This window comes from Talpa europaea (assembly GCF_964194135.1).
Source record: "Talpa europaea genome assembly, chromosome: X".
NCBI classification, from domain to species: Eukaryota; Metazoa; Chordata; class Mammalia; order Eulipotyphla; family Talpidae; genus Talpa; species Talpa europaea.
In genome coordinates, this window is record NC_140081.1 from 62,054,680 (window position 1) to 62,115,627 (window position 60,948).

Consider the following 60,948-nt stretch of genomic DNA (forward strand, 5'->3'; position numbering starts at 1 on the left):
TCAAGAAGACATGGAACAATACATAATGGAATACCATTAAAAAGATAACTAAATCTTATGTTACTCCCAGGAGTATTTACATTTACACTCATCAATTTTCCCCAACAAAGATTATCAGGATTTTTATCAGTATTTGTGTTTTACACAAGGCACTGTAGGTACTATGGGGCATAAGTAGATATTGTTCCCTACCATTTATTTTATTTTTGCATTTAACCAAAATAGTTTACTTGAAGATATATATAGAGAGATATAGATATAGATATATAGATATAAATATAGATAGTTTCTTCTGCTTAAGCTATGTTTTTTAATTGAGGTAATATTGGTTTATAACACTGTATATGATTCAGATGGATAGAATCACACCTCTCCAGACGTATGTTAACACCCCACATCCAACACCTACCTTTTACATGCTTATAACCAAAGCCAATTGTGGAGGGGATTGGAAGGCAGAAGAAGCAAGAAGAGAATTACATCATTTGAGGTATTATTATATATAGACACTACATTAGACAATTACTTACATGGAATTTTTTTTTTAATTCTTTTTTTTTTTTTTAATAGAGGCATGCTTTATTTTTTATTTGTTTGCTGGTTTGTTTTGTTTATACATGCACTGGGTACAGTCAGAAGCGCGGGAGGGTGAGAGAATTCACCAGAGCCAGAGCGGGGAGCAGAGCAGGCAGAAGGACCGAAGGACACTGCTGAGGGGAGCAGCGGGCGGCAGGAGAGGTCTGCGCGCCATGTGGGACCCTCCTCCGGTGGCCGGGGAGCAGCCGGGGATTGAACCGGCGCCCCAGAGGCGGCGCGCAGTTTCGCAACCCAGCGCTCAACCGCTGCGCCACCGGGGAGGCCCCACTTACATGGAATTTTTAAAACAAATCTTTGTGGCAGAATCTTCATCCACATTTTATAAATGAAATAATAGAGGCTCCAATTAAGTGTCTAATCTAAGTTCACAGATTTAGTGTCAGGGCTGGGGTTTGAACCCTGGGCCTTTTGGGTCTGACTGTAGGACTGTTTTTATCTCCTTAATGAATACTACCTCTCAATAAGTATGTGCCCCCATGTACGTGTGTTTAATTACTGAACTAAACCATATCATGGTAAGTGCCATACTAAGGATGTAAAAATGTTAAAAAGAAAATCTGTAAAGAATGGTTAAGAACCTGGGCTTTGGAAATTACTCCTTCAGTTTGAATTCTGGCTCTCCATTTACTAGCTATCTCCTCTTGGACAGCTTACTTAATTTCCCTGTGCCTCATTATCCCATCCATAAAATGGGAGCTCAGGCTTAGCTCACAATGTTGTTATAAAGATTAAATGAGCTAAGAAAACTAGAGGGCAGAGTCCATCACTCCATGATAGATGGCTGATAAATGTTGGCTATTGTTCTAGGAAATCAGAGGAGAGAGAAATTATCTCCACCTGGTAATGGATCAGGGCCGGCTTTATGCAGGTGACATTGAAGAGAAGATTGGGTGTAAATGAAGAGCAGCGGGAGTCCGGAGTCCGGAAGGGAAAGACCAAGGGCAGGGGAGGTGGGGAAGCTCAGGGGTGTGGACTGAGCAATAGGCCTTGAGGCTGTTAGGGGGAAAAGGATGTCCTAAAGCTAATTCCATAGGGGCTTTGTGGACTCCACCCCCACCCCAGGCCAAAGCCAAAGACACTGGGAACTCCAGATCCCATCACCACCAAAGGGAAGGTGGCTGGGACCTGAGGGTGGGGTTAAGCAACCAGGTTGGTATAAAGCCAGACAAGTAGGCTTTGGAGGGGGGGGGGTTCCCCCATTTTGGCTCTCTGCCAGCTCTGAGAGTACCTTTGGGTTTCCAGGTCAGCGGATCGGGTAGGACGCATTAAAGACTTTATTTCCCTATTTTCTCCCTGAGTTGTACATTTTCCTTAATTCCCTTTCCCTTGTAAATAAACCTTTTATTAACCTTTTGTGTGTGCCTGTAGTGGAGTATTCATAAGTCCCTTGTAAGCACGCGGGTGAGGAGCCACAGCCAGGAACTGTTCAATATCGGGGCTGCCCTACAACAAGGCCACAGTTATTGGAAGATAAACTTTCCAAGAGAGACAGAGGTCAATGCATGGAAGGTTTGAAAGCCAAATTTCAAACTCTGGCATTAGTAAAAGTGTTTGAGGAAGACCAAATTAAAACCTTCTTTGACAGCAATCGTCCTTTCCCCCTAACAAAGTGAGACAAATTTGCAGTTTTATCTTTGAACTTTACCAACTGCAGAAACCAGCAACTCTGAGGACAAATGTTTTGATGGAGGGAAGGAAGAGAAGAGAGAGGTGGGGGAGAGAGAGAATGAATAAGTGGAAGGCGATGGAGACGACAAGTGGGAGGAAAGTCTCCCCTAATTCCACATTCCGGAGCATCTCCTTGAACTTAACCTACCCATGCCCCCAACGAAGAGGCAGTTTCCACCTCAGTTCAGGGCTCCGCTTAACTTCGATACTATGCTCTGGGCCAGTGAGGAGCAAGGGTAGGGCATTAGGACCCAGCGATTGTTGTAGTGAGAGAGGTTGAATCTCGATCTCTCAATTTTTCTCTCGAGCTCCCTCCTCTCCTTTGTCATTCTAGCTGCCTGCTGCCTCCGCGGCGTCCCTCTTGCTCCCTCTGTGTTAACTGCTTGCGCCGTAGACAGACAGAGTGCGCAAGACAGAAGGATTAGTTGGGACCTGCCTTGGTGACCCATGGCATCCCCCAGAACCATAACTGTCGTGGCCCTTTCGGTGGCCCTGGGACTCTTCTTTGTTTTCATGGGGACTATCAAGTTGACCCCCAGGCTCAGCAAGGATGCCTACACTGAGATGGTAAGTGAAGCTGTCGGGTGATGAGGAGCGCACCCCCAAGGGATTGCGAGGACCTCTCCCCTTCTTTCCTTCTCCGTCCTGGGTCCCAGCCCCTTAAACCCGACCCCCACCCTGGACCGTCCCTTCTCCCCAACAACTTTGCAGTTCGGTAGGAGCAGCTGGGCAAGAAAGATTTCGTTTGTGGGCTATGCCCGGAGCAACTGTTCAGGGGCCGCTGAATGCCAGTTGGGGGAGGGGTTGCTCAGTGAGTGCCCCCCCATACCCCCAAGTAAACCAGAAGGCTGAGACCTGCGTAACACCTGTCAGTGTCAGGAGCCCTCCCCTCCTTCCAGCACACCCAAAGTGCGGGCTCCAGTCTGCAAGTCGGGTGGCTTCCTTGGAGCTGAGAGTTTAGCAAACTGGAGAGTTTATTTATCTTTGAGAAGAACAAAGGGGAACGAGCTAAGGGAGAAGGGGTTACTAAAAAGAGCAATTTTTAGGGGCGGGAAAGGTATCCCACAACCCAGGCGGAGAGCCGATGGTATTCCCCAGCAGCCTGGTTGTGCTTCGGTATCCTTGAGACAAAGCAGTCTTAGCCCAAATAAAGGTCACTGAGCGCTTGCTCCCTGGCACCCCCCCCCAAAGGAGAGCTGGATGTTTTGTTTTATTTTATTCTGTTTGTAGGCTAATCTGCAAAATCTGCAAAGTCTGTCTTTTCTCTCCTGCCAAACAGTCCATAATCCCCCACCCTGACTCCTGTGGATGCCCAGGGCCTGGCCCTCTGCAGGTTTTCCCCTCTGCAGAGTTGGAATCACCGAAGGTGACTGGCCAAAACATCTCTGCAACCTGGGGGCTGGGCTGCTCTCCCCAGTTGGGCGTGAAGAGGACTTGCTCTTATGCTGTGAAGTACTAGGAGATAGCAGTGGATGTTTCCAGCACTTTCTGTCGCTTGTCTCTTCCCCTGTCACTTTGCTCTTCATTTCCCCGCCCCAGATGAAGGGAACCTGCTTCTCACTGCCTTTGCCAGACTGCCAGGAATGGGAGGGAGCCTATTACTGGGCTGTCAAGGTCAAGAAGGAATAGAGTTAAGGGGAGGACCTGGAAGAGAAAGAGAAAAGAGGCAAGAGAGACTCCGTAGAGCTGAGGCTAGGAAGAATAACCCCACACGTTGACAGGAATAAATGGCTCTCCTGGAGGCACTGCGGAGCTTTCCAGGGCACCTCAACATGAGCTGCAAATGGATGGAGACTGCAAATTGTAGATGCTCAGAAATGTTTGTAGGCAGCTCTGGCTTCGGGAGCTCTCAGGGTTTGAGCTAGTGCTTTCCATGTCTCTCACCACAGGATCACCCTGGGGTGGGGGAGGGTAGCTGGGACTCAAGGGCCTAGGTCTAGCCTCAGTGGCAAATCATAATGTGCTTTTCCTGCTTCTTTCCCCTCCTCCCAGCATGTTTGACCAGATGGAATTAAAATCAGGTCAAAATGTGTATAGGAGACAGCCTGCAATGGGGAGGGGAGAAGAGGTGGGGGAGCAAAAGCCACCAAAGGGCTTGAAGAGGTAGGACATAGGGGCAGGGTGGAGGGGGAATACTACTACAATTATGTCTTGGTGGTAGCAGTTTTGTGTTAGATATAGATAAATGAATATGCTCCTGCTTTTATTCGCTTTTCTTCACTTTTCATATATGCATATGTTTATAGATTTGTGTGTGAGCACATGAGATATTTTTAAGCTTTGCCTTTCCTTAGGGACATAACACCCTTCTTCAGTATATTCTCTGCTCCCCACACCCTGCTAAGCTGCTTTAGAGGCCCCCCCAAGATGCACCCTAAGTACAGTGTTAGGCTCTGCAGGCAATCCAACTAAGATGGAGTCACTGGGAAGCTTCCTACCAGCTTGGCAGGAGCTCACGAGGAGGACCAGCCAAATGGGTTTACAGTAGGCTTCTCCTAGGGAGTGAGCTGTCTGTTGCAGTCTAATGAAAGGTAGAAGAAACAAATATGAAGATTTCATATCCTACAAATGAGCAATCTTAAATAGAGATAACCTAATACAGCAGTACAGAACCAGTGTGTGTGTGTGTGTGTGTGTGTGTGTGTGTGTGTGTACGCACAATTCTGTGCTTCTGTGCTCAGAGGCAGCTGGAGGGAACTGAAGAACTATATCTGCATGGGAGGCAGACTTCACAGTAGTATGAAGCTTGAGAAGGATTTTCAGACCACTCTTTTCCAGGATCCTCTCCTATATGGAGCATTTTACCGAGGCTGGAGATGACAGTCCAACATAGGGCCCACTGCACAGGACCTGGGCTGGCCCAGTTTTATTATTCAACCTGTAGGAATCAAGGTCTAGTCCAAATCAGGTGCTCAATTTATGTTTGTTGAATGTACAGGTTAGTCATTGTAGCCTTATCTTGGCTGGTCACCACCCTTCAGATTTCTCTGGTGGACTCTTGCATTTTACAGTTCAAGAACCATTTCTTGCTTCTCAGATGCAAGGACCCTAACCCTAGACCTGCTTGGATGATTATCTGGGATTTTCTGTATTCCATTTAGGAGTATAGGCATGTATTCACTGCAGTGGTTTTTCTTAGATGATCTCAAAGTGTTGCTGTTGCTGCTGTAAGATAACTTGTTATTGAAAACATCTCTGTGGGCTCAATTCATTTTATTAGTTATTCTTATTTTATTAATGAATAAATTGAAGCAGAGTAAGTTTAATGACTTTTCCAAGAATGTAGAGTAAGCTGCTGTTGGAGCAGAGATTAGAAACCAAGCCTGTGACTCAGTACTCTTGGTAGAGCAGTCATTAATGGTTACAACTGCTTTTTGGGGAATATCAGAACTTGATTCTTGAAAATATCTGGCACATTCTTGCTCCCTTTTTATACCATTTCAATAGCCCTTGTCCATATTTTGGGGTGTTATTTTACTTTGAAACCAAAGTAAATTTTTCAAATTTGAATTTTTTTTGTTATTAATTTTTGCTTTTACTGTCAATTATGTTTTCTTATTCTAAAACCATTAGTGGTATGCTTAGGTGTTATCCCCTCCATGGGATCCACTGCTAAAATCCAAACACATGACTGTGAACTTCTTTCCTGGCTCTACTGAGGAAGCCAGGAAAGCTAAGTGGAAAGACTATAATTGTATAGGCTTGGGTTCGAGTCCTGCCATTTTTGGTGCCTCAGTTTCCTCACCTGCAAAATGAGTATAATAATACCTACTTCAGAGGTTGTTGTAAATATTGATTGAGATGACATATGGAAGAGTATGGTACAGTGTTTGCAGGTAGTGATATTAAAATACACTCAATGAGGTGACGGTGAAATATGTATTATGCAGTGGTCTCCCAGCTAATTTAAGTGGCCAGTTTAAGGAGTTGAAATCAGGCATTTAAAAGAGGAAGATGCTATTTTCATATTCCTTTTATACAATCAGCTAATATGAAAGTGCCACACTTGCTGCTGGGTAATGCCCAGTGGATCTCATACAGAACTTCCAGAATAAGCCCATTTGGTGTGCGTCACCCCATACCTCCTCCAGACTGAACAAGTGTCACTATAGAAGACTCGAAAGCCCACATGAATTCACACGGCCAAACCACTGCCTTGACTAAATGCCTTCATTAATTCACTTGAAATTGGGAGACAGTGCTTACAAATGCTGCTAAGCAATTTCCTGTGAGGTGACAGGCAACATGTGAATGGTTGACTTGCTCTAAATTTGGTATTCAGCTCTTCTGTAACAGTGACTGCGTCCAGTAAGCACAAGAGGTCAGATATGAAATGGTTAGAAAACACCAGAATCCTGTCACAATGAAGTCAGAGATTTTGGCCCTGGGGAAAAGAAGGCAGGAGTTCCCCTCTTTGCATTCCCTCATAGGGAATGTCAATTTGATTGATTTGCTCACTGATAGTTAAATGCCGGCCTGTCTGTGTAACCCTAGGAAAACACTCCAGATGTTTGGGCAGTTTATTTAATGTCCATCTTTTATGCTTCTAATCATTGCCATTAATTGCTTTCCAATAGGTAATAGGATAGTAATTCACTGATGCTTCATACCCTCTGAGGTGGTAAAACACATCTATTCCCTCAGAAGAAACTGACCCAGAGATGTGAGGTGCCTTTGCTCAGCTCACACAACCTAACCTACATTGCAGTTTATGGCAGGGAGCTTGTAGCTTCTCGGTGGCCATCAGCTTTGCTAGTTTCGGATGATTGACAGAAGTCAGACTCTTGTGCTCTAAGATGTGATAGGGGAGGGGCAGACTTTGGTTAGTAGGACCAGGTTTGTCAGTGTCCTCTTTAGGAGGGCATTAGGACAGTGCAAATTAGAACTGCTTAAAAGGTTTTTATCATTCACATGGATATCTGTCAGTTAACACGTGATGGCTTTGTATTGCATTTAAGAAGTGATCTATGATTCACATGTGGCTTTTTTCCCTACAGAGATTCAGTAAAATCATATTTGAGTCAGTAAATTTTGGAGCACTTACGTAGGCTTTATGGTCTAAGATAGTAACCAGGATGAGATTTTTAGCCAAAATATATTTTTGTCAGTGCCCTCTTCTGCTTTCATATTGCTTTTTCCCTACACATTTTATTGAAGTATAACATATATTCTGAGACAACAGGCACCTAGTGTACAGCTCAAGGAATTTTCGAAATACTGCCATGGAATCAGCAGGCATATCAAGAAATGGAATGGGACTAGCACCCTGAAAACTCCCCTCATGGCCCCTCCCAGCTACTACCTCCTCACGGGTAATTACTATCCCGACTTCTCACAACATCAGTTAATTGTACCTGTTTTTGAATTTTAAATAAGTGGAATTATACAGTACCTTAGCCAAATTATTTTTTTCTTTTACCTAATTGGCATAAGTGAACTAAAGTGAACCAAACCATTTACCTCTGTTCCCATTTTGTCCTATTAGCTGACTTGGATTCGTTATTAATTGTAATCGAAGATGAATATTATTAGACAGTTTTGAGCTGTTCTAATTTAATGTCATTAATATGAAATCATGGAGCCTGGAGTTTTGTGAAGAATAAATGACGAAAAATAAAGAGGGGCCTCCCCGGTGGCGCAGTGGTTGAGCACTGGGTTGCAAAGCTGCCCGCAGCCTCTGCAGCGCCGGTTTGATCCCCAGCTGCTCCCCAGCCACCGGAGGAGGGTCCCACATGGCACACAGACCTCTCCTGCCGCCCGCTGCTCCCCTTAGCAGTGTACTTCGGTCCATCTGCCTGCTGCTCCCTGCTCTGGCTCTGGTGAATTCTCTCACCCTCCAGCCCTTCTGACTGTACCCAGTGCTTGTATAAATAAATAAACAAATAAATAAGTCTTTAAAAAAATAAAAAAAATAAAGAGGTGTGACTAAAGAAAGATAAAAGACTAAAGAAAGAGGGGTGCTTTTGACTCGTCTCAATCGCCTCAATCGCATCTCTTACCTCAAGAATGAACCTACTTGGGGCCTCCCCGGTGGCGCAGCGGTTGAGCGCTGGGTTGCGAAGCTGCCTGCGGCCTCTGCGGCGCCGGTTCGATCCCCGGCTGCTCCCCGGCCACCGGAGGAGGGTCCCACATGGCGCGCAGACCTCTCCTGCCGCCCGCTGCTCCCCTCAGCAGTGTCCTTCGGTCCTTCTGCCTGCTCTGCTCCCCGCTCTGGCTCTGGTGAATTCTCTCACCCTCCTGCGCTTCTGACTGTACCCAGTGCATGTATAAACCAAAAACAAAGAAACAAATAATAAATAAATAAATAAGACATGCCTCTAGAAAATTAAAAAAAAAAAAAAAAAGAATGAACCTACTTGATTCATCGCTGTTGTCATTAAAATAATTACTGTGGCTTGCAAATGCATGGATTTCTAATTGTGTGATTCATTAATGATAAAATGCAGAAGTGTGTGGCCCTTGGCTGATGTTACCTGTTTTATCTGATGCCATGATTCTTTGATTAAATCTCCAAAATATTCATTTGATTACAAAAGGGGAGACTGAGGTACTAAACTACTTAGCCATTTTCTCCAAGTCATTTAGGGGGCAAAGTTAAAATTGGAGGGCCTCCCCGGTGGCGCAAGGGGTTAAGCACAGCACTATGAAATTATCTGCAGTCACTGCAGCACAAGTTCGATCCCCGGCCAGGGAGCTACCTACCCACTCAGTGCAGCAGATCTCTCCTGACTCTCCCGCTGCTCCCCTCAGCAGTGTATTTCAGTCAGTCTGCCTGTTCTGTTCCCCACTCTGTCTCTGGTGAATCCTCTCACCCCCCCCCCACCTCTGGCCTACACCCCAGTTCTTGTATACATAAATAAATAAATCTTAAAGATAAATAAATAAATCTTAAAGATTTATTTATTAAAAAAAGTTAAAATTGGAATTTAGGTTATCTTAGGAGTTCCAGCCCAGAGTTATTGCTGGATGAGGGTCTTTGATTAAATGGTTTTGCAATATTTGACTAAACCCTCCTCTTTCTTGCTTCTTTTCCCTGCATGCGAACTATGGTTGCAATGGTAAGGAAACAGATCTAATAAAGTGCCAGAGACTTTTTTGGAGAGTGAGTCAGTCAACTCTCTTTATTCTTACTATCAGCACCATTAAAGTCTTTAGAGACCTGTTTACTATAGACTCAAGACACAGTGACCTTCTATTGTTAGAATCGAGGTGGCCCAAACCAAGCTTTGATGGGTTTGGCAGTAGGCTCCTTTGACATCTCCATCCTCCTCCAGCAGAGAAACAATAAGGGACTTCCTATGATGTGAAGACTCCATCCAAGTTTAGTCCCATCTGTAACAACCTAAGCAGTGCTTTTCTGGAGTCCTGCAGCATAGATGTTTTCTGTACCTACTCAGTTTTGAACTAAAGATTTATGAAATGGTTTATCCTCCTGCAGTTTCCTTTTGAGAAAAGGAGGAAAGAGGTAACTAACTGCTGCATAAAAATATCCACAGTGGCAGTTTAAGAGGTTAGATAAATTGAAAAAGTAATAGGGAGTTAGGTCAAATGGGGAAGAAAAAAGATCAAGTAGAACCTGATTTAAGACCTGGAATTTGGCCCCAGGCTACAGATTCTACTATAGTATAGATAACAATCTATTCTTGAATGATGAGTGATTAGCCCTAGCCAAAAAAGGAGCATTTCCTGAAGTCATTCAGCCAGCATTTGGAAGTCTTCCCCCACCTCCAATTATGTTTATTGAGGTCAAGTAGGTTTAAATCTTTGTATCTGCTCCGAGGTTTATATGCTCAAACCTATATAAACATATTGACTCCAACTGACTCTAAGAAACTCATTTTGCCTCCTGTGTGCATCATATCACAAGCTTACACTTAGGATTTATGAATTCCCTCTTGGGAAGCTTTATATTGCTAATTAGAAATGGTCCTTACTTAAAACTGTCAAGGAAGTCTCTAGGGTCCAGATTTCTTTCCCTAGTTCCCATTGTGCAGACGGGGAGAGAGTGCAGGTGGGGAGAGAGTGCAGGTGGCATCTAGGTTAATGGTGAGAGAAAACCCAGAGGCTTCTCCCCTACCACCAGGTGCTCTGTTGTAGGTCTGGCTCAGTCCAGCTCATGGTTCTACTCTGCCTACTAGTCAACCTCTCCTAATTTTCTTCCGAAGATACCTGAATTAACCTACAATGGGACAAGAAAGAATGACTAGCTTTGTGTTTCCTTACATGCTCATGAACATGGTAGAGACAGTTTCAAGGGGAAATTTTAAATAAAGACAGGATCTGACATGGTCTGTATTAGAAAGAGGTGACTTAGGGTGGGTCAGGAATATTATTTACCTTGATCAATGAGTGGTTTTGGTGCCTTAGTTCCAGTCCTGCTCAGGAGAATGAACCAACCTCAGAGAGGTCAAATTGTTACAGAGCAAGATGAGGGGCACTCTGGGACCCCTAAACCTGCATGCTCTAAATGGATTCTGCCATCCACTGCATAAAGACAAACATACTCTTAATGTGTAAGGCCTTCAATAGAAAATAAGTTTAATATAATTAATACAATTACTGTGCAATAAAGAGAAGAGAAAGAAGATAGTTTAAAATAGTTGCCAATGAAACACCCAAAGTTACCCGTCCCCTCATGGGTATATGCTCAGCCAAACAGGGTTGACCCAAAGCAGGGCCACTGAGGCCTGAAAGCTTGCCACAAGTCTAAGGGACCTTCTGGTGGAGACCCATAAGAAAGGGGCATACGGGGCCAGGGTAGTCTGGAAGGAAAAGAGCAAAAGCAAGATCCAAGTCAAGATCAAGGCTGCCATTGGCAGCCTCCCCTTGGGTCTCTCACCCATGTCTCTGTCTCTTTCAAGTGTCTCCTTCCATGTTCCACAAATTCCTGGTACAAGTCCAGGCTCAAGCAGCACAACTATCGAGCAGGGTCGAGCAGCATTTCACTAAACTATCACTCTTATAACAATCCTCTTAAAGGATTGTTTCATGCCACTCACGGTAATTATTCTATGAAATAAAGGTACATTCACTAGTCCAGAAGTCAGAAAAGTGACTTAATATTTGTTCCAAACCTACAGTGTGTGAGCACTATTCTAAGTGCCAGAAGCTTCTGATTGGTCAAGTATTCTTTGATTATCTCACTGAACATCAGACTGATTTTTGTCTCACTATATTTTAAAGATATATAAGGGTTAACATTTGCCTACATTTTTATTTCTCTATTTGCCCAGCATGCTCTTTTCTTTTTTATTTGTACAAATTCCACAAACATAAACTCCAGTTCAGCTCTTTTTCTGAAGTCTCACAGATTCCAAAAATTGAGGAAATTCAATTTAGTCTTAGCCATCCTGGGTCTGTGACTTGTTTCCATTTTGTTGATATTCATATGCATTAGGGTTTGGACAACGCAGGCCTTGGGGGATGTGGATGTGGCTAGTCCCTACCAGTTTTTATGGATACAATAAATTTTCTTTTAAATTATTAACGTTGCTTATGATTAAAAATCAGAAAAAATTTCAACTATGCAGCCAAATTGTCTTACCTTTTGTGCTGTTCCTAAGGTTTCAATCACTGGGATGGCAGCAGATTGCTTTCCTCTTTTCTTATCCTATTAACACAGCTTTACCTTCCGGAATGCAGTAAAAAAATGAGACATCCTTGCAGGTGTGGAAAAGAATGGCAGGGAAGGAAGGAGGCCTTCCTTGTGTTATCTTCAATCCAATGTTAAAATCATGATTAACACAGCCATTTCCTATGGTATTCCACTCTAGAAACGTGCCTACAAGAGCTATGTTCGCGCGCTCCCGCTGCTGAAGAAGTTGGGGATCAATTCCATTCTCCTCCGCAAAAGCATTGGTGCTCTGGAGGTGGCCTGCGGCATCGTCATGACCCTTGTGCCTGGACGCCCCAAAGATGTGGCCAACTTCTTCCTCCTCTTGCTGGTGTTGGCCGTGCTCTTCTTCCACCAGCTGGTGGGTGATCCTCTCAAACGCTATGCCCATGCCCTGGTGTTCGGAATCCTGCTCACCTGCCGCCTGCTGATTGCCCGAAAACCGGAAGACCGGTCTTCTGAGAAGAAGCCCTCGCCCAGGAATCTGGGGAAAGCAGGAAGTGCTGAGGAGCAGCCCTCCTTATACGAGAAGGCCCCTCAGGGCAAAATGAAGTTGTCCTAGGAAAGCAGACGTGCAAAAAGTGGACCTTCCAGCCAGTTGCCTCCATGATACCCAGGAAGATGTCAGTGTGTGTTTTTCATTTGATTTATTTATCTTGAGGGAAAGAGAAAAATGTAAGCTGCAAGTTCATGGCCCTTTGGCTTGTGTCCGCCTATACCCTAAAATGACCTCCTCACGTAGACATGTGTGCACCACCTTTAATCACTCTGGACCAACTCTCACATCTTGCTGCATGTACATGTATACGGCTAACTATTGAAGTGTTTTTTGTGAGATGGACTCCAGCAAGCATGTGACTGTGAGATTACGTACGTGTGAGAAAATGTATTTATTGTGTGTATGCTCGCGCACATGCACACAGATACGCACGTGCAGAGGAGAAAGCTCTGATCTTGAACTAATCCTACATAGGTACCCTTCCCTTTGTAGATGGTTGCTAGCGAAGGCAGAATACAATAAACCTCCTATAAAGAGAATCCTACTCCTGGTATAAATACGGGATACAGTCCCATGAGGTAGGGGGGAATCCTTCAAGAAATTAAGCTGAAAACCACTTTAGGAAAAAGTTCTTTCAATTTGAGACACTGACTTATCTGGGAAATGAATTAGCCTCTACTTTGACAGTTGTTTCAATTTTAAATACTCCACATTGAGTTTAACTGAAGCAAGGGATATATGAAACCAATAATTAAGTATTCAAGTGATTAAATTAAAAGGTATCACCTTGCCACTGTCCAGGCCCAATTTACTAAGCTCTTTTACTCACAGTTTGAAACTGAAGTATAAATTTGTTACCAGGCATCTCTTTTGGATTTTCTTCAGCCAAAAGCTGCCTCACTTCCACCGCTCTCAGCAGCTAACCAGGATTTGGCAGCTGCTCCACTGTTACCATTGGAAGGAGCAGGGATTAGTCCTGTTGAAAGTCTGTGAATCTCAAAAGCTAGCTGTTCTCTTAAGTCATCTGAAATTTGACAGAGGAGCTGTATCCAGTGTTTCTCAGCCAAACAGATTCACTACTCCTATTGAATCTTCACTGAACTTTGCTAGTGTAAGCTGATCCAGGTTACACCCCCCCCCAAGGGGTTTCTCCTCTATACCTCTTTATCATCCCGTTGGGTGGAGTTTAGTTTAGGAGGGGGAAGGACTCTTGAAATGGGTTAGTTGGATTGGGCAGTATGAGAATTTGCTTTCTTCATTGCATACTGCTGTTTCTCCTTGTTAGATGTGCTTTGATGGTTTTAATATTATTGTGCCAGGGATGGGGAAAGGGGTGGGGGTATTATGTGTGTGGGGAGTATAATTTATTGTGTTTTCTTCAGTGTCATTGTTCTTGTTAATTGGTACTTCTCTGTCTTATTTAGCTCATTCTTTCAAAATAAAAATTTTTGAAATTTGGAGGAAACTGGACAAATAATGAAAATCTGGAAAGAAAGGCTCATAACGAGGAATTCATGTTGTTTTTTTTTTGAGTCTGGATGAGAGAGAAGAAAGCTAAGGGGGAGTGCAATCACTGAATATACCATTGTGGTTACTAACTTTCCCGTCTCATTTAAGTTCACTCATACTTCCGTGATGTCAGCACATAGGCCAGAAAACCATAGAATTAGGATCTCAATACAAAAATTTCCAGGTTAATTATTCACTAGGTAATGCTGAGGGAAAATGGAAGAATGATTTCTGAAAAAAAAAAAAAACAAAAAAAAACCCTGCAGTTATATTAAACAAAGGTGAACCACAGTCTTTCACTATATATGTGCCCACAAAGTGGCACAAGTCCACTGCCACAGACTTGTCACATTTAGGCAAGTTATTTCACCACTCTGGGCGTCAGATTCATCATCTGCAAAGAAGAAAGGAAATGAAAACTTAAAATCCCCTGCAAATTTACATTTTAGTCTATGAAATGATTAAAAGTATGAAAAATGACTCGAGAAAATGTCGGTTTTACTAGATAGGAAGAGCAGGTATTATATGCAATTCTCATGTGTGGTTAAGAGTTGCCTCAAGTACTTTGAAAACATAAATATAAGATGTGGTAAATGTCACTTCTGCTGTAGTCTTTTCCAAACCCATCAACTTAATCTTTGATTCTTCATCTTTCTGTAAGATTGCAAAATTTCCTCTATAGTATACTGTTAAAATATCTTTTGACCTCCCCCCAAATCAGTGGAAGTTGTTAAATTTATCAGAAATTTGTTCTGATTTCTACTCTAGTAAGTGGTTAAACTAGGACTGTTTTAATGAATTTCTTTAAGATCCATTGATTGCTCAAGATTAGGAATCTTAACATGCTCCTCGTCAGCTACATGCAAAGTGCCACATCAAACTGAAGACACCTGTTTCTAGCAAATCCTGGTAGGTAGGCGCGCCCCTCCTCGGTAAAAGGAGGCAGATCAGCTACACTTTCCTCCCATCCCTAGCTTAACAAGGGGAAAGTGACAGCTTCAGAAGTCATAAACCTTTTTATCTTCGTCTCTCCCCCAGCATGGGAGAAGTAGCCTTTACTGGGAAGTTCGCAGTGTTATATTTTCCTACGAAGTCCCGACATCTGAGGTCAATCTGAACAAAATGATCACTATAATTGACCTTGTTAAATTCTAGACTCGAGCCATTCATTGTCCCGTTTTACGCAAAATGACGAACGCGAACATTATTAGAACGGAGCACCAGCTAGCCAATCAGTCAGCTCCAGCAGCAACGGCCCACTGGCCGCGCGTCCCGGCTCGGGCGGGAGGGGCTGGCAGTTCTCCGGAATTCGATCTGCGTCAGCGACGGCGCGCGCACCCGCCTCCTCGCGCCATTGAGCTGCAATGCAACCAATCAGGCTTTGGCACAGAGAGAAGCTCCGCCCAATCACCGCCTGGGTCTCCGCGGAGGCGCATGCGCGGGGTGGGGCCAGCTTTTTTGAATTCGGGAAGCGGTGTTCCAACCGTGCAGATTCAGGGACCAAGGAGTGTTCTAGGTGAGGTACTTTTCAACTCCGCGCGAAATGGGGGCCTTGGAGTGCGGAGGGCATCTTCTGACATCTGAGCAGGGCTGTTCTGCCAGGTGTGGCTGAGGCCGGGTTTTCCTCAACCGGGGAATCTGCCCCGGGTGGGGGGGGGAGGGGTCAGTTGTCGGGGTCAAATTTACTCCTTGCTCTGGCAGGCTAGGAAAGGGGTTCCTTGGGAAGCGTCGTGGATGGGGTCAGAAGCTGCTGGCCCGCCAACCCTCCTTTCGTTTGTAGAACCTTAGGACCTCAGCTCTAAACCTGGAACTTCCTAATGGGCAGGACGTCAGTGTCGCTTTCCTGCTCTGACCGTTTATGAGCGGTGGGACTGGGAAAGTGTCATTGCGATCGTTACCTTAATTTTTCCCATTTGAAGCCCAAAACTTGAAAGTTGTTGTGGGTTCTTCTCTTCCTTTCCCCCTGTAACCAATTTTATCATGGCTTGCCCAGTCTGCCCCCAAAGCTATCAGAATACAGCTTCCTCCTCTAACACCAGTGTACCTTAGGTCTAGTCATCTCTCCTTTGTGGACTTCTGCAAGTTACCACGTCTTCACCCCTAACATTCTGTTCTCCTCCGCACTGCAACTAAAACGGTCTTAAAACATAGATGGTATCACCCCCATCGCTAACATTCCACCCATCACCGGTGACTAGTCATGAATCCAAACCCCTTCCTCTGACCTACAAGTTCCAAAATGATCTAGTCCCTGGCTACCTTTCTGATTTCATCTCCCACTACCCACTACCTCCTCCATGTCACTCCCTTACACTCCCTCCCCCCCATACTGATGTTGCTGCTGTTGCTCCAACACACAAGCTTTTGCTTTTTTTTTTATTTTTTAATGTTTTTTTTTAATAGAGGTACGCTTTTTTATTTTATTTTATTTATTTGTTTGTTTGTTTTGTTTATACATGCACTGGGTAGAGTCAGAAGCACATGGGAGGGTGAGAGAATTCACCAGAGCCAGAGCGGGGAGCAGAGCAGGCAGAAGGACAGAAGTACACTGCTGAGGGGAGCAGCGGGCGGCAGGAGAGGTTTGCACACCATGTGGGACCCTCCTCCAGTGGCAGGGGAGCAGCTGGGGATTGAACCGGCACTGCAGAGGCTGCGGGCAGCTTCGCAACCCAGCGCTCAACCGCTGCGCCACCGGGGAGGCCCCACAAGCTTTTGCTTTAAGGTCTAGCATGTCTTGCTCTTCAATAGCCAGGCAATACTCTTCCACCTTATCTTTACATGACTGATTCCTTCTTTGCATTCAAATCTCAGTTTAAAGATAGCATCAGAAAGACTTTCTTTGAACACTTCTGCCAAAGTAGCTTCTCACCCTCATTTCTATCACGTCACTGTGTGTTACATTCACAAATAGTTATTAACTTATTTGCTGATTTCCACACTTCCCTATTCCCCCCACCCATAAGTTTCATGAGAGTAGAGACCTTGATTGTTTATTTTATCCCTGGTAACTAGAAATGTGCTTGGCATATAAATGATGGTCAACATCTATAAACCAGAGACACACTACAGAGGGAGAGTAGGATCAAAACAAGGGGGTAGGGTGGGAATTGTATGGAGACTATAACCAAGATGAAAATGCATACATTGTGCAAAAATGAAAAATGATGTAAAAATATATAAAATTAAAAAATAATAATAAATAAATTTAAAAAATATTTATTGAACAAGCGAAACAGGAATGTTTCTGTCCTGAGAATCCTTGCCTTGGTACCATAGTTCAATTTTGAACTATGCAGCTTTACCTTAACACAAGGTAGGGAACATAGAAGATCAAAAGCAAAATCAAGGTGGGGTGAAGAAAAATAGGAGTGAATGGAGAAAGTAAGCTTGAGTTCATGGATTAGTTTTGGTCTTGCTTTTATGATCGAGTCATTTTAAGAGAACTTGTTGTTACCTGTACGCTTTCTGTTTTTTTCTTTTCTTTTCTTTTTTACCCTGAAAGGCCAGTTCATCTGGGGAATGTTACCTTGAAGAGATGTTTCTCTATCCTATTTAGGTCAAGGATTTCTTGAGAAAGTTAACCTATAGGTTTTGTTGCCTGGTTGCTTGTCAGTTCTTTCAATGAGAGCTCGGCTATGCTAAGTAGTGTGTACTAAATGCTGGGAGTACTAAATACAGGTAGATAGGGCCCTTGTCTTTGTGGAGTAAAAAAAGACGACTTGACTGATTAATGGTACCTTGACACTTGTTTCTGTATATAACAGATGCAGTAATGTCATCTCAAAGGAGAGTTAAGAATTCTCAAGCTCAAAAGAGGACTTCACGAGGTAACAATAGTTATCAGACTAATCTCTCAGCCTGGAAAGTAAACGAGCATCTAAGCAACTCAAAGAGCAGTTCGAAACAGAGACGGAGCAATCCCGTGGAAGTTCATGAACATGCAGATGATGAAACAGAAGATGCTCTCCAAACAGCAATGAGGTACTTTGAGGCAGGTAAGACAGATTCATTTCTTATGCAATCGATTGCTATGAAAATATTCTTGACTTTCTTCGTAAGGATTTTCACAAGAAAGCATATTTTTGCTCCTTCATGCTTTTGTTTATTTTATTTTGTTTATTTATGTTTTTGTTTATTTATTCCTAGGTACTGGGAATATAACAACAAAGCATGTTCCTGGCAGAGTGGTTTCCAAACTGCTGCAAATTGTGATTACCTGAGATTCTTTTAAAAATACTGATGCCTGGCATCCATTCTTAGACATTCTGATTTTACTGGTATGGGATGCAAGACGCCCTAGGTGATTCCAGTTTGCAACAATGTTTGGGAGCCACCACCCCTAGTATTTTCTTCCATTGATTGAGGTTATATCGGTTTAGAACATTGTATCACTTTCAGTTATACAGCTTTATACTTCCACATCTGTACAAGCTACACTGTAACCACCACCAATAGTCTAGTTTCTATCTACTAACTATGTTAGACTCCCTTTGCCTATTTTGTCCCTCCCTGCCCTTCTTCCCCTCTGATAACTGCCATTCTGAAGTCAGAAGCTAAACTCCATTGCCCTGATTATTTAGAGCAGTGATGCAAGGGCACGATTCAGTTTTCCTCAATGGAGGTGCTATTACTGTTAAATATTTTAGAATTTTAACGACTTTGAATGGTTTTTAGGAAGGCAGTTTTTACCTAAAACTATTCCTTTAGAGCATCCCAGATTGTAATTATTGAGACTGAAGACTGAAATAATTTTAAAGGTCCCATTATTTAATGTTGTTCCTTTTTCCAGGTCCCGTTAAAACTGCAAAGACTAAAGATAAAACCTTGGAAAAACACTTGAAAACTGTGGAAAATGAGGCTTGGAAGAATGGGTTAGCTCCAGAAGGAATTGACATTCTATTAAATGTGGCACTCAGTGGCAAATTTGGTATGTCAAAGGGATACATTTGTCATCAGTTTGCTATTAGTTCTGCCTTACAGACTTTGAATTAGATTGTTCCTTGGAATCAGTTACAAGTCTTTATATGTTCCTTTCTCATCTTAAGACCAATCGGAGGGCCTCCCCAGTGGTGCAGCGGGTTGAGCGCAGCGCTGTGAAGCTATCCACAGCCTCTGCAGCGCAGGTTCGATTCCTAGCCCGCCAGGTAGATTCCCACATGGCACAGCAGACCTCTCCCATCACGCCCACTGTTCCCCTCAGCAGTGTATTTCGGTCATCTGCCTGTTCTGTTCCCCGCTCTGTCTCTGGTGAATCCTCTCACCCTCCCTCGCCTCTGGCCTTTACCCTAGCTCTTGTATAAAAATAAATAAAACTTTTAAAAAAAGACCAATCTGGAGAGATCATAAAATGGATCTTGTGTTCCACCTACTTTGTGAGGCAAAAGTTTTGTGTGCATATGTTGAAAGTGGCTAGTTACCACATATCTTTACAAGGAAGATGTGTAGACTCTAGTCACCAAGTATATGGGAGTCATTTTTAGTATTTCTCTTAAGCAGTATAGGTTGTGATTTAAATTAGGCTTTGGAAGGCACTTTAAAGTGCCTTTAGGTTCATTTATCTATGACAAGTCACTATTTAAACTGTTTCCATTCCAGTATCAGTGACCTTAAAAGTCAAGATGCTTTTCCTTTTGTGCAAATGCTCTCTTCTTGTTCTAAGTTCATTTAGAACTGGGTGGAGAGGAGAGGTTTTTAAAAATAACATTTGGCCAGTATTCTTTTTATTTGAGAAGAACCTTTTAATCTACTGTTACCTAAATTCGGATTGGAAGTTATTTTAGGCTCCTAGCATCCTCATTTTAAAGATGGGGAAACTGAGACTCAGAGTAGTTAAAGAGACTTGCTTAATGCTAGTGCTGGAACTGAAGAATTCAGAGAGCTCCTAACTCCACTTCTAGTGTTTATACTGTACCACACAACTACTAGCTTTTCTACTTTAAAAAAAATTAACACAGATATCAAAACTGGATGTTTTATATACTATTTCCTGGTCCTTGCAGGGGTTCCTTTGTGTAAACCCTAGCTTCATGTTTGCCAGTGTGCTTGTGCATTTTAAAACAAACAGTACTAGCTGAATTCAGTATATGACTTCTAAGTTTATTTGTTATCTGTGTTTTCATAGGAAGCTCAATTTGACCTAGTAAAATTGACTTCTTGTCAGTGGTTTCAGATTGTTTGGTTCTGAAATCTTTCCAGAATCTTTGTTTCGCTAATCAGTGTTTATTGAGAACAGTTCTGTCACCCACCTTTCCTCTTAAAAAACTGTATACAATGTACAACTGTTTTCTGTTTTGGAATTTCTCTTTCCTTTTTTGATGTCTCAGAAACCAGTGGTTAGAAGGGTTTGATAAAATTTCCCAGGGCTTGTAGCAAAGGCATATTTCTTTCAAATGGCATGCTTCAGACTTGGAAACTTGTATACAACAATTTTAAAAATAAACTCTGGCTTTCTGGTATGACTTTTCTGTTAAGCCGGAATTTGCTGAGGTCAAATGTGGTCTCCTTCATTGATGTTCTCCCTTTAGTTTTTCTGTGGTATCCCCCGTCACTACTACAACTTTACATGTTGCTCACTGTTACATTGAATTGTATGTTCAGGGACAAGTGTGATAGAAATGTAACCAGAAATAAATTTAAAAGACTCCATGAAGTAAGAAGAGTCTATTGAATCCCTCCTTTTGGTTTGGTGCATGTGTAAAGTGTTAGTGGTGAGACGTTCTTAAACTTTAAAAGGGTTAAGGGGTGAGGTGAGGGGAGAGAGAAATAAAAACAAGAAATTACAGAGTGGAAAGCAGAGATTTTGTTCTTGTGATTCATTACCTGCCATCACTGCTTCCTTTCTTCACAGAGTCATAGGGTAGTCATTGATGAGTATTGTTACTGCAGTTATGTAGAATGAACAAGCCTAGCGGCCTAATGTATGGCATGAGGACTGTTAATAATGTACTAGAAGTTTGCTGAGAGAGTTGATTTCAAGTGTTGTTTTTTTTTAAAGATTTATTTATTTATTTGTTTGTTTATTTGTACAAGCACTGGGTACAGTCAGAAGGGCGGGAGGGTGAGAGAATTCACCAGAGCCAGAGCGGGGAGCAGAGCAGGCAGAAGGACCGAAGTACACTGCTGAGGGGAGCAGCGGGCGGCAGGAGAGGTCTGCGCGCCATGTGGGACCCTCCTCCGGTGGCCGGGGAGCAGCCGGGGATCGAACCGGCACTGCAGAGGCTGTGGGCAGCTTCGCAACCCAGCGCTCAACCGCTGCGCCACTGGGGAGGCCCGATTTCAAGTGTTTTTACCACACACAGGAAGTGGTTACTATATGAGGAGATACTGTGTTAATTAGCTTGGCTAGATTAATCATTTCACTATGTATATCTATCAAACCATCTTATTGTGTACCTTAAATATATACACTTATTTAAAAAATAAGTGAAGAGACCTCCTTACTCTCAGAGGTAGGAAAAAGGCACACAGATGTTTCTGAAACTGCTACTTGCAGAAGTTAAGAACAGTGTCATTCAGTGAATGGATGTGGCTACCATACTCTAATGCATATAAAACAGTGTTTAAAGACTGGGATAAAATGTTTCTAAGAATACTACTTGCAGAGACAGTGAGAATAGTGATTATAGTGAATGGATGTGATTGCCATGCTATAATTCTTGTAAAACAGTAGTTAAAGGCAGAGTATCAAGATGATCTGAGAATTCTACTTTGTGGCTTTGTTGTTTCAGTGAATGGCTGTGATCACCATGTTATAATGCAAACAAAACAATGTTAAATATTAAAATTGATGAGATCCATATTTAATTCTGAAGCCTCAATAAGTAGTCAATACAGAGTGTATACAGAGTTATCCTTTGCAATATCACATCTATTGCTATAAAGAGAACACCATGGAAATCAGAGAATATGATGGAAAGGTTGGACCAATCTAGAATGCTATCACTGCCAACTAATTCCAAGGACAGTTGTTTCATTCTGCTTTCCTCCTATTTTTTTTTTTGACAGAAGGTGGAGGTGGGAGGGATGGAGTATACAAATATATTTGTTCTTAAATGTAGCAGCTCATGCAAGATGTCTGTCATTAACATTAAATAAAGCGGATCTATTGTGCCATTAAAAAATCACAAAAAAAAATCATTGACATTTTCCTGAGTAAAAGACTTTTCTAAAAGGTATAATTCATATACCGTAAAATTCACCGTACTGAGTAAGCATGTAATTCAGATTTTTAAAACATATTCAGAGTTGTACAACCATCATCATTATCTAACTCCCAAACATTTTCACCATCCTTTTATATAGAAATATTAGAGGAAAGAATTTGCTTTATAGTCTGTATTAGAAGGTAGAGGTACATTTTGTTTTGAGCTATGTTTTGTAATGATGATAAGAGATACTGAATGTTACTGTTTGTTTTTATTGCCTTCAGCATAAAGTGGGATTTTTAGGACCAAGAGTGAGTAGTAGTAAGGGAACAATTGGGATACTAAAATGTAGTTTAATTTAGAGTTCATCTTCTTTCCAGGGACTGCTGTAAACACTCGAATGTTAAAGTGCACGATTCCAGCAACTCTAATATCAGAAGACTCTGTGGTTAAGGCAGTCTCCTGGCTTTGTGTTGGCAAGTGTTCTGGTAGCACCAAGGTAATCTTTTTAAACATTTTGATGATAAGTCCTTCAGAACCACTTAAGGGCTGGCAAGGAAGAGCCACTTATGGAATAATGGCAGTGGCCTTTTGTGTAAAGCCTGTAGTTTTGGAACAATACAGCTTGATGCAAGGACTCTGGAACAAACAGAAATTTTTACTCAGAGAATCTATTTTCCTACTTTGTGCTGAAACAGCCCTGGGCGGGGGGGAGTTAAGCTCTTACATGCCAGTTATATTTCTCTAAAGATAAGCATTTTGTTTCTTGATAGGTACTTTTTTATCGTTGGCTGATTGCAATGTTTGACTTCATAGATCACAAGGAGCAACTTAACTTGCTCTATGGCTTCTTTTTTGCTTCATTGCAAGATGACACACTGGTAAGTAAAAATTGGACAGCATAAGGCATTGATCAAATGGCATGTGCTTGTATATTGATGCAACATATGTTCTTTAAAGTGCCACACAATGTGTCTCTCCTTATTTCTTTTAAAATATATCAAACATATAGAGAAGTATAAAGAATAATATAACATCCTTGCACCTGTCTCTCAGATTAACAAATATAAAATTTATACTATCTTTGCTTTATATCTTGTAAGGAAGTAAAATTACAGATGGAATTGTCTCCACATTGGACTCTGTGCTGATTTAGTGCAGTGATTGCCATCTTTTCCCTTTTAAACCACTTCAGCAGGATCCTTTGGGTCACTTACTCTACATTTTCTTGATTAACACTGCAAAAACCTCATCAGAATTAATGAGAAGGAGAGGATTGCTTTTCATGAGATGCCAGTGGACTGATTTGGATTAAATAGTGTAATTATTCTCATTGAAAACATTAATAACTATGAAATCAACCTACTGTCCATCCGGAAGACTTTCAGGAACCATCAGTAGTTCCTCTTACTTTTGGGAAAGGAATTCATTCACTGATTTCATTTTTAAAAACCAATGTTTCTATGTTTGTTGTGTTGTAGATGACTTAAAGTTTAGAAGAGTTTCCATATTCCAGGGATTTATAATCCAGTTGGGGGTTTAAGACAAACACAGAAAGTTAAAATAACAACTCAAGAGTTAAATTAGCAAAGGCAGTATATGATAATGCTATGTATGATACTTCCCAGAAGGAAGAGAGTACTGTGAACCAGTGACTAGAAAAAGCATTACTAAATCATATGAACATTGAGCTGAGCCTTGAAGGTTGAATAGAATTTAAAATTTGATGAGAGGAAATGTTTGATATGGCAGAAATTTTTCAAGCAATGTTATGAGATATATAAATTGTGTTTCAGGAGATCTTGAGTAGATCAGACTGACTTCATTAGAGTGGTGCCAGGTGGTGGGTGGGGGTAACACCGAAAAAGTTGGATGAGATTGTAGAGATCTTTGAATATAATACAAAAAAATTTGATTTTAGGGCCTCCCCGGTGGCGCAGCAGTTGAGCGCTGGGTTGCAAAACTGCCCGCGCCCTCTGCGGCGCCGGTTCGATCCCCAGCTGCTCCCTGGCCACCGGAGGAGGGTCCCACATGGCGCGCAGACCTCTCCTGCCGCCCGCTGCTCCCCTCAGCAGTGTACTTCGGACCTTCTGCCTGCTCTGCTCCCCACTCTGGCTCTGGTGAATTCTCTCACCCTCCCGCGCTTCTGACTGTACCCAGTGCATGTACAAACAAAACAAACAAACAAACAAACAAATAAATAAAACATGCCTCTATAAAAAAAAAAATTTGATTTTATTCTCTAGTCAGTGGGGAAATCACTAAAGATTTTTGGGCAGAAGATGTTGCAAGTAGCATTGTAGGAAGTTGTATCTAGTATTATCAAACAGGGTAATTGAGGAGAAGGGCTAGAGTCAGGAAGACTACTTAGGATACTGATGTGATAATCCATATAAAACATTGATGAAGCCCTAAACTATCAGTGCTCAGATATGGTATTGTGAACTTCAGGAGACCCTTTAGGAAGTCTGAGAGGTCAAAATTATTTTCACAGTAATATCAAGATGTTCGTTGCTATTTTTATTATATTGACATTTATACTGATGGTGCTAAAGCAGTGGTGTATAAAACTGCTGGCACCTTAGTACAAATCAAGTCAGTGGCTCCAAACTTTACTATTTGTCATTTTCTTCACTGCAGCAAAAAGCAAAAATGCTAGTTTTTCTTAAGAATGCCCCACATGAAGCAGTAAAAACTAATTTATTAATTTTAGTAGATTTTGAACTTTGAGACATGTGTTTACTATTTCCTGTGATGAAATGGAAAAAAACAAGCCCTTCTTTTTAAATATTTTTTTAACTTTTTTTTATTTTATGTATTTTTTACATCATTTTTCATTTTTGTACGATGCATGCATTTTCATCTTGGTTATAGTCCCTGTAAAATTCCCCCCCTTCTGAAGGCCTTCAAATACAATAGTTGTCCTAAGGGAAAGCACTGTGCAATTGCATAGCAAGCTAAACTAGCTTCTGTTTTTCTTAATAGAATACCATTTTTTTTTTTACTTGAAAGATTGACATATAAACTATGGTTATTCAGATTTGGCTATTTGATAGATGTTTTGTTGAAAATGAGCAAAGTGAGTCTGTCATTCCAAAGTGGCAGTATTTGTTGCTAGTGATAAAAGTTGAACTCTCAAACAAAAATTACATGTTCAGAAAATTTGTGTCTGCCGCTGTGAACTCGATGGCTTCCCAATACTTAAAGACTTTTCTGATGAGATAGGTGGTGATATTATTGAATGCTGTTTTTAGATAATTATATAATGAAGTGTGTCAATATTTGGAAGCATAGTATAACTTAGTGAAACAATATTTTCCAGATGACTGAGCATTATGTTACAATATCATGCATGATTAAAAGACCCACTCAAAATACAAGATATATCAATGAGTTTTAATGGAACAGAATACCAAGAGTTCATTAATAACATTTCAGATTCCACATTGCTGCTAACCCTTCATGGACAACCACTTATCAAATTTTGGTGTAGAATCAAAGAGTAATACACACACTTTTTTTGAAAAGGTTATTAAAATATTCCTTCACTTTTAACTACATATCCACGTGAGGTTGAATTTTCTTCATGTACGTCAATAAAAACAACACATCGAACAAATTTAATGCAGAAACAGAATCTATTAAGCCAGAAACATTAAAGAGATATGTAGAGTTGTAAAAGTGAAATTGATTGTTTTTGTTTGGGAAATACAGTTTTTTCCATGAAATGTTATATTAGCATGTAATAATTTATTTTTAATGAGCTAAACATTTAAATTTCTTAGTTTTAATTTCTGATAATGATTTATACAATCCAGATTAACAAAAGCTCAAAGTGGTCCTCTAATTTTTAGGAGTGTAAAGGGTCCTGAGACCAAAAAGGTTGAGAATCACTGTACTAGGCTAAGGGGGTAGCAGTGGGAATGAAAAATGGAAGAGCAAATATTAGGGTAAACTGTAAAGGAAGACTTTGTGTGACCAGATGTCTCAGCTGAATTTAGGGAAGAGTTAGGAGATAAAGATTTGAGTTTCTAAGGCTGCATGACTGAGAATGATGATACCTTTGACAGTAAAAAAAACTTGTGAGGAGATACTTTTGGAATGAATATATTTGGATTTTTATGTGCAAGGTTTGAGGTTATAAGGTATCCTGAAGAAATTTACTCAGAAAGATACTATCTCCATTTCATGTCAGCTATTGCACTACTACTAGAAATGCAAATGTTAAATTTGGTATGTCCATTCCCCTGAATATTATGATCATGGAAAATGATAATTGTGAAGACCAAACAACCTGGGGATAAGCTTTATTTTTTAAAAAAGATTTATTTATTTATGCATACAAGAACTAGGGTACAGGTCAGAGGTGTGTAGGGGTGGTGAGATTCGCCAGAGACAGAGTGGGGAACAGAACAGGCAGATTTTTTTTTGAGGATCTTATATCAATAACACTTACATGTTGCATTTATTTGCTTTTTGAAATTATTTTTTTAATTTTTTTTTTTTTATATTCACCATACAATTGCAATCCCCGGATTTTGACTCCAATCCCTCCTCCCCCCCACCCCCCAAAGTGTGTCTCTGGTTCATAGTTGTTTGTTGATTTTGATTTTTTTCTTTCTTATAGTTATTCTTTTTCCTGGGCCCTTATTTAGGTTTTCTAGATTCCTGTTATGAGTGAGACCATCCGGTATTTTTCTTTTTCTTTCTGGCTTGTTTTGCTGAGCTTGATCCCTTCCAGCTCCATCCATGTTGCTGCAAATTGCATGTGTTTATCTTTTTTGATTGCTGAGTAATATTCCATGGTGTATATGTACCACATCTTGTTGATCCAGTCATCTATTTTTGGGCATTTGGGTTGCTTCCAAAGCTTAGCTGTTGTAAATTGTGCTGCTATAAACATAGGGGTGCTGGTGCTCTTTGGAATTAATGTTTCTGTGTCCTTTGGGTAAATACCTTGGAGTGGAATTGCTGGATCATATGGAAGCTCTATCTTTAGTAGGTTGAGGAATCTCCACACAGCTTTCCATAGTGGTTGGACCAGTTTGCACTCCCACCAGCAGTGCAGGAGAGTTCCTTTCTCTCCACATCTTCGCCAACATTTGTTGTTGCTAGTTTTTTTAATATGTGCCATTCTCACTGGTGTGAGATGGTATCTCTTTGTAGTTTTGATTTGCATTTCCCTAATTGCAAGTGACATTGAGCATGTTTTCATATGCCTGGTGGCCATTTGTATTTCCTCTCTGGAGAAGTTTCTTTTTAGCTCTTCTGCCCATTTTTTGACTGGATATTTTCTTTGTTTTTGTTGAGTCTCATCAGTTCTTTGTAGATTTTTGTAATCAGTCCTTTATCGTTAGTGTTAGGTGCAAAAATTTTCTCCCAGTCGGTGGGGTTTCTCTTTGTTTTGGTTATTGTCTCTTTTGCTATGCAGAAGCTCTTTAATTTGATGTAGTCCCAGCTAGAACAGGCAGATTGACTGAAATACACTGCTGATGGGAGCAGCGGGGAGTCAGAAGAGGTCCGCTGTACAATGTGGGTTGCTCCCCAGCCAGGGGTCGAACTCATGCCGCAGCGGCCACAGACAGCCTCATAGGTTGTGTCTCAACCCCTCGCACCACAAGGGAGGCCCCTGGGGAAATGCTTTTAAGTGAGAAATCTGGATAAAAGTTTCAAGTTTGTATCTTAATGAATATGGTCTACTAGAAGAAACACATGGATTTTTGTTAAGTAGAGTGCTTCGCAGTTCTTTTCCTGTCTTTCAAATTGCCTTGTTTTAATACTCTAGAAATAACTTCAAAATGGCATGCCAATGAAAACTACATTTTAAGTCACTACCATGTAGTATGTAAAGCGTAAGCTTTGTAAAACTCTTTTTCAATGATGTCCTGATGCCTTTTTCTTAATCAGTATGATTGACATTTGAGGAAATCTGCTGTGTTCAAAATACATTGTCATTTCTCAAAATTTTATGTTTTAACAGTGCCCTTATGTCTGCCATTTGTTGTATTTACTTACCAAAAAAGATAATGGTGAGTATTTTCATTTTGGTTGTCTTGTACTTACTCTCTGCAGTTAGCATTTGTATTGGCTTTTATAAGGTTAACTATTAGCGTTAGTTCTTGACAGGATTTTGTGGGAATTGCTTTTTAGTACTTTTACTTGAGGACATTTTGCTTAATGGCTTAACTGAAAAGGTGCTTATATTCTTGATGTGTTGTAAGATGAAGCTATATGAATTACATGGTTTCTTTTTATTGTGAACCAGATGCATGGTATTTCTTTCTTTTTTTGTTACTATTTTTAGTTAAACCATTTCGTGTGAGAAAACTGCTTGATCTTCAAGCCAAAATGGTGAGTACCAAAAAGACTAAAACAGTATACTATGTGCTAGGTACTGAGCTAGGCTTTGGGGATATAAAATTGAATGAATCATTATCTTAAAGGAATTTATTTCTGGGGAGCTCAGTCAACAAAATAAAAAAAATGAGAATCAGGCTTGGGATCAAGGAGGAGCGATGGTGGTGCTTGAGAGGAATTTTCAGGGATGAATAGGGTTTAACTAAGCTAGGAAGGAGAAGAGGACACTCCCGGCAGAGGGAACAGCGTGAACAAAGAAACGTAGATATCAAATAGCAGGAGCTGTTCAGGGAACTGGGGAGGTAAGGCTGGAGGATAAGTGTCAGGGAATAGTCAAAATGAATTTCTTTTTTTGTCTGTATATGGATATGATGTAGGAAAGCATTCTTTTCTGGATACTTAAACTTCAGTGTATTCCCTGGCCTGTTTCTCTTGTCCTTCCAACTCTTGCATTGCTATTGCCACTATACCTGCCAGGTAACAAATCTGCGAAGCTTTGGGTATAAAGCAATAGCAAGTTATAGTGCCCCTGCCTAAATGCTGAAGCCTGCATGACCTACCTAAAGGCATTTAAATTAATGAAAAACAGGAATATACATGCACATTCGTGCTTCTCCACCAAGGCTTCCTGTTAGTACAATTGGTTATTCTTGTTTTGTAGTTTCCTGTTTTGGTTCTCTGGGTATAATATTTTCTCTTAGCTCTCTGAGGATATTAATGACAATATTTTTGTCCAAATTGAATTTTATTTCACATTAATAGGAATTGTACATTTCCATCTTGCAGCAAAACATTTCAACAGAGTAAGAAAATTCTAACCTTAAATAAGACTTTGCTGATTTCTACTAGCTGAAACAACAGTGTATGTTCAGTTTTAAAAAATGATTTTTAATACATGATAATTGCTTAAAAATTTTAAACCCAGTCAATAAATGTATGGTTTCATTCTTAACATCCTATGTAGTACATTACTAAGTTATTCCGTTATCAGTTCACACCATGTTATAAAGATGCATTCATAACATTGTTTTGATTAGCTGGATTTTGGTGAATTTAGTCAAGTCCAGCAATATCAAACTAAGAGGATACAGCCACGCTCATATGTAAACAAACAAATATCATAATAAGCAAAGGCGCACATGTAAGAAAACATTGGATACATGAATTTCTGATACCTGCAGAGACATGTTTTCCTTCTATACACCATGCCCTGTAATTCCCCATCCATGAAGGAAATGAAACAGAAATTGTCTTTCTAGTGGCAGGCATTAATGGTGGGAAGAGGAAGTGTGTTGTTAAGCTACATGTACTGGGCCCTGTTGGGAACAAACTTCGAAAAAGGAAGGGGGAATTAAGTCTTATCTTAAAGGTTGGTGAGGATGACCCTGTGTAACTTAACTGATTTTTTTCCCTCTGTTCTCTTAGGTTTCCTTTTCTCTGTTCTGCTAAGTTAGGGACTATCTGCCTATCTTCATTCTAGGTTTCAAAATCATTTTGAGATCTCTCATTTCGTGTTGTCTCCTTTCTTATTTGTTCTCTTTGAATTTGTGTTTTATGCCTTTTACATTCCTTTACTTTTTAGTGTGGCTCTGGGGATACCCAGAGTTAAGCACATTATGCTCAATATGCCATGTTTAACTGAAAGTCTTCCCTTTAAAAAAAAAAAAGGAAGAATAATGTTAACTAGACAATACCTTTTAGAGGTCTCTCCACTACTAAATATTTGCTCTGTCAAAGAAAACCCCAACCCATAACAGACATTCTGATATTTATTGAAATTAAGTACAGAGATCAGAAAATATTTCAACACAGATAAACTGGGTCGTTTTGGTTTTGTTATAATGAATTTAATTTCAAGGTGCTGTTATAAGATAGGAGTATTGTATTTCTAAGTCCTGTTTTCTGCCTTCCACATTTTGTTTTTTTTTTTTGTTTTTTTTTGTTTTTTTAAATTTTTTTTTTTTTATAGAGGCATGTTTTTTTTTTTTAATTTATTTGTTTGTTTGTTTTGTTTATACATGCACTGGGTACAGTCAGAAGCGCGGGAGGGTGAGAGAATTCACCAGAGCCAGAGCGGGGAGCAGAGCAGGCAGGAGGACCGAAGTACACTGCTGAGGGGAGCAGTGGGCGGCAGGAGAGGTCTGCACGCCATGTGGGACCCTTCTCCGGTGGCCGGGGAGCAGCCGGGGATCGAACCGGCGCCGCAGAGGCCGCAGGCAGCTTCGCAACCCAGCGCTCAACCGCTGCGCCACCGGGGAGGCCCGCTTCCACATTTTGTATGGTGTTTGATTCAACAAAATTATAACATAACAAAACAACTTGGTTATTTCCTTAGAATTCATTTTAGTGATATGCTTCTTTGGATTGCTGAGATAGTCAAATACAGGTATCCAGCAGCAATGACTTCTTTGATTATGAATTAATGAATTAAGAATTGTTTCAGTTTTATCAAGCTTACCAGTTGTTAAATTGCCTAGTTAATTTCCCAGGAATTATGACAGTAAAGTATTAATATTTCCTTTACTCTGTTTCCACGGCTTCCCTTTTTATCCTCCTACCTTGTTGTCTATATCAAGAATGAGTAAATTTTTATGCTACCAGTGAGAATAAGCTATGCCAGCAGATATGACTGATAAACCCTAAGGCATGGGCAAAGAAGATAAAATAGGAAGAGAAGAAGAGAGAAAATATAAGGAAGAGGTGAAATAGGGGAAAAGGTCATAAAAGAGAAGACCACAGTTTGGGGAGGGTTGTTTTATGATAGTTGATTTACATGTCTGGTTATTCATTCTTTTGTTTTCTATAGCATCTTCCTATAATTATCACACAGTAAAATTAGGATCTGAGTATATGTTTAATGTGTATTTTATTGTTCCTTTTTTATTATTACTGGCCACAGAATCAGAAATTGAAAAGTCTTATTTTATTTCAGGGAATGCAGCCACATCTCCAGGCTCTGTTGTCACTGTATAAGTTCTTTGCTCCTACTTTGATTTCTGTATCTTTGCCTATAAGGAAGAAGGTAAGCAATTAAGGAGTGATGAGTCATATTAAGATTGTAATGTTATTTTTGATCAAGTTAATTTACAGACTTCGACTAAAATGTGTGTGTTCTTTTTTTTAAGTTTTGTGTGGAAGAACTGGGGTGTAGGCCAGAGTTGCAGGGAAGGGGGGGAAGGGTGAGAGGACTCACCAGAAACAGAGTGGGGAACAGACACACAACAGGTAGATTTACTGAAATACACTGCTGAGGGGAGCAGCGGAGAGGCCAGACAGGAGAGGTCTGCTGCACCATATGTGGGTTAGCTTCCTGGCTGGGGATCAAACTCAGGCCTTAAAAAGTGGTAGCACTGTGGGCCTCCCCTGGTGGCGCAGTGGTTGAGCACTGGGCTTGCAAAGCTGCCCGCAGCCTCTGCAGTGCCGGTTCAATCCCCGGCCACTGGGCGAGGGTCCCACATGGCGCACAGACCTCTCCTGCCATGCCCGCTGCTCCCCTCAGCAGCATATTTCGTCAGTCTGCCTGTTCTGTTCCCCGCTCTGGCTCTGGTGAATTCTCTCACCCTCCCGATCTTCTGACTATACCCAGTGCTTGTATAAATTAATAAATCTCAAAAAAAAAAAAGTGATAGCACTGAGACCCAACCCCCAGGCCACCAGGGAGGCTCTCTTGGACTAAAATGTTTATAGCATACTGCTTTAAGATTTAGTATTATGGAATTTTTCCTGGAAAGTTTTTTTTTTTTTTTTTTAGGAATTAGCATTTTGGTTTGATTCCATTTGATTTTGTTAATAGATTCCTGATTAGAAAAAAACTCAAATGGATTTATAAGGGTACAAATTATTTCATAATTAATGTTTCAATTAATAAAGAGATTTAGACTTTACAGACGTTACTGACATGGGTACCTTCTCTCCTGTACTTTATATCCAATTTATAGATCTATTTTAAGAATTCAGAGAATCTGTGGAAGACAGCTTTACTTGGTGTGAGGCAAAGGAACCAAAGACCTTCCCTGGAACCTCTACAACTGGTACTAAGTCTAGCTAATTTCCATCCAGTAAAAAGAGTAAGAATCTAAAACCTGAGATAGACTATGAAGCCTTCTGTTATTCAAACAATAATCATTCAAATGTTGGAAGAGATTATAGATATTTAAATACATTGTAATCACCCAGGCTTCTTTGCAAATCACATTCAGACTCCACTCATTAAACCACCTTAACAACTGCTTGTACATTTATAGTTTGTTTCATCCTTTGATAAATTTTTGTATTGTCTTTATTCTTTAGAAATGGAATTCTCACTCAGTTATACCAAGGCTGAGTTCCAGTAGCTGCAGTAAAGAATGTGGGAAAAAAGGGATGAGTCTTTCTGATTATCTCAGTAACAATGCATCATTTTCACCAGAACAGCTAAAAAGCTTCCCTCAATTCTTACAGAACATCCACTGCTTAGAGGTTTGTGACCGGATCATGTGTTTATTTATATTTGCCATTTGGTCTTTGTGGTCTTTTTATTATGTATTTTATTTATTACATATTTAATTATTATGTATTTCCTTGTTGCTCTGACCTACTTTTCATATTCTTACAGTTGGCTGATTGTTCTGTCTTTGCAGCTGCCTTCTCAGATGGGTGCAGTGCTGAACAACTCTCTGCTGCTTCACTATATTAACTGTGTCAGAGATGAGTCAGTCTTACTGAGGTTGTATTACTGGTTGAGTCAAACATTACAAGAAGGTAAAGATTGATACTTTAGTGTTGGATGAATGAAGAAGGAGCAACATAATTTTCAAATGGGTTTCTTTTAAAAGGATGCCAAATTTTAGACAGGAGGATCCATCCTATGCTGTAATTATTTCTCTGATCATCATATCTTCAAACCCTGAATGCTTCCTTTGTAGCTTTAAGGAAGAGTAACCTCTTACACGTGATTCTTTATTCTGTTAATACAGTTGACCCTCCATGTCCATGGAGCCCATGTTCACAGATTCAGTCAACTACACATGTAGAACCTATGGATATGGAGCACCAACTGTAAGGGATCTGAACATCCTTGGATTTTGGTATTCAAGTGGATAGGGTCCTTCAATCAATCCCTGAGGATTATAAGGAACAGTTGTAGTTAAGTTTTGGGGGAACCAAAATGATACACAGATTTTTGACCCACTCATTCTTCAAGGGTTAACTGTAATTTTTTCTGTTGACCAAAATGTTCATGTCTGTCAACTAAAATATCCCCTATTTGTTATTAGTATATATGGGAGCCAAATTAGTCATCAAAATCATCTGAATTATAGAATTGAAGGAAAGAGCAAATATGAGGGAGTCTTTCATCCAGGCCTCAATAAACCTGATCATTTTGGTACTCACAGAGGGTTTATTTCTCTAAAGATAATGTTTCTGTTGACCAGATTGTTTCTTTCCCATATTTGTCACTCCTCACTCTTCGAGTGTTTAAAGTCAGTTTTAGTTACTTCCGTCTAAACTCTTCTTCCTTATTTGGCCTTTCTTTTAGGATATGATACAATTTATATAGCCTGTTGGATTACTGTGTGTGACATAAAGCTAATCTTATTCATCATATATGAATTTTACCTGTCTATTTTTTTCCACCAGTAGCTTTGCCCTACATTCCCAAGTTCTCAAGAAACATATCACTGACACCTCCACATATAAGTTATAATCCATAGTGTGAGTTGGCTAGGATGTATGAAACTAATGGCTTGTTTGTTTTTGTCATTTGCCACTTTAAAGAAGTGGTAATTATGTTTTGTGTAGTTTTTATTGTACAACCAGATGCTTTTGTTTAATATTTCTGCTCCAGAATGTATTTGGTACAAGGTGAATAATTATAAAAATGGAAAAGAATTTGCTGACTTCCTGGACACTATCATCAGGGCAGAATGTTTCTTACAAGTAAGATTCCACTTTTCCTACACATTCCATCACTTCTTTCTAAAGTTTATTGCAATATCCTTTTCTTTGGTGTTTGATATCTTTAGTAAACAATAATTGCTCATTTTGAAGCTCATTGTAAGTTGAGTTAAACTGAGTTAAACTGATGTTTACCTTTGTATTGTTGGAACTGAAGAAATAATTTGTTAAATTATGCAATTACAGGGAGAGGCCTGTAATTTAAGAGAGTAAACTGACAATGTATTTGAATGCCTTTAATTAATTGAATTAGCCAATAAAATAAAGCTCATAGGTTCACTACTTATGTCCTTATAATCAACAAGCCTGTTTTTGAATGTAGAATATGTTTCAGCCAATTAATGACTTGGCCTAGGTAACCCTGTGTTGTACTCGGGTATGAGAACCATTAAGAAGCCTTTGCTCCTCACCCCAGTGTTGGTTAGATATTTGTTATCTGTGCTCTTTTAAGATTCTGTGTTTGCCTATATCATGGCATTTTCAGCATCTGTTTTCCATACATTGTGAGCTCCCATTGGGCAGGAGCCTTGTCTAACTTTTGTTCATGTCCAGGTGTTCAGCTTGGCACCTGTTGTAGAAGGAATGTTCAATAAATCTTTGACAAATCTTAAGGATTTAGTGTGAAGCCACTGAATTGGAAATTGGTTATGGATGATGGTGGTTAGGCTAAAGGGACAAATTTAGGTTGACTTATAGGTTTCTTGCTACAGAGGATAATGATGGCATTCAGTAAGAAAGGGAGTATAGGAGGAACAGGTATGAAAGAAAGATAAATTTGATTTAAAAGATGCCTGTGGGACATCTAAGTGGCAATATCTAGTATCCAGTTAGGTAATGAGTCCAGAGCTTATCAATGAGATCTTGGGTAGAGATGAACATTTAGTGTTCCTCTTGATGATGGGTGGTAGTTTTAGCTAGGTTCTGGATGAGATTGTCCAGAGAATCCATGTCATAAAAAGGTCTAGAATGGAGTCCTGGTGCACTCCACTATTTAAGGCTCAAGGCAACAAAGGGAAAAAAGAATGGCCTGGATCCTTACTTTGATGGAAATATAAACACCCTAGACATTCAGGCCTCTTAAGGTGGAGCTGCCCATAGATTGGATTTAGTCTTGACCTCTAATGATATCCCAGAGTTGTTATTTAATGTTCCATACATTTTGTTCACTGCTCATACTCCAAAATAAAACAATTGTCATTTATCTTATAAAAATATTCCATAGCCTAGGAATATTTTTTTTTACCTTCTTTCCAAGTTTTCTGGTATTTGAAAACTCTATTGATAAACACGGTATTGTATCCAAAATCATCTGATACTTTTTATGAGGAAGCCTGGCACCTAACATCAAAGCTTTATTATATTGATGATAAAAAATTATATTGATTGTAAAAAATTAGCTTAAGAATAAAACAATCATAGCATGAAATTGACTCGTTGTTTAGAGAGCAATAATGACTGAAGAGTTTCCTGTAAAGTTTTGCTATTGAATTGTCTTACAGGAGGGATTTTATTCCTGTGAAGCTTTCCTGTATAAGAGCCTTCCTCTCTGGGATGGCTTGTGTTGTCGGTCACAGTTACTTCAACTTGTGAGCTGGACTCCTTTCAGTAGCTTCTCTGGTAAGTATGAAAATTTGGAGCAATTTAATTCAATGAAGTATTAACTAAATGGAGTTTGACTAATCTTTTTTTCTTAATTCCTAGAACTGAAACCACTTCTCTTTGACCACCTAGCACAGCTGTTCTTTACATCAACCATTTATTTCAAGGTGAATATAAAAACAACTGTTTTTCTTAGATACAGTAGGAAGTTTTAGTCTATGATCAGTGGTACAGGGTTCCAAAGTCATGTTACAGTGGTAGTTTTCTAACCAGATTCTCTTGAACCTAGACTTTGAGGTACTGCAGTACTCAAATCAAAGTCCACGCATAGAGGTTTGACAATTGGCAATTTCATATAGCCCAACATAATATGTATATATGCATTTATATGTACACATATATATTTATTTCTAAGAGTGGGGAGTTGGAAGGGAAAGGGAGAGAAAAAGGGAAACAGAAAGTAGACCATGAACAGAACTCAGTGTAATATTCAGTATTTAATACTCAGATGAAAAGCAGGAGAGTCTACAAGAAAAATTTTTTAATAGGTCTAGAAAGAACCAGGAGAATAGTGCCAAGGAAACAGAATACAGCATATCAAGAAGGAGTGACAGAATGATGTTGCCAGAAATCTCATGAAGGTCCAGAAAGATAAGGATCAAAAAGTTCCTTTTGGAATTGATAAGACAGAGGTTTTGGTTACCTTTATTTTATGAGCCATTTCATTGGAGTGTCGAGGTAGAAGCCAGTTATGGAAATTAAGGCGTTAATGAGAAGTGAGTTAAGACAATGAATATAGACTTACATTTCCAAAAGTTTGGCTAAAAAGAAGTGGTAGAGAGATAAGTATAGTGGGACTTTGAACCAAGGGAAGGTTGTATTTGGGGGGGGGGTAGACTGGAAGGAACCAGTTGAGAAGAGGAAGAGGTTAAAATGGAGGAAAGATGGGGGATAATTGATGGTACAGGGTTTCAGAAGAAACATGAAGGTACATGAAGGCTTAAGATTAGGCAGAAGAATGGATGGGGAGGCACCACTTACATCTAAGACTGTGTGAAAGGGGTTATAGATAGGTTGATATGTAGATATTTGTGGAATTGGAAGAAAGGGCAAGAAATTAAAATACCTCATGTCTAAAAATGTTAAATTTCTCAAAATAGGAAGCATGCTGTAGAGGATAGAATTGGGCAGGGGGCTTTGACAACCACTGAGGAAAATGGGAAGGAGCGAGGGGAGAGAAGGAGGGATTGTGGGAGAGAGAGAGGGAGAAAGGGGAGCACAGCTAGCTGATGGAAAACAAGTAAAAGGATTATTGATTTTTGTTAAGGACCTGGATGAAGTGGAAGACCATAAATTTAGAGTGGTGTCAGTCGGTATATTTGTGTGTGTGTTTTCAGCTCAGATGTAGGGACCAGAAAGTGAGCTATGAAATTGAATCAGTCAGGGTTTTACTGATTCAATGGAATGCAAGGAAGCTGTGCATGGCTGACAATAGTCTAGATTGGACGGTAAGACCAGAGAAAGCTTACAAGCCTGAAAATTGAGGTTCAAAATGAAAGAATCAAGGGATTGAATGTCTCTCAAGCTGAGGAGCAAAAATAATTAGTTGTAGTTGAAGACGCGAGAAAATTGGAAGAATGGGAAGTCTTAACAAAGAAAGGAAAAGAGTAGATTTCAATGGTGGCTCATTTCAAGTTATGACAAAGTCTAGTGTGTGGCTGGGGGAATGGGAACTAAGGTAGAGTGAAGATGGGTATTTTATTTGAGAGCAAGGAACTGTGAAGTTGAAGTGTTGGGTGGATCATCTACTTGGACGCAAAAAACTGAGGGTTGATGACAGACAGTATGGTAAGGTCCTCATTGAAATTGGTTTTCAGGAGGTGAATAGCAGAGATGAGGAAAGATAAAAAATAAGGGGAGGGTAGTTGCACAGTGTAAACATCAAAGGGGAAAGGGATATTTTACACAAGGAAGGAGGAGTAATGATTTGGAAATAGGGTTGAAGATAGGTAGCTTTTGTGTTGTGTTCAGAAAACGAAGAGAGACAAATTCATGAGAAAAACTGACTATAGCAAAGTACAATCTGAAATGGGCTCTTTGATCTTACAAGCAAATTCATCGAATGTTAGTAATAATTAAGCTAATGAGACTTTGTGACTCACAAAATATTTGTAATGTTCTAAAACAAGGCAGTTTTTTCCTCTGGCACCTGATTAAATAGAAGATCTATTTGATTTCTTTATAGTATCTTTAAAGCTGATTCCCTTCTTAAAGGGAATTCATTATTGATTTTATATTTACCTTTTCAACGAAAAGGCTTGTATTCTGTTGCTATATCCCATGGAAAGAACAGACCTCTGGCTGCAGGAGGCAGGATTAGATATAGGGCAATGTCTTAATTACAGGTAGAGTAACTCAAAATGGGATAAAGGACCTTAAAAGGGAGTACATTTCCCAACAGAGTCAGTTAGATGTAGGTTTAGTAACTGTCTACCAGGGATAGTTATGTGGAGAAGGTTCATATGTACAATAGAAGGTTCATATGTACAATAGGTGTTTCTCAACCTTTTTTAAAACCCATGTCCCCTTCTCATAAACATAAAAATTTCGTGTCTTCTCTTCATATGAGGATAGGGTGGGGGTAGAGTAGGTGGATGAGGGATTAAGGATTTTTGCTTTCAAGATATGACGTAGTACTGAATAACTTTTCAAATGTTAAATTCCCCAATTGACATCAAAATGGAGAATTGTTTTAGATGACTCCAGAATTACTGCCAACTCAAGCATATTTATAACCCAAATGCACAAGGTGTGAATTTCTAAAACATTAATTGAACTGTTCTGTGAAGTAGCAGTGAGAACCTTATCAGTGGAGGCACTCAAATTGTATGTAGGCCATTATTTATTAAGGATGTGTAAGAAAGCTTTTTTATATTAGGTTTTGGCATCACATGAGTTGCTTTCAAATTATTAGATGTGATTTATCCTCATAAATGCCCTGAGCACACTTTTGTCCAGACTATTTTTTTTGTGTGTGAAAACTCAAGTTCTGAGAAAGACTAGAGTTGTTTTCCACAGTCACAGAAGATAAGATAACCACGAAAAAAGGGAATAAATTGTAGTTGTAGACACAAAGTAAAAAGGATGGGAAACCCTTTTATCTAGCAATTTCATGAGCGGAGACAGTTGGGAGGGTGATGCTGTATTATGATGTAATATATGTTGTAAATGAACCTAATTTGGAGCAACAAGAGTCTTTTCCTGGATGATAAGCTGGGGGCAGCCAGTCATGTAGAGGTGTATTTCTTATAGAGAAAATGGCAAAATAAACTTGTACTTGAATTCATCTGTCTCTTGGAGACTGGTGAGGTTGGAGCAGCAGCTTTTCGGTTTTCGATTGGAACCCGAGGTCATTTCGAAGGCCCCTTCCACCTCTAAGCCTCTGGCTTAGTCTGTTAGTTTTCAACACTATGATATGTCTGAATGATTTTACAAATAATTTTTTGTTCTTTCTCCCTTAGTGTAGTGTTCTTCAGAGTCTGAAGGAGCTACTGCAGAATTGGTTGTTGTGGCTTTCTATGGACACCAACATGAAGCCCATGATGAGCAGTCCCCTGTGAGTTATCTTCCAATCCTATACAAAAATGTTTGCATGTCGAGTTTAATAGTGTGGTGTGAGACCTAATAGTTTCTTGTAAATGCTTAGATGTATACTTTTCTGGAAAGATTTTCTTGTTACTTTTCACTTTTCTTCCCCACAATTTTTGTGAGGAAGGTTATTTCTTAAAGTTCTATTTTATAATTCAGAAAACATCCCTTAAGTCTCGAAGTGACTTGCGAGTGTTAAATATAGCAAAACATTGGAAAGGTGATATTAGAACTTGCAGCTATGGCTTCTATTTAGTTCAGCTCACTTTATAAAATGTATTCTTATATATGAAACCAATTCTTATGATGACTAGGTAAGTTTGTAATTTTGCTGTAGTTTTCTTATGTTTCTTTGATGTATTTTGGTTATATACATTAATTTATTTTCACTTTGAACTAAAAACTATATTTCCATCATGTTGATTATTGTTAAATGTGTGATTTACTCTCAAGTGAAAGTGAAAGACTGAATTTCAAGGAACTGCCTAATCGGGTTGTTTTGACTCTTTCTACTTAAATCTTTGACTTTTTTATATTCTACTATCTATCATGTTATTTGCTCTGTGGCATAGAAAATTGCAAAAATAATCAAAAGTAGAGAAAATAGTGGGACCTTACTACCATGAACTCATCATCCAACTTCAGCAGTTATCCACTCATGGTTACCTTTTTTTCCCATATGTAACATTCCTTGCTTTCCTTCTTTGTACTATATATATTTTTTTAAGATTTATTTATGCATACATGAACTGGGGTATAAGCCAGAGGTGCAGGGGGTGAGAGGATTCACCAGAGACAGAGTGGGGAGCAGAACAGGCAGATCTACTGAAATATACTGCTGAGGGGAGCAATGGAAGCAACAGGAGATGTCTGCTGTGCCATGCGTGTTAGCTCCCTGGAGGGAGCTGCTGTGGCTGGTGATAGCTTGATAGCACTGTGTCTTTAACCCCTGCACCACCAAGGAGGCCCCTGTACTAGATTATTTTTATGTAAAACCAAGGCATCATTTCATCTGTTAAATACAATACCAGCATAACAAAATGGATAGTTCTTAAATCTCCAAATATTTCATCAATATTCAAATTCCCTCTATTATCAATCACATCCTTACTTTGTAAGTATAAGTATCCCTTAGCTTCAATTGCATATAGCTGGTGATTAGTTTGGTTAAAAGATTAGCTCAGACCTCTTTTTCTCTATGTTCTTATCCCTATGGTGATCTCCTACTTTAATAGGGGAGGATGGAATATAGAAGGTTTTGGGGAATAGTAGCCTAGAAGGTTGTTATTAATTTTTCATATTCATTATTGCAATGCTTCCATGTATCCTGTATATCTGATCATGTTTAGAAGGAAATGGAACATCTTGTAAAGCTATATGCTAGTCCCAAGTGTGGGCCTTGGATCAGCAGCATTAGCATAGCCTGGGAACTTGTAACAGATGCAAATTCTCATGCCCTGCCCTACAATGACTGAAGTAAGCTCTGGAGGGGACACCCAGTAATCTATGTTTTAACAAATGCTTCCATAATTTTGGTGCAAATTAAAGTTTGAGAACCACTGTTATAAAGAAAGTCCATGTAAATGCTTAACCTCATGCACCTCAATTCTATTAATAATAGTATCTTTGCAGATGATAGTATAATTGCCAGCCAACTTACAATGTCTTAAAGACACTCCTGATTTAGGTATCTTACAATTTCTATATTTTCTTCTCCCAAATCCTTCTCCTTTTTTTTATTAGTGCCATAAGTTTTGAGGAGAGCATTTCTTTCTAAAATCTTAAATGGCTGTAGTAGTAGTAGGAAAATGCTTGTCACAATACTACTTGGCATTATATAATAATGGCATTGTATAATACAGTTCTTAAGTTCTCAATAACTCCTGTTTTAGAAATGTGAGTGTAATGCCATGTCTCCATCATATGACCATATGCCCTATGACTGTCAAGGAGCGAGTAAATAGTAGGTGTTGTAGATCACACAGAGAGAAAGGCAGGAAACCATTCTTAGTAGTGGGGCATTTTTAGTTGCATGGTGACTAGGCAGGGGGTACTACCATCATTTAGTAGGTAGGAGCCAGGGATGCTACATGTGCTACAGGGGTGGGGTGGGGTGGGGTGAGAGAGAGGCAATCCTGAACAGCAAATTGTTTCATCCACAATGCTAGTAGTGTCCTGTGGAGAAACACTTCAAAAGAGACTTCTGAGCAATCACATTATTTCAAAATATTTTGCATGTATTTGCCAAGTGCTGCCAAAATTCATAGTTATAATACAGTTTTGCACATAGCTGGCGTTCTCTACAGATGCCCACCTATTTGAATGGTTTAATTCTTCCCTGCCTGACCTTGCACTGAACCAGTGTGGTGGTGGCTAGTGGTAGAGTCACTATCATCCCTCGAGCTTTAAGGCTGCATACTATTCCTCATCCTTGTTCATTACTACTGACTACTTTGATCAGGAAACAGTTCCCAAAGTCATTTTAATATTTATCCTTTAAGCCACTGTGTGAATTGTTTGGGATTAAATTCTCAATTTTTCTAGTTTATGTTGTCATTTTGTCCATTTTCAGATTTTATTCTGAAGTTTTCATGTCACTTGCCACAAACGCTTTGATCCTGTTAACTTGTTAATGGAATACACATTTTTCTAGTGTTTTTTTTTTTTAATGTCTTTCACGCAAGGATTCCCATTATTGAGGAGTGTTAGAGTTCAACATTTATCCATTACTAGAAACTTAACTTGCTGACTGTTTTGGTCTCTGGACATTGGCAAAATCTTTAGCCTGTCTGGAACTTAATCCTTTGTTTCTCTGATATTTACTAGTAAAGTCCGTTTGCTGAGGATGTTCTGTGAATGGAACTAATGGTTCCCTAAAGGGCTAAGTGTGGTTTTATGATTAAACATTGTGGTTTGAAAAAGTGACTTACATGTTGGAGCAATGATAGTTTTCTGAAATTCCTAACAATGTTTTCCTAACATATTATCCAGCTTTAGCTTGGAAATTGTGAAGACTTTTGTTAATATGATTCTAAACATCATGGTTTCTTATTGCAGAGAAACAACTTTAGGTGGCTCAATGAATTCCGTGTCTGAACTGATTCACTATGTGGGGTGGCTGTCCACGATTGCAATGCGCTTGGAAAGCAACAGTACTTTCTTGCTGCACTTTATTTTGGATTTCTATGAGAAGGTAGTGCACATTCCATTTTCCCTACTTGGCTTTTAGTGATGACTGTCCATTTTACTGGCTTATTGTTTAAATATTTTTACAATCACTAAGTTGGGCGGTGACCTTATTAGCATAATTGAAATAAGCTACACATTTTGAAGTTAATGATTGTATTCTCACCTGAATTACTGACTTACAGATATAGAGGATTAACTTTCATCAAACAAATACTCTTTTTGGTCCAGGTTCCACTTTAATAGACATTCCCCTGCATAATGCTCATCCCTGGCAAAAAAATCTAGAAATGCCTTCTTATTTCATCAGCTTTCCACTCCCACTTTTCAAATGCCTTATTTCTCCCAGTACCTATGATTCTAGCCCTTTTGTTTTATAGTATTTTATAGTTTTATAAACTAATCTTAGCTTTCCTGGATTCCTCCCTTCAGTAGTACCTATTTCCTTATATTTGCTTAGATGTGTTTTCTGTCATTTTCTAGGTTGACAGCTCTAACATTTATGAAAAAATCAGTATACTTAGGGGAGTTACAAACTCCCTTTCTCCCCAACTCTTAGATCCCTCCCCAGAAATAAAACAAAAGATTTTAATAGTGGTCTTCTAAAACTAATCATCTGTGGTAAGGCTGATGTTTGGTGTAGTGTACTTTAGCAGGCGTGTGGCTGCCTTATTCTATTATGAATCAGGCAGGTCCATACCTAATGTCATAGTATTGCTTATTCTATGCTGATGATTCTTTGGGTAAATATGGTTGAGGGGCTCTGGGTATAATTTATATACTGATGTTATCATTCTTCCCAAAAGGTATGTGACATATATGTAAATTATAACCTTCCATTAGTGGTGTTGTTTCCTCCTGGGATCTTCTATCCTGCACTGCTCAGCCTGGATTCTAGTATCCTGAACCAACTCTGTTATATTATGCACAGGTACAGCTCTTTTACTGTCTTGTGAATTAGTACCTCATAAGTCTAGCTTCATTTTTAACTATAATAAAATAATTTTTCATTTTCTGCCACAGCCTATGGAAGCAGGAAATAAGACTTTCCTTTGAGGAAGACCTTCCAGTAATGGACTATTTCACCTGTTATTTTTAATGTCACTGTGGAGAATATAGATTTAAAAAAATTCACAGTTATTTTTAATATGTCACTGTGGAGAATATAGTTTTAAAAAAATTCACAGTTAAGGATATTTTGTGCAGTGGTACTGCACAGCTCAGCATTGTTAATTCTCATTGCGGTGTCTTAAGGAAAAACTACCCATTGCTAACAACTGGCTTAGGTCTATGTAACTTCTCTGGTAAAAAGAGAACATTTTCTGGGAGATAATGGAGGCTATTGCCAATTATAAGAAGCTGTAAATATCATTTCTGATCCCCTCTAGTTTTTTCACTTATGGACTGAAATTGCTGTTTTCAGTCCATAAAAATAAAAACTTTTTATTTATGCATATAAAAACTGGGGTGTAGGCCAGAGGTGTGGGTATGTGTGTGAGAGGACACAGAGTGGGGAGCAGAACAAGCGAATGTACTGTAATACACTGCTGAGGGAAGCAGCGGGCGAGACAGGAGAGGTCTGCTGTGCCATGTGGGTCAGCTCATGCCACAGTGGCTGGCCATAGCTTGATAGTGCTGATAATTTAACCCCTGTGACACCAGAGAGGCCCAAATATAAAGTCTTTAGGCATAACTCGTAAGACTACACCAAAACAAATTAGTTAATAGTCCTCAGATGAAAAAAATTATATTTATAAAATTTTTCTTCCTCCTTTCTACTGCATTTTTTCCACATTAGGAAAATAGGCTCTGTATCAGTGACTGACTGCTTTTGAGATGCTGTTAAATTTTTAATATTGAAACATTAAAAGCATTTCCTTTATTGCTTTTTTTAATTGAAGTATAATTTACTTGTAGTCAAATGCATATCTTAAATGTATAACTCAGTTTTGAGCCTTTATTAATTTTTATTCTTTGAGGGCAATATACCATGAAAGAATAAAATCCTTAACTAGACAGCTGGATATTTGTATATGTACACATCTACATATATTTACATTTAAAATATATACATTTTTGTTTATGTTTACATTTAAAAAAGCATTTAAAGTTAAAAGTTTGATTCTGTTTGTTCTCCCCATTAGGTATCGTAAAAATTTGACTGCTGCAAAGAAAAATGAGTTGGTGCCAAAGGTACGGATTAAATCACTTTGTTTAAAAATTGAGTATAGATATAGATGACCTATTGGGAATAGAAAGGAAAGGGAGAATAGGCAATAATTACAATTTTTTTCTTTCTAATAGACAAAATCAGAGTTCAATTTCAGCAGCAAGACCTATCAAGAATTTAATCAGTATTTGACAGCTATGGTTGGTTGCCTATGGACATCCAGACCCTTCCAGAAAGGAATATATATCGACCCCGAAATCTTAGAAAAAGCTGGAGTAGCAGAGTATAACAACAGTTTGAATTTAGTCTATCATCCTGCTCTACTGAGTTATGCTGTTTCCTTTCTGCTACAGGTAAGAGTATTTAAAGGATTTTTAGATTTTATATAAGAATACTGTGACAGCAGAAACAGAAAATATCATAAATTTAGCATGTCAGAATTATGTGATGCATGCAGTCATTTCTTTTGGAGTATCTACTAAATTTTGGGCACTGTGCTAGACTCTGGGGATTCAAAGTTAAGTAAGTCTCCACTCTTCCCCAAACTTGGACTTGTAGCAGAGACACACTTGTGAACAAATGAAAATAGTCCAGTGTGGAGAAATGAGAAAAGGTACAGTTGTGAGAGTTGGGAGAGTAACTGTTAGGTCAGTTCTGCTTGGGTAGAGATAGTGCCAGGTTAAAAAAAAAGGCTGCAGAGTGGACACTCATAAAATCTTGACACGATGGGAAATGTAAGGTAGATGATACTATAATTTGAGTTGAAGACTGCTGGTTTAATGGATTGATATCAATAAGCAAGCGCAGGAGTAAGGGTGGGGTTATGTTCTTCTCAGGGCTTTATCTTCAGCCCTATTATTTTCTACATTATCAGCGACTTGGGAAAGATCTCAAATGGCATGCTTATCAGGTGTGTGAATAACACAGCAGAATGGAGTTACAAATACACTGGTAGAACCCACATTCAGGTTCCCTTAACAAGCCAGAACATCAAGAAATCTAACAAAATGAAAAAAGACATACAGAATGGCAGCGATATTCACTGAGCAAATGTTCCATATATGTATGCAGTAAACCAGGCACTGTGATGAACAAGACACATCTGGAGCTTCCAGTTTAGTCTTTTGTTTCCCTTACCATTCTAGTCTGGTTCCCCAAAATATCACTGAAGCCAATGCCGTAGATTGTTTTGACTATGTCTTCTTCTATGTACTTTATGATTTCAGGTCATATACCCAAGTCTTTAATACATAAGATGGTTAATTTTATTTCACATTAATTTTACCTCAATACAAAAAGATTTTTAAAAATTATCTGGAGGTAGATACTAGTGTATGGCAAGTAGGAGAAACGTGGTTAGCTGGAGTTGATAATTGTTGGCTCTCGAAGATTCAGAGGTTCGCTATACTATCCCCTCTTTTGTGTGTGTTTGTAATTTTCATTTTTTTTTTTTGGTAATTTTCATTTTTAAAAAGCTGTTTAAAATAACCTGCCCAACTGTGTTCTCTGGTTATTCATTTCCCCTACCCCAAAGCAACCACTTTCAGAATTTCTTAAATATCCTTCCAGAGACATACTGTGTAAATAATCTTTTTCAACGCTTTACACTATACACACATTTAAGCCTCTTGATTTCTTTAACATCTTGGCTTTTATTTCATCCTTGTATTTAAAAGATAGCCTTTTTCTTTTTTGATGTCTATAGCATTCCATTGTATGGATCTAATATAAGTTCAGCATTTAACATAGGTTGAGAGCATTAAGTTGTTTCTAATCATGTTATTAAATTATATTCTAATGAATGTTCTCAACTATATAATTTCATACATAAGCAAGTATGTCTATTGGATAATACTGCTCAAAGTAGAATTGCTTTCAAGGAGTATAGCTTTTTAATTTTGTTAGGTATTGTCATACTGCTTTCAGTAGAAGTTAGACAAATTTACATTCCCACTTACAATAAATAGGTGTCCATTTTTCCATATTCTGTCAAGACAGCTGCATCCAATTCTTATTTAGAAAGTATGCAGTGACTCACTGATAGAATTGATTTTTATAAGTCAATTCTTTTTTTTTTCTCAGAAAGAGAATATTTTAAGAGTCTAGTGAATGTTACAATTTGGACATAGGTAAGCAAACCTGTTTTGGAGGATCAGGCATTGATATATTCTTTTGAATCAGAAAATGGTTTTTTAAATGTTTGAGGAAAGTTGACTCTGAAAGGTTAAATTCTAAGAGCATAGAACACATTTGGAAACTGTGAGGCTAGCATTTTTATAATTGATGGTGTCCCTATATGGTTCTGAAAATACATAGGCGTTAATGTCAATCTCGTGGCAGGCTTTGGGGCCTTGCTCTGGGCCAATCCCATTTGGATGGACTTTTACCCACGAGGGGACGGGTAACTTTGGGTGCTTCACTTAGAAACTAGACTCTTTGCCTTACCTGTATTGTTTCCTAGTTTTATTAAAGTTCCTTCCCATTAAAAAAAAAAAAAGAATGCCTTTTGAACCCTTGTCACCTACTAACTTCTCACTCTCTAAGAATCTTACCATTGAGGTAGTAAAAATAAATGCTATAGACTTTGAAACCATGGTTGCATGATTTAATTTAATTAAACTGAATTCACATCAATATTTCATATTAGCCAAAATTTTAGAGAAAATTTGGTAAATTTAACTAGGCATATCAAGTATCAAAGAGCTAAACTTACTGAGTTGAAATATGTTGAACATTCTTAGAGCCTACAATTCAGGGAATTCAGAAACTATGTTTTCTTTTATAAATTACCTTTGAATTAATAACTAGTTATGTCTTGGCTTATTCTTTCAACAAATAATTTGGTGTATACTCTGCTTTTGGCACTGGGAATAAAACAGTGTTTAAGAAGATAGATACCATCTCTGTCCAAATGGATTTTATTCTAATAAGAGGAAACAATAAATAAGTTAATAAATAGACATGATAATTTAAAATTTTGAGAACTATGAAGGACAAAAAGGGTGAGGTGGGAGAGAGTGGGTACTTGTCTGGGTGAATGATAAGGAAAGTATTTCTGAGGAAGTGACATTTGATCTGAGATGTTTTTCTAATGAGAATAATCCAGCCTAGGAACAGTTGGAATAACATTCCAGGGTGTGGGAATAGTGTAACAGCTCAGGGGTTCAAAGGAACAGCAACAACAACAAAAAAGGCAGTTGCGTAGAACATAAGAAACCTAAGAGAGAATGAAATGAAATGTTAGACAAACATGGCCATCTATCTTACAGGTCTCTTAGGAGTGCAGTGATAAACAATTGAAAGATTTTTAAGTCGAGTTGTAGTATGGTTTGAGTTGATGCTTAATAAAATTATTTTAGGTTTTTTTTTTTTGTGGAGGATATAGTTAAAAGTGGAGGCCCGAATGAAGGCAGGAGCACCAATAGGAAGCTATTGTTATAGTCTCAACGAGAGAGAGATTGAAAGTGATTTGTATACAAGTGGCAATAGTGGAGAAGAAGTGGACTGATTTGAGATACATTGCAGAAGTAGAACAGACTGGACTTGATGGCTTGATTAGAAGGAGGAATAATAGAAAATAGGGACACCTGGGGTTTTTTGAATTGAGCAACTGGGTTGATAGTGGCTTAGTCATTTTTAAGAGGAGTACTGATAAAAGAATAGGAGAGGTTTCTGGGGCATTTTGGGAGAGCAATATTTATTTATTTTTTTTAATTTATGCATACAAGAACTGGGGTACAGGCCAGAGGTGTGGGAGGTGAGAGGATTCACCAGAGACAGAGCAGGGAACAGAACAGGTGGATTGACTGAAATACACTGCTGAGGGGAGCAGCAAGCAAGTCAGGAGAGGTCTGCTGTGCACATGTGGGTCACCTCCCTGGCCGGGGATCGAACTCATGCTGCATTGGGAGAGCAATATTTAAATCTGAGATGCCTGTTGACATCCAAGAAGAAATGTAGGTAGGCAGTTTGAAATAGGTACTTACAGCTGAGGAGAGCAGTTGAAACTAGAGAAATAAATGTGGAATCCATCAGCATGTATTATATTGTATCAGCTCCAGAGGCACAAATTTTTCACTTAAGTTGTCATAGATCAAGATCCATCTGTGATCAATGTCAGCTGGGTAGCAGTCATGATGGAGCTGTCATTTGCCATTTGAGTGTGCGGAGGCCTTGCAGAATAGATGCCAGCAGCTTAGGGGTGGGGGAATTTGAAACAATGTTGGGACATTGAACCACACACATTATGAACTTTCCTTGAATGAAATAGGAACCAAAGAGAGGGTGCTTTATGTATGTGCGACCGCAGCACCAGTAGCTTTTAGTTCTTTTAAGGAATACAGTATCATCAACACTCTGGCATAGAGGATGATACTGGGTGAAAAATAGATAACAACCCTTGAGTAGAAAAGCAATTTAGAAGAGCTGGATCCCGCATGTGAAGTTTTAAAAATCCCTTCACCAATGTTTAAAAATTTTATTGAAATAACATTTGTTTGTAACATTATGTTTCAGGTGTATAGCATTATGTTTGACATCTATATATAGTACATTATGATTACCACTGAAAGTCCAGTTCCCATCTATCACCACACAAATGATCCCCTTTACTCATTTTGCTCACCTACCATCCCCCTGCCCCTCTGGTGACCACCATTCTGTTCTCAGAATCTAAGAGTTTGTTTTGTTTTGTTTTGCTTTTTTGCTTTGTTTCCTTATCTTCCACATATGAGTAAAATCATATGGTAATTGTCATTCTCTGACTTACTTCACTTAACATAAAATGCTCTAGGCCCATCCATGTTGTAGCAAATGGCAAGATTTCATTCCTTTCTTTATAACTGAGTAGTATTCTGTGTACATATTTGTGATATTTTGTGATATTTGGCTATCACAAATTAGTTTTGTTTACATTTACCACTTACACGTTTATAAAAATGATACATAATAAACGTATATTACATGTATACATACATGTAGGTAAAACTCAGTCATTATAAAATAAAAATTCTAAGTGTTAAAAAGGCATTGTGTTATATGTAGTTTAATGGGTAGAGTTTTCTCTTAGGATATATAAAAGTATTAGTTCTTAAAACTTGTGGCTTTCCAATGAAGTACAATTAGGTGATTACTTAAATCTAGGGAATAAATAGGGTCTAGGTAGGAGTTTTTATAAAGAATAAAGATTTTCATGGAATTTGCTATGTATGCAGACTGCCTCACCAGACTTCCTCTTCATCCTTCCAGAGTCAATGTGGGTATCATGTTCCTCAGAAAAAGCCTTTTCTAACACCCTCCAACTCCGCTCCAGCGACTGAGTACAGAATAAAAGAAAATAGGGCATAGATTCTCTAAATGGTACTCACTTTAGCCACTGTAATTTTATTTTCCTTCTGTTAGTGCTTCTAGGGAGGAATATGGAAGGCTGTAGTGTTTATTCATAAAGAATCCAAGAATGATGGTAGGGATAGAATATATTAGATGAATCAGACAGTATAAAACCATCTTAATTTTCTGGTCATTTCTACTAACCAAATATTTCCATCCTAACTATCTCCCCAATTCCTTTTCTTTTCCCTAAGGAATGGCCAGATAAAAGGACAGTAAACATGAGCTCTATTCAGGTAAGTAAACTTACTTTTACCATGTTCAGAGATGGTATCTCATCAAAAGAATTGATACCTTTACTTTTACCCATATCTTAAGTTTGTTGCCTTTCCAACCTCAAAGTGAAGTATTTATATTTTGAATTCATTCCAGTGACTGATATGTGAATTTATTGGCACACATCCTTTACAGTATTCTCTAAGGAATACTATTCATAGTTTCACTCTTGATGTTTTGATCATGCATCATCTCCTTTTATTTGTTTTGCATTGTCTTGTTTTATAGTACAGGTGCCTGTATACAACATGTGACTGTAATGAGACTGACTTAACAAAACTCAGCACAATTGTACCATTATAATTAAAAAATCCATGCTATGTGCATATTTAATATAAACAGTAATATAGCAATGTCTGCTGTTCTCTTATCTATCTTAGATGTTAAATTCCTAGTGTGGGAATGATGGCCCACTTCTATCTCATAGTGCTTTGTTCAGTGAAGAGTTAATTTTTTTTTTGTCTTTCAAAGCTTTACTTAAAGGCCAAATTTTTAATTTTTTTTTATTTTTTACATCATTGTTCATTTTTAAACAATATTTGCTTCCCCCCACCCCCTCAGGTGAAATCCCCATAGAACTTCCTTCCCCAATGCACCCGTGCACCATCACCTCAGTCCCCTGTTCTCCTCCCTCCCTCCCTCCCTCCCTCTGATCCCTCTCCCTCCTCCTCCCCTGCACTATGTCTGTGATTTATAATTGTCTGGTATATATACACGGTGAAATATTATTCAGCAATCAAAAAAGATAAACTCATGCCATTTGCAGCAACGTGGATGGAGCTAGAAGGAATTATGCTCAGTGAAATAAGCCAGAAGGATAAAGAAAAATATTGGATGGTTTCCCTTATAGCAGGAATATAGGGGAACCAAATAAGACATCAGTGTAAAAAATAATAATAGTACAAGACACAATGAAAAATTAATATTTTTGCCAATATAATAAAAGGAATGTTCAGCCCTTGAATATTGGCTCCTTTCTGGTTTAAATGTTACTTAATGACTAAGTCCCAGTTTTGCACCTGGCCCCTCTAAGCTAACTCTTGATGTGTGTCTCCAGGTCACTGGACCCTTCTCCTAGATAAAGAAGAGGAAGTAGAGAATAAACATAGTAAATATTCAATAAGTAATTTCCCCTTTTTTGTGCCTACAGGGAAAGAAATGGAACTGGTATTTGGACTATTTATTTTCAGAGGGATTTCAAGGCTTAAAACTTTTCATAAAAAGTAGTATTCATCGTTCTTCTGCCCCCTGATCAGAGTGCATCAGCCATGTGACCAACAGTATATGAATGACAAACAAACTGAGCATATAGGACTAAATTCCTTCCTCATTGCTGGAGAAGCCAAATGGTTCCACTTCAGTTTCCGTTTTTTTTTTTTTTTTTTTTTATACAATGGACTACTCTCCTCAGGGAGTACTTAGATGGCCTTCTATCTATGGCTTCCAGAGATCTTTGGTGTGGCTAATTTTATTTTTCTGGACCCACATTTTTTAACCGACTAGTGGACTTCATCAACAGGCTCTACTTTCCATCAAATTATATATAAAGAGACATCTGTTCTAGGATTTCTCTCATTGTATGGTCTCTAAGCTGCATTGACGCAAGCAGGCAGGTAACATACAGCGGCACTTAAGCCTTAGACATACTCATTCAAAATGCTCTGCTGCCTCCATGAAATCTCTATGGATAGTGCCATTTTTCTTTCTGAATAACAGCACCAGCACCAAGTTAACAGCATGCACTTCTGACTCTAAAAGCTGGTTCTGAGTAGTTGGTGGCTCCCTGGAACCTTCGCTAGTACAATTTGTGAAAGAACAAAGGGGAGAGGATTGTGGGATAGTCAAAATATTTATTTCATTTCAATTTCATGAAACTGCTCTATTGTGTGTGTGTGTATCCCATTTTTAAGTGTTCAGGCCCAAATTAACTACAACTTTTCTTTCAGGGGTAATTCAGAAGATTAAAAAAAATTATGATAGCTAGAATAGCTTGCTGAGAATTTCCTCTAAATTTTGCTTCAGCACTACTGAATGACTCTTCCCCTTTTAAATAAAATTCATATCATTTGAGAGAAATCAAGCTTAATTTTATTTTGAAGGTCACATTCTTGAGCCTTTTTTTCTTTTGAAACAAAACAAGACCCTAAACTAAATTGTTTGATAGTATTCAGACTAGAAATTCCATCTATTTATTCAAATCATGTTTATTGAGCTTACTATGTGCCAGGTATTCTATGTGCTGGTTATACAGCTGTGACCAATACAGTGTACTTCTTTTGTGGAATTTACTACACTGCATTAGCGAATACAGACAGCAAAAGTGTAAACAAATATATATCAGGTGTTACAAAGAAAAAGCAAGGACTAGGGACAAAATGTTGAGAGGGTTGCTTCTTTAGATAAAGTGGTTAAGGAAAGCTATGTGACTGACATGTGCAGAGGCCCTACTGAAATGAATGTACCAGTCATTTGAATATTTAGGGAAAGAATGTATTGGGCAGAGGTAAAGCAAGTGAAAAGGCTTTAAAAAAGTTAACTTATTTGACAAGTTTGAGTAATAGACATCCAGTAAGTTTACAAGATAGTGATTAAGGGAGAAGAATGGTAAGAATTAAAATGGGGGAAAAGTCAAAGAAAGAGTAGTTCATAAAGATCCTATTCCTGATATGGCTCTGTAATAGGAAGCATTGGGAACAGAGGAATGACATAATTGGGCTTACATGTTTGGAGCTGCAGTGTGAAGTTTAGACAGAAGAAGATGGAGAGTGAAAGCAGAGAGACCAGTTAGGTTATTACAGTGTTCTAGCCAAGAGTCTTAGACTACAGTGTGATGGATGATAGGGAAGTGGTTAGATTGTGTTGCATTCAGGCTCTGTTTTAAAGATAGAGAAGGTGGGATCTGCCATTAGTTTGCGTTAGAAGTAAAGGAGAGGAGTAAAGGATGATTCCCAGGTTTTTGAGCAACTGGGTAAATTCTGGGATGCAGAGATGAGGTGTAGTGGAGGAGGAGCAGATTTAGAGGAATGTGATATCAGGAGGGGTGTTTTTGCCACATTAGATGGAGATGCTGAACAGGCAGGTAGATATTCAAGTCTAGGGATCAAGGTACAAATTGGAACTGGACAAATTAATTTGGGAGTCATTAGTGAATAGCTATAACGTTGGATGAGATCACTTAGTGCAGCTAAGGAAAGATGGCAAAAGGCAGCCTGGGGGTATGCCAAGGTTAAAAAGTAGAAGATATGGGGAGGAGCCAGCAAGGGATCCAGAAGGACCCACCAACTGAGCTAGAAGCAAAATTGGGAGACTGGTGTGCTGCAAGTCAAGTGAATAAAGTGATTCAAAAGGAGGGTGTCTCATGGTGTGGAATATTGCCTGCATATATCTGGAGAAAGAAGCTTTAGCTGTTTTGAAGTAATTATAATAGCTTCCTCAGTAGGTGACCATTCTCATAACTCTCTCTTGTTTTTACATTTGTACGCCAGATAACTCTGCTTATTTTTCAGAATGTGATATTTTGATCCTTAAGTTCATGTGGAACTTTCAATTGTGAGAAGGGATTTGATAGTTTCTCATGCAATTTTTCATGAAATTTGACCCCTAACAATCTTCAGGTCATTGAAGAAGCTTTTCTATATTTAAGTTGAGCTTCCAGGAGAAAACAAATTATCCCCTTACATTTGTCTTTTCGCTCAATAATGATTCCCTGGATACCTTTTTGCCTATTTTCTTATTAATCAGTTTGTAATTCAATTAAGATTAGATATATGGCTATGCAAATAAGCCAAATCTAGTTATTTGGAATATCTTTTTTAAAAAAGGTTCTTTTTAAAAGAAAAACAGTATTTAAATAAGAATAGCTTTTTTGCTTTAGTGCAAAAGATGTTTGAAAAAAATAGAAAATTTGTTTTATTATCCCATTTGTACAAAAAATATTTACTAAGTATTTGTGTAAAATTGTTGATTTTCTAAATATTGATTTAGTGTTCAATAGTAAAATTGAATTATTAGATTTCTAACATTCAGTTTTTCCTTTTTTAATCTCAACTGCTCCTTTTGGTCTTAAGGGCAATCTGGAAAGAAATATAGATAAGTTTATTGTGTTTCACATGGTTTTTGTAGAAATTTCTCTCTTTATATCAGATGCTTTTTATGTCACAAAATGTTTTACTGGAAAGAAAAAAAAATCCTGGAATTGGTATATTTGAATTGATACTACTTTTGATTGATACTACTTTTCACTTCATTTAAATTATTAGATTTTTTAATGTTGTTGGCCTATATTTTATCACATAAAAATTCTATTTCTAATAAAGGTGGATGCTACGGACTGAATGTTTGTGTTATCGCAAATTTCTATGTTTGAAGTCCTAACTCCCAATATGACGGTATGGTTCTCTATGTTTGAAATATCCACAATAGGCAACTCTATTAATACAAAGATAGAAAATAGCTCTCAAGTTCGCTCAGCGTTTGGGTTGGTGGTACCCACGCGGGTTCAACATGCGTATCGAGAAGTAATATTTCCGAGAAGTAATATTTCTGTTCGGAGCCTATCTACCCCAGCCACAGCATGATGTTCGTCCACAACGACTGCAAGGTATTCAGATTCTGTAAATCCAAGTGTCATAAAAACTTTAAAAAGAAGAGCAATCCTAGGGAAGTTCGGTGGAGGAAAGTATTCCGGAAAGCAGCTGGTAAAGAGCTTACAGTGGATAATTCATTTGAATTTGAAAAACGTAGAAATGAACCTGTCAAATACCAGCGAGAGCTGTGGAATGAAACTATTGATGCAATGAAGAGAGTTGAAGAGATCAAACAGAAATGCCAAGCTAAATTTATAATGAACAGGTTAAAGAAAAATAAAAAACTACAGAAAGTTCAGGACATCAAAGAAGTCAAGCAAAACATCCATCTTATCCGAGCCCCTCTTGCAGGTAAAGGAAAGCAACTGGAAGAAAAAATGGTGCAGAAATTACAAGAAGATGTGGACATGGAAGATGCTTCTTAAAAACCTTACTGAAGCATTTTTCAAAAGTGCATTTGAAAACCTCCTTTGGAGACTTAAAATTTATAAATTATTGATTTATTTTTTATGGTCACTCAAATGAAAGGTGATTAAAAATATACCTACATTGCTATCTGGAAAACATCAGTTATGAATTCTATACTCATCTCACTGTTAATCCTTCTCTGATAAATATTCTCATGTAATCATGAAAATTCATTTTGAGATTACAGAAGTGAATTGTGGATGGACATGCCATTTGTATAACAGCACTAGCAGCATTTGTGTAATAATTGATGACAGAAATTTCATGGCTAGTGATGTGCAAAAATAAAATTTTCTTGGCAGTAAAAAAAAAAAAAAAGAAAGTAGTGAAATGGTTGTCTAGGGCTAATGGAGCTCGGGTGGCAGATACGGGGGAATAGTAGAGACTGAAATTTTGTGTCCCTCAAAATAAATACCAATGTGATGGTATTCAGAGGAGGGAGGGTGATTAAGTGATAAGATTGGAGCCCTTATGAACAGGATTTGTGCCCTTATAAAAGATCCCAAAGATCTCTCTTGTCTCTTTCATCAGGTGAGATTATACAAGATGTCTGTGAATCAAGGAACTGACTCTCACCAGACACTGAATCTTCCAGCCCCTTAATCTTGCACTACCAGCCTCCAAAACTGAGATAAATTTCTGCTGTTTGTAAGCCACCCAGTCTATGGTATCATAACAGCCCCCCAAAAAACAAAGACAGGGCAGGGAGTGATTGTTAATGGGTGTAAGGTTTCTTCTTTGAAATACAAGTGCTCTAACTCTTTAAATACAAGAAAAACCACGGAATGTTATGTGTTCTGTAGATGCATTTTATGTAAATTATCAAGAAGCTATCTTAAAATAAAAAATAAAGGAAAAGTAGGGAAAGAATTTCAATCAGGCTTGAAAATTCCCTGAGCAGACAGAATCTGGTTAGTCATACAAACAAAACTTAATTTATTTTATGAGGCTAGCTTGTCCTGGGTCATCTTATTTATGCTTCTGGAAATCATAAGCAAAACAAACTGTTTCCCAAGGTTTATATGGGATAACCACTGGCCAATCCCCTGTCATTTAAGAAAATTCCAATATTATAACCAAACACAGTGAAGAAGAAATAGTCACTGCCTTCTCACTATGTAAACTGCTTTATAACAATACACCTCTGAACCTCATTCCATGTTTTAGGTTGAATCTTCCAGTTTGCAAACTATATTTTTGGTGTATGCACAATAAACTTTTACTAATTACTTCTTCAATGATTCATTGGTTTTACTTAGACTATTTCTGAACTTTTGACAGCTGTTTAAAAAAACTTGTCAGGACTATTTCAAATCCTGTTTTGGAAAAGGATGAGATGAGTAAGCTTAAAGATCTGGTGTTTGCATAGTGATTATGTTAACTGCATAGTAACATAAATTTAGAAAATTACAGTCATAAAATTATTTGCTTCTCTTCTGTCTCATACCTTGTCCTCTTCCAGTCTAGGAAGTTAGAAATATGGAAAGAGAATTGTATGTGGTACTTATACAGCTATGGAGTATTTTAAGGACTTTTTAAAGGTCAATATCAGATTTGCAAACTATCTTTTTGGTGTGTACACTATAAACTTTGACTACTTCTTCAATGATTCCATGGACTTACTTAGACTATTTGTGAACTTTTGACAGCTATTTTAAAAAACCTGTAATACAGGACTGTTTCAAATAAGTATCAATAGCTCTTTGAGATTTTTTTAGGGTCAACAAGGAAAACAGATATGTCAAAATAATTTTCTAAGATACAGAAGTGGAAATAAGTTATGAAATTATATGTGAGTAAAAGTCACTAATAATATTTCTCATTAAATTTTTCAGAAATTGGCAAATTTTTGCTTCAAGAATAGACTAATATAGCTATAATTACTTTATTCAGATAAATCAAATCTAGATTTCTAACAAAATATTTAGTTAATATCTTCTATTCTGAATGAAGGTATAGCCAGAGTGAATATTTTAAACAATTGAATTTTAAATGAATAATTGTTTTTTTAAATGTGGTAGTATATTAATTTCAGGTGAGAATTATAAAAATGGGGTTTATTTAAAAATTTTGACCCATTTTTTAAGCTGTTCTGTATAAAATATCTTAGTCATGTTTAAAATTTTGTTATTGCTGAATATAGGGTAATCTACTATCTCCCCCTGCTGGATATTTGCCCCATTACAAGGAAGAACGATCTCTGTAACTTTGTCTATAGGTGTAGACAGAATAGGGAAAATGAGTGTGTTGAGATGAATGCGCAGCCTCCGTACAAGTCTTCTGATTTTCAGCCCTTTCCAACTTGAAAGACCCATTTCCCTTGTGTTTGAAAATGAATTAAACTGAAATAAGGGTTTGGTTTTTTAAATTTATCCATCCACTATGCATTTGGGGAATTTAATCCATTTATATTTTAGAATAATTATAGATAGGTATGGATTTACTAGTTAATATTTTCTAGCTGTTTTGTTCCTTTCTTACTCTCTCACTGTCCTCCTTTGTGAATTGATGATTTTCCATAATATATCCTTTGGTTCTCTTTATCTTTTGTACATGTACTATAGGTGTTTTACATATACTATATGAGTTTTACATAATATATCTTATAAATATAACAATCTATTTTGTGCTGATAACAAATTCACACACAAAAACTCGACCTTATTACTCCTCCCTGCATATTTCATGTTCTTGATGTCACAATATAATCCTTTTTATATTGTGTGTTCCATAACAAATTATTGTAGCTGTGGTTATTTTTAATACTTTGTCCTTTAGAGTTAAGTGGTTAACACATCACCATATTATAGTATCAGAGTATTCTGAATATGACTATTCTTAGCTGTACCAATATATTTTACACTTTCATATGCTTTCACATTTGATTCTTGGTAACCATTAGAATGTATATTTCTGTGTGCTCACTTTTCTGTATGTGTTATTCTGTACAATACAAAAGGTTTAAAAAGGACCATGTTTTGTTGCTTTCAGTTTTCTGATGCTATACCTTAGTTGTCTTTCTCAAAGATCACTGATAAGTATCCAATTATTTCATTTGTAAGTTCTTTGGGATCTTAGGGTCCATCTAGCTAAAGAGAAATTACTCGTGTTTCAAACAGGGAATTTATTTTTTTTAAATATTTATTTATTTATACAAGCACTGGGTACAGTCAGAAGCGCGGGAGGGTGAGAGAATTCACCAGAGACAGAGCGGGGAGAACAGCCAGACAGACGGAGGACACTGCTGAGGGGAGCAGTGGGCGCAGCAGGAGAGGTCTGTGCATCATGTGGGACCCTCGCCCGCAGCCAGGGATTGAACCAGTGCTGCGGAGGCTGCCCGCAGCTTCGCAGCCCAGCGCTCAACCGCTGCGCCACCAGGGAGGCCCTTCAAACAGGGAATTTAATAAAAAGAATTAGTTACAAAGACTTTGGAAGGAAGGGTAGAGCAAAAGCGAGAAATTGGGGATGGGTGGGAAACAGGAGAAGATGATAAACAGAGATCAAAACTAGTATTCCCAGAGTGAAGCCCACAAGCTTGTATCTACTGTCACACTGTTAGAAACATTCTCACAATCAGTTCTAGATCTGTCAATGTTGTGCCACCTTGACTAGGCGAGAAACTACTGTTACTACAACAGCAACTGCCACTTACTGGAGCCCAAAGCAGGAAGCATCTCTCTTCCTCCACTCTTCAAAGTTTGAGTGTCTGGAAACGTTGTACAAAAATTTGACATAATAGTGTGGTGGTTAAGAGTAGACTCAAGCTAGATTGCCTAGATTAGATTCTGGTGTTACACTCTAGGTTACACTCGAGGTGTGTGACTTTGGACAACTTATTCTCTTTGTGTCTTATCTATTAAAATAGGGATAACAATAGCACCTTTTCATGGTTATAAAAAGTATAAGAATCAATATATGTAAATCATTAATAATTGTTCTTAGCATATAATGATCACCTGGTGAATGCTACCATTATTATTACTGCTTCACCTAATTTACGACCATTAAATACTAATATGGAGAAGGCAATAAGCTTCCATTGTACCGACATCCAATTGGTTTTAAAAGAAACATTTTCCTTAAGATGACAGTAGTTGATAGACTCAGGATTCTTTACCTAACAATTCTCTTTCGAAGTGAGAATCTTTTAGTCGAGAAGATGCTGAAGACTTACAGGTAGGACTTAGGATGTGGAGAAAATGGTTAATATGGTTCTTTTTAGTGATTGCCATTGAGACATATTATCAGAAAAATGAACAAAGTAAAAATAAAAACTTGCAATTCAGAAACTAGCCACTAGGGCACAAAGAAAAAGGAAAAATTAGAAAATAACGAAATTAGATGTCAGCGGTCTAATCTTTCCATTGCAAACAGAAGAAGGATTTGCTCCTGGACACCAAGTGTAGGGAAAAAGATGTCTGTAGATTCCATATTAATCAATAGGAGAGTTCCAGGTAGGCATTTAGAGTAGAAAGTAAAAAGCACCCAGCCATTACTTAGAATGAATTTCAGAACACTTCATCACAAGCATACAATTTGATATCTTATAACCAGTACTGTCTCTAAGTTTTAAAACTATATATAAAACTTTAAAGACAAAATCAGAATGGTAGAAGATGTACATTAAGGCTGAATCATAGGTTAGTTTCTCTGAAGATCTGTCCTATGGGGGAAACTTATTAGACTAAGTGATAGTATGGCTAGGAGAAAAAGTTCAATCCTGCAACATGAGCCAGTTTACCTATGGGAAATTTTAATTTAGATACAGGCTACAATGCGGAAAATGTTCTGATTATCTCTTGTTCTGTAACAACCCACCCCCAAATTAAAACTATTTTCAGCTCTCATGCTTTTGTGGGTTGACTAGCTCAGCTGGGCAATTCTTGGCTGGGGCTGGAGCCACGTAAAGGCTCAGTCAGGCTGGATGTTCAAGGTGACTCATTCACATCCCTTGTGGCTGATGCTGACTGCGGGCTAGGAGCTCAGCTGGGGCTGTCAACTTGAGCAGCTACATCTGCCCTCTCCACGTGGCCTGGACTGAGCAGAATGGCTGGGTTCTGAGAGGGTGCGGACCAAGTGGTGCAGGTAAAAACCATAAAATTTTTCTAACCTCACTTCAACATTCACAGAGTGTCACTTCTATCTTTTGGTCAAAAGAAAGTCACAAGGCCAGTCAAAATTCAAGGGAAAATGGAAGAATGTGGCATTGGGGGACCAATGGGAGGAGGGCATATGTCCATTGGGGCACCACCACAGGAAGAAAAAATAATAATGTGCACATTGTGGTGTCTACAAAAGACTGA

At 38.6% G+C, this 60,948-nt stretch overlaps 3 protein-coding genes across 4 annotated transcripts; all 3 read left to right on the plus strand.

The window, feature by feature from the left end:
- Positions 1–2,712: 2,712 nt before the first annotated feature.
- On the plus strand, positions 2,713–12,440 carry TMEM35A (transmembrane protein 35A; the record flags this gene model as incomplete). Its single annotated transcript, XM_084258776.1, has 2 exons — positions 2,713–2,832; positions 12,039–12,440. 2 exons carry the CDS (start codon positions 2,713–2,715, stop codon positions 12,438–12,440), a joined length of 522 nt encoding a protein of 173 aa, XP_084114902.1.
- A 5,137-nt stretch (positions 12,441–17,577) lies between these two features.
- On the plus strand, positions 17,578–51,915 carry CENPI (centromere protein I). Of its 2 annotated transcripts, XM_084258073.1 has the most exons (20): positions 17,578–17,881; positions 18,676–18,813; positions 22,411–22,529; positions 22,804–22,911; positions 28,011–28,059; positions 28,335–28,381; positions 31,320–31,409; positions 32,326–32,454; positions 32,678–32,845; positions 33,007–33,127; positions 34,215–34,306; positions 35,824–35,941; positions 36,026–36,090; positions 39,445–39,539; positions 42,629–42,764; positions 43,564–43,688; positions 44,902–44,950; positions 45,062–45,280; positions 50,510–50,551; positions 51,742–51,915. In XM_084258073.1, exons 1-20 carry the CDS (start codon positions 17,659–17,661, stop codon positions 51,841–51,843), a joined length of 2,235 nt encoding a protein of 744 aa, XP_084114199.1. In that variant the 5' UTR covers positions 17,578–17,658; the 3' UTR covers positions 51,844–51,915. The 2 variants fall into 2 exon arrangements, with proteins under 2 accessions (XP_084114199.1, XP_084114200.1); XM_084258074.1 differs by lacking the exon at positions 50,510–50,551.
- Positions 51,916–55,134: 3,219 nt separating this feature from the next.
- On the plus strand, positions 55,135–55,602 carry LOC311187835 (putative ribosome biogenesis protein RLP24; the record flags this gene model as incomplete). Its single annotated transcript, XM_084259214.1, has 1 exon — positions 55,135–55,602. A coding segment is annotated over one exon (468 nt), but the record flags the coding sequence as incomplete, so codon positions are not given.
- Positions 55,603–60,948: the final 5,346 nt, after the last annotated feature.

Bases quoted from the DNA above. Each gene is read 5' to 3' on its own strand.
- CENPI (XM_084258073.1), top strand. From the start codon at position 17,659: ATGTCATCTCAAAGGAGAGTTAAGAATTCTCAAGCTCAAAAGAGGACT. The intron at 32,455-32,677 runs GTAAGAATCTAA...TTTATTCTTTAG, and splicing joins ATTTCCATCCAGTAAAAAGA to AAATGGAATTCTCACTCAGT. The intron at 39,540-42,628 runs GTGAGTTATCTT...TTCTTATTGCAG, and splicing joins CCCATGATGAGCAGTCCCCT to AGAAACAACTTTAGGTGGCT.